At 42.5% G+C, this 72,089-nt stretch overlaps 1 protein-coding gene across 2 annotated transcripts; it reads right to left on the minus strand.

The window, feature by feature from the left end:
- Positions 1-40,497: 40,497 nt before the first annotated feature.
- On the minus strand, positions 40,498-56,126 carry LOC144689420 (ewing's tumor-associated antigen 1 homolog). 2 transcript variants are annotated; one of them, XM_078556494.1, is made up of 6 exons: positions 55,874-56,126; positions 51,766-51,903; positions 50,896-50,972; positions 48,881-48,978; positions 43,516-45,812; positions 40,498-42,318 (listed from the first exon to the last, which is right to left on the minus strand). In XM_078556494.1, exons 1-6 carry the CDS (start codon positions 56,064-56,066, stop codon positions 42,200-42,202), a joined length of 2,922 nt encoding a protein of 973 aa, XP_078412620.1. In that variant the 5' UTR covers positions 56,067-56,126; the 3' UTR covers positions 40,498-42,199. The 2 variants fall into 2 exon arrangements, with proteins under 2 accessions (XP_078412620.1, XP_078412621.1); XM_078556495.1 differs by lacking the exons at positions 48,881-48,978; positions 51,766-51,903; positions 55,874-56,126 and having other exon boundaries at positions 50,896-50,974.
- Positions 56,127-72,089: the final 15,963 nt, after the last annotated feature.

Consider the following 72,089-nt stretch of genomic DNA (forward strand, 5'->3'; position numbering starts at 1 on the left):
CTGCCTGTATTTTATTCTTCCGACAAAAGACATTCTGCTAGTAGAAGAGAGTGCCATTATCACCAGCAATTGACATTTCTGCATTTTTATTCCATAGAAACCATAATTGAGCCTAATGCGAAATGTGCAGACACACATATTTTGACATTATTTGAGTTTAAACATAAATGTTTCAAAATAAAACATATCCCTTTCCTTCCCCATCTTGTTTTGCTCTTGTCCACGTGACTGTTGATCATATGTACTTCTTAATTAGCTCGCAGACCAGGTTTTAAGACTTAAAAATTGAACTCTCTGGTGTGATAAAGCAGGACAATGAGAGCAATGACTGTACCCGGCATCATCCACAGAAATTCAGGGATAATTGTTCATTATAATATTGCAATATTGCTGCTGGAAGTCCCCACTCTCACCTCATTTAAAAGGTGCATGAATTATTTTCCACAAAACCCATTATTGCTCAGTTACAATGATCATTAAGGTTGTCAATGGCCTGACATTTTACTTTCCCTGACAAGTACCTCAAAGTGAAATTCATTTTTCCATGCAATCTGCTTGAGATATTGTCTTGAAAAATGACATTCGAATTGATGCAAGGATACAGATACTGCGGCGGTGAGGGTGCATCACATATGGTAGTAATGATACTTGGTCTGAAAATTTGCTCTATTACATAAATATGACTAATCACACATTTAATGTAATCCGTCTGCTTCTGAAATGCCCTCAATCTTCGGAGAATTCTGACATGCAGTACATCAGGTACTCAAGTACATTTTGGGCCTCATGTGATTCATTACATAGAAGTCATAATGGATCAGAAGACACAGTTTATAGATAAAGCGAATAATAGTTTTCATCTCATATTTGTTGCTGTGAAAGGAAACTGGCAAAGGACATGCTATATAATAATATGTAAAATATTTACTACTTTAACAATCGAGAATCGTCTGAAAATGCCCATCTTACCTCCCATTGATTGGAAAGCAAATCTTCAATGGGGACAGCAAAGTTCTGTAGATGAATTTGCTTAGTCAGTTTTCAGGTACAGTTGCCAGGTAGTGGCAATTAGCTCTCCTCTAATGGGTTTTGTGGAAAATAATTCATGCTCCTTTTAAATGAGGTGAGAGTGGACACAATGAGCAGCAATATTGCGATATTATAATGAACAATTATCCCTGAATTTCTGTGGATGATGCCGGGTACAGTCATTGCTCTCATTGTCCTGCTTTATCACACCAGAGAGTTCAATTTTTAAGTCTTAAAACCTGGTCTGCGAGCTAATTAAGAAGTACATATGATCAACAGTCACGAGGACAAGAACAAAACAAGGTGGGGAAGAAAAGAGACATGTTTTATTTTGAAACATTTACGCTTAAACTCAAGTAATGTCCAGAATATGTGTGTCTGCATAGTTCAAGCCTCCAGGATCTGCACGCCCTTCCAGTTCTGGTCACTTGCTCCCTCCTTAGTTTACTCACCCCATCATTGGTGGCTGTGCTTTCAGCTGCCTTGGCCCCAAGCTCTACAATCCCCTCCCTAAACCTCTCTGCTTCTCCACCTCTCTCTCCTTCTCTGAGACACTGACTAAAACCTGCCTTTCTGACCCAGCTTTTGGTCACCTGTCCTAATATCTCCTTCTGCGGCTTGGTTTTTAAAAATGTCAAAAATGTTTTTATTGATATTGCCTTTGTTGAGCACCTTGGAATGTTTTGCTACATTAAAGGTGCCAAATAAATATAAGTTGTTGTTGTTGTTGTGGTATGGTCATTTGCACAGAATCTAGGAAGAAATTTCTGCCAGGAACAAACTCAGTTTTCTTATCCCAGAGAAAAATGAGTAATCAAATGTAATTAATGCTCAGATTGGCTAGCCACTAGATATACCCCATTATCACAAACATTTTTAAAAATGTGTTCATTTTTGAGCGAAATTTCAATTGTCAAGTGACCTGGAATTGAATAAAAAGACAGTTTAATGTAAAATTATGTTCAATCTCGGAACTGTGTAACTTTTTTCCCTCTGCATGGAAATTCAAGTGCAAATAAGGAATTTTTTAACTTGCAGTCAAGATATGCAGGCGATCTGCCTTAGTGAGTCACCATCCTCACTGATCACTTAACATACCTGGTTGCTATGGTCAAAAACTGGTAACGCCATGGCAAATGCAGTAGAAGGGTCTGGCACATACAGGGTTAATGTGGTACTCAGTACAGTACAGCCCACACAGTGATGTAAGAAGGCACATGACACCGGCCTAGGGTCAGCGTGGTGTTGGCCAGAGACGTGTTAAGACCTAGAAATGGAGACAGCTCCTTACCTGTACTCTTTACTGTCTATATGTATATCGCTACAGGTAGTTAATAAAGACTTGCTGTTAACATGCAGATGACTATGGAGACTTCCTTAACAGACACGTTCTGTAAGCTGCACCATTACTACAGCAAATGTGCTGGGTGAGTGGTAGGTAACTCTTTCAAGTACATTCACAGTTCTTGACTTTTTTTTTTGTTCAAAGTCCTGGAGTGGGACATGAACCCACAACCTTCTGACTCAAAGGTGAGGGTGCTATGAACTGAGCCACAGCTGACACCTCGTGAGTGGTAGGTATCAAAGCATTGCGTGATGGACAATCAACAACCTTATTCTGCCAAGTTTTTCCATCTCAACGAGCATCTTTATTTAACGCCTAAGAATGCTACCAGACCACAGAAACAAGTCCAGAGCTGTTGCAATACTGCCATTCACAGCTGTCAATTAGAATCCCTCTTATTTCATTAATAGCCATGGGGCATGATACATTTTAACAATCTTACCTTTTTTTCAAGCATGAATCAGGAAATTATGAATAAGTCAGCATTAAGAAAATACTGATAGTTATACACCATTGAGGAAAGATGAGCTTTCTTCCTTCTTGACATATTATTTCAACTCTTTAGAGTATTAGCCAAACCTTTGGAAGACACAGCATTTATATTTAGGATACAAAATTAGGAAGTATTCCCTCAGTATTGAATCCTGCCGAAGTTAGTCTTTAACTTTAAGCAGTAAGAACAGTGTCGCCTTTATCATATGGACTGAGTATGCTACACCTCATTTTTTTTTACAAAAAACAACAATAACTTGCATTTATGTAGCACCTTTAACATAATGAGACATCCGAAGGTGCTTCACCGGACTGTTTTAAAGCAAAGTTTGACATCAAGCCACATAGGGAGATATTAGGGCAGATGATCAAAAGCTTGGTCAAAAAGGTAGGTTTTAAGGAGTGTTTTAAAAAAAGAGAGAGAGGAAGAGAGGCAGGAAGAGGGAGGGAATTCCAAAGCTCAGGGCCCAGGCAACTGGAGGCACGGCCACCAATAGCGATTAAAATCAGGGATGCTGAAGAGGCCAGAATTAGAAGAGTGTAAGTATCTCGGAGGGTTGTGGTTGGAGGAGCTTACAGTGATAGGGAGGGGGTGTCGGCCGTGAAGGGGTTTGAAACCACGGATGAGAAATTTATTGATTTGAGTTTCAGACTTAAGTAGATCCACCAGCCAACCCTCTGTCACAGCAGTTTCCTGATGGCTGTAAATCTTCCAGTTGTCAAGAAATTTGCACAGCTAGCCTGGGAGCACCAATAGCCTGGAGTTTTCTGGAAAGTTACAGTTTAACTATGGCGTAAGAATGGAGTTGTGCCATTTTAGTTCCTGAGGAAATTTGGACATAGCTGTTATATATTGGTTTTACTCTGAAAGATCACTATGCACAAATTTCCTTGATCATTCATGCCACCTCCTGAATCCACTTGGCTTAATAACATGGCTCTGCCCCGCACAGAAGACTAGAGAAGGTACCTTTCCTTCATTTAGGCCCATTCTTAACGACCATGAATTTACATGCAATATTTTAAGTGCTCCAGGATCCGAAGTCACGAGTTCTGTTTGCTAGTAATTCGTTTCAGCAATCCTGAAAAGCTACTTTCCTTTCTACATTTTCAGTGTCTTTTAATGACATCAGAATGACATTAATAAGAGAAAACCTCCCAAAACTGCGTTTTATTTTTAAACATGGTTGTGCATAAATAATGAGTTTGATGGTTTCAAACTTTAAATTTTATAACATCAGTAAGTTGAAGGGGGTCTTTAAGAAGATTGGTGCATACATTATGTGCTTTCCTCAAAATTCGCTTAACTGCACTAATTACCATTTGATTTATATTTCCACATTTGCTGATGGGACTCTCAGGAAATTTTGGCATAAAGTGTCGTCAGTAATCCCAGCGCAGAAACTGGCACAAATTTCACGAAAATTTTGGAGTAGGGGTTAGATTGGGAACATTAGGCCCTAAAATGATTCGTCCAACCACAGATTTCACTGTGCAAATCCTTTACTCCGGCTATTCTGTCCAAAGTGGAGGTCTAGATTTTAAAAATTATATCTCGTATTGAGATCCAATAAGTGGTGATGGCTGCTGAACTGACATGATTTCAGGATTTCGCGGGCTTTTGTAAGATTTGATGGAATATATTGTTCATTATTGGTGAACATTAACGATGTTTAAAAGGCTCTTTTACTGCAATGAAATAATTCCTTCACTCCTACACCGAATGTTTTCAAGGATTACAAAACCCAAATTAATTATCTTCTAACAAGTTAAGCCTGTTACCTGAGACGGTGTGATCTTGCCAAAATGTGCATTTTGCTGCGTCTTACCTGCAGGCCAGTACTTAAAAGACAAGCTACTACAACAACAAAAGACAAGGCCACATGTTCACTGGCCAGCTCTGATCTTAACAGCCACTTTTCTCATTCCAAAAAATGTTTAATTGCTAGTTCTTAGGAGGGTTCAAGCAAATCAAAGAGTTTTTTTTTAAACACAAAAAGAATTGTGGTGCTGCTCCCCTTGTTGATACTGAATGTTGCCAATTTTGAACAAGGGAATCCATTTTTCCATTTTATTTTGGCATGGGCTTCATTTGGCTGCACAGATTCAGGTCAAAAACAACATTAGGCTTTCTCCCATTATCCTGACAGCTCAATCGAGTCACTGATCTCGAGAGCACTGCAGTGATGCCATGCCGTTTCTTCAAAACCCTGGCAGCCAAAAGCAGAAGCGGCTTCAGTGCTCAGTGTATTTGGGCCCAATTTTAATCCTGTACAAATGGATGGGTTTTGAGTGGGTTAAAATCCCGGCTTTTGGCCAGAATTTTTAATTTGATGGGCGGGTGGGCCCCACCGGCTTGGCGGCGGGCGGGCAGCCGAACTCCGCTGCCGAAATGGAGCCCGTCGCCATTTTGAGTGGGTGGGGCAATTAAGGCCCCGCCCAGCGGCCTGCCCAACGGGAAGCGCTATGCTCTTCCTGTGTGGGGGCGGAGGGATTCCCCATCTGTCAAAGTGCGCACTGCTCCCTGAGGCTAAGTGCTGTCTCAGGGAGAGTACTGACAGTGTCAAAAACATTAAAAATAGAAAAATATAAAAATTATTAACATGTCCCCCTCATGTGGCAATGTCACACGAGATGGGAAATGTTAATAAACAGGACATAAACTTTATTAAAGTTTTTAAAAACGGACATGAAACCTCATCCCGCCAGTGGATGAGGTTTCATGCTTTATCAGAAGCCCACTGGGGCTCCTGGCCTGCCCGCCAGCCTTAAGGTTGGACGGGCAGATCCTTTAACTATCTTAATGATCCTGTCAATAGCCTTAATTGGCCATTGACAGGTCGGCGGGCGGACAGCTGATTTCGCTGTCCACCCGCTTTCCTCAATATTTAAATGGACCAGGATGATGTCGGGGTTCCTCCTGACATCATCCCGCTTCATTTTCCCATCGGCGAGCGGGCCCCGCCCACAAATCGCCGACTGGAAAATTCTGCCCTTTGTGTTGAGCGGTGACTATTTGGAAACTATCCAAAATCATCTCTTACTTGAGCTCTAAGGTAGAATTTTATGATCATTGTTTGCGTTACTCTTAAGTGTTTTATTTTGGAGTGCTGTACCAGTGTAGGCTTGTAAAAATGAATCTATACTGTGGCCCTGGTCAATGCTCAACCATGTGCAAAACCTCCCCAAGATCCAGTAAATTATAGAAAGTTTATTCATGTGAATGACAAAGTCATACAGGATACAAATGGACAGAACACATGGCACTGACACTGAAAGACAATGTAGTCAGTGGGGAACTAAATCGGGCTGGGTCATGCCTCTTTAATTTATGTTTTTTAAAAATTCATTCTTGGTAATGTGAGCGTCACCAGCAAGGCCAGTGCCCATCCCTTTCTGAGTAGCTTGCCAGGGCAATTTCAGAGGGCAGTTAAGATCCAACCACATTGCTGTGGGTCTGGAATCACATGTAGACCAGATCAGGTAAAGGCGGCAGGTTGACTCTCTGGAAAGACATCACTGAACCAGATGGGTTTTTACGACAATCCGGGAGATGCATGATCATTATTAATGAAGACTGGCATTTTGTTCCAGGTTTATCAATTATTTATTTATTAATGAAATGAATTTAAGTTCCTCTAGCTGCCATGGTGGGACATGTCTCTGGAGCATTAGTCCAGGCTCCTGCTACTCTCCCTGTGGTCGCAATACATTAATAGAAACCCGATTACATTTGAACTCTGGCCTGAAGCAGTGATGTTAGCTCAGTCTTCCTTCTGTGATGAAGCAGGTCTTCAGATAGAAGAAGCCTTGCAAAACTAATGGGAGGCTTTCCTTTGTGAAGCCAGGAGGAGCAGGGGTGCTCAATCAGGCCCCACAAAGGAACGTTGCAGCCTCATGGGGTCTCACCAGCATTGTCTCAACTCTCCTTTCACTTCACTGTCCTGGAAAGTGACGGGTGACCAAGGACTGCCCAATCTTTCAGTTCTGAAATGAGAATGGGAGTTAAAATGGGAGTTAATTTGGACCTGGGTTAAATGTAGGAAGAAGCTCAATGAACTCACAAGAGCATCAAAGTTGTCTGCAGCTCTTCACTTCGCTTAACAAGACGTGCCAAGACTCCATTCACTCCCTCTCCCAAAGGCTGCCTCCTATTCAGCATATCTGTCATCATCCAAGGGAGGAGTGTAATGTTTCTCTTTCACTTTGCAGACACACTCAGCTCTCTTCTCTTAGCCTGCCACTTGCACAATCAGCAACTCCTCCCAACATCTCTTCTTTATTTCACATTCCACACTCTGCTCTTTTCATTCTTCAGATTTCTACACTAATTCCGTCTTGTTTTGCCTCCATCTCTGAAAAGTTGCCTCATACCTACACATCCTCTTCTTCTTAGATAGTCCCTTGGGATTGAAGAGGACTTGCTTCCATTCCACTTCCATGGATTCTGAGATGATTGGTACCTACACATCCTCACTAACAGATTGAAGGGTCAGTGAAGAAGAATTTAAGGGCTGCCTGACTTTGACAGTCACTGGCAAAGCATGTTATCTGTTCATTACCACATTTCTGTTTGTGGGAGCTTGCTGTGCACAAATTGGCTGCTGTGTTTCCCGACATTACAAGTGACAACACTTCAAAAGGTACTTCATTGGCTGTGAAGAGCTTTGGGAAGTCCTGAGGTCATGAAAGGCGCTTTAGAAATGTAGTTCCTATCCTTTCCAGAGCATGGTTTGGAGTTAAGGTTTGGATCAGCCATGATCTCATTGAAAGGTGGCAAAAGCTCGAAGGGCTGAACGGGCTTCTCTTGTTCCTATGTTTAAACGCATGGCTCTCTGATGCAGCGGTCAGCAGGACCCATTGTAAGAGGCTGCGGAGATTGATAGCAATCTGCAACATAGTCTCTGGAAATACTGCTCCTCAGATAGATCTAAGGATGTGACACTTGGCCTGTACACCCTCCATGCCTTCTGCACACTGCCCACCTCACCTGATGTCTCCAATGGACCCAACCACGACTCAAACCAGTTGCTGAGAGTGTTGCTGCTGAAGCTCTTCCTGTAGCAGCTTTTCCTTCACCTCTCACTCCATCCAAATACAACTGAAAATAGGGCACCCATGATAAGCAGATAGAGCTTAAAGAAAGGCAAAACTAATCTCAGGAAGCAGTGGGAAACTCTCCCAGCAATAAGAACATATGAAATAGGAGCAGGAGTAGACTATTCAGCCACTCGAGTCTGCTCCGCCATTCAATGTGGCCATGGATAATTTTCTACCTCAACTCCTGTCCATTCCCAAATGCCCTTTGATTCCCTAAGAGATCAAAAATCTGACTTTCTCAGCCTTGAATATACACAACAATGGAGAATCTGCCACTCTCTGAAGTACAGAATTCCAAAGATACATAACCCATTTAGTGGAAAAGTTTCTCCTCATCTCAGTCCTAAATGATTGGCCTCTTATCCTGACACTATACCCCCATGTTCTAGATACCCCCAGCCAGGTGAAACAACCTGTCAGTGTCTACCTGTCGAGCCCCTTCAGAATCTTTTATGTTTCAATGAGGTCACCTTTCATTCTTCTAAACTCCAGTGAATATCGGCCCAATTTACTCAATCCTCCCTCCCTAGGAAACAATCTTGTGAACCTTTGCTGTCTCACCTCCAGAGGCAAATATATTCTTCAATCCAAACTGCATGGTTGCACACAGGTCCAATGTTACAATTACCTACAGCAAAGAGTGCCCCATTACTGCTTCAGGGCCACTGAGAGACCAAAACTACAAAGTGTTACTGGCCGTTTAAGTGCAGTGTGTGATCTCTGCCGTCTCATGCTAAAATGACCTTGATGTCCTGTTTATATCAAAGGACCCTGATCTTCATGTGTAAGATTCCCTCCTATCTCTGGTGGGAGCCTCAGCTGACTCAATGACCATGTGTTGTTAAAATCAACGTGAACACGCCAGGAATGGAACAGTCAACACTGCTAATCGTATATTCATTGTAGTTAATTCTATGCAGGTGGTGGGCATTAATTGGGGATTCATTTGTGCCCCTATAAATGGACACAGGCTGAAACTGTAGTTGTTGGGTTAGGAGATGCGTGCTTGAAATATGTAACTCTGTGAATAAATATAAAATGTGTTAAGATTGGCTCCAGTTCTATCCGTCATCAATTGATTTTCCTGAATATGAACCATTACTCTACAGTGATATTAACCACTGGTGGGTGGGCACGGTTAAAATCACTTCCTTGGCCTCTGCTCCCTGTAGACAAAATGAATGCTATTTATGGGCAGCCATCCCAAACAGCGAACAATCTTTTACAGCCACGTTGGTCACTTGTGGAGATATTTCAACACTTTATGAAATATAATTGGACCATCAACAGATCTTATGGATTAGAAGAAAGGTTATGAAAACTATTGCATCACAGATTGGCTCTTCCAATTAAGATATGGATAAACTCATGCCCATTCCAAAACAATGATTCTGTTCCTTTTATTTCTCAAAACAGAGACTGAATAAATCACTTGTAAATCATTTACTAGAGAACCTGAAATTGGATCCACCATCACCTTTGACCCACCTTAAAATCCAATGAGTATACCTTTTCAATGCGAAGTTTCTGAAAGGTTATCCTTGCTAAGAGAGGCCAGACCCACATGAGCAGGTAATTGTGAATCATAAGAAGGATTTTCTCTGGTATGTGTGCAGCCAGCTAAACTGGTAGCTGCTTGAGTTGTTAGATGTCATGAGAGGGCTTTCCAATGTCATAACCTAGAATCCCATCCTTCAGGGATTCTGTTCATTCGTCCACAGGGAGTGGTGAGGTGAATAGCATTTACGGGAAAGCTAGATAAACACATGAGGGAGACAGAGTTAGACAAATATGTTGGTGGGTGAAATGAAGAGGGGGTGGGAGGAGGCTTCTGTGGAGCATAAACACCGCCATGGATCTGTTAGACTGAATGGTCTGTCTCCGTGCTGTAAATGCTACATAATATTATGTAAACTTTTGTGAGGCTAGTGCATGCCAATCAGGATGAGGTGGCAGTGTGTTTTATGAATAAACAGCTTTTGTAGAATGGAAACTCTTTACTCAGGGTGCATAGAGGTGGACAAACCACTCTATTCTCACTCCAGAGACTTGAGCATAATCTAGGCTACTGAGGAAGTGCTGCACTGTCAGAGGCGCTGTGTGGATGAGGAATTAAACCGAGAACCCGTCTGCCCTCTCAGGTGGATGGTACTACTTTGAAGAAGAGCAGGGGAGTTACTCTTGGTGTCCTGGCAAATATTGACCCCTCAATCAACATCACAAAAACAGATTGCCTGGTCATTTTTACATCGCTGTTTGTGGGAGCTTGCTGTGTACAAATTGGTGGCCACTTTTTCTACTTTACAACAGTGGCTACACTTCTAAAGTGCTCCATTGACCATAAAGCATGTTGGGAGGTCAGGTATTGAATGGTGCTATATAAATGCAAATCTTTCTTTGAGAAAGTTTCTATGAAAATCCAAACAAGTCATACGTTTAAGAACTGACAACTTTCTCACTATTAGGTTCTGATTTTCCCCCATGTGTAGCCGAAGTAATAAAACCTTCAGGAATTTGAGTGTATGCTACAAATGACTTCATTGACCTAGTGATACTGATCTAATGCTCAAGTTTGATAAGGTGCTACCTGAGTTATCTGGTGGTTTCTCCAGGGTCTAAGGAATTAACAGATGGCCACAAAAAAAACTCTATACACAATGTGGCTGTGGAAGAAATGACTTACCAAACAACTGCTTGCCAGAAAGATCTCACTTTTCAAACTTTACATCTATGTCGAGGGCCAGGGAACATAAAAACAGAGCTTGAATAATTGGCACATGTGTCCAAGACAAGATCATTGACATTGCTTACCAATTGGCCATTTGTGAATGAAATTCTCTCTTGTGTCTGAAAATGATTTTCTTTTGTGATAGCTCCTGGGATGCTGCAATGTCAAAGAGCTCTTGTTTTGTTCTTATTTACTGCTATGGGTCAAAGAGAAGCAGATGTGGTTGTCAAATATACCAGGCACGACAGCTATTACCTGAGAGATGGATCTTGACAGTGATGCCTGACTAATGTCCACAATAGCTAACTGTCTAAGGTCTGGGAGATAGATAGCTGGAGTGAGTACTGTATTCATTCCTCCCTGATCTGCAGATTCAACAGCTGCAGGTCTCTACAAATCTCTTGATGGCTGCTTGCAGAGAAACACAACATCGCCACGCAATGGTACAGCACAGAAGGAAGCCATTCGGCCCAGAATGCCTGTGCCAGCTCTTTGAAAGAGTTATCCATTTAGCCCCACACCCTTCCCATTTCCCCTGAGCCCTGCAAACTGGTTCTATTTGAGCTTTTATTCAATTCCCTTTGGAAAGTTATTATTGAATCTGCTTCCATTCAAATCACAAGTTCCTGTGTAAAAAAAAATTCCCCTTATCTTTGCTCCTTTTCCTTTGGAGCTGCTTGTAAAAGAGATTCTCTACTTTGTAGCATCAAACAAGGGCAGCACAGATTTTACATAATCTTACTCTGCAGATCAGCCATGATCTTACTGAATAGTGGAACAGGCTTGAAGGGCTGGTCTAGCCTTCCCCTGCTCTTGAGTTCTGGAAGTTGATGGGCAAAGGTGCTGTCAAAGAAGATCCCATGACACTATTTCAAAGGAGAGCAGGGGAGTTCTCCCCTGTGTCCTGGCCAATAATTATCCCTCAATCAACATCACAAAAACAGATTATCTGGTCACTATTACATTGCAGTTTGTGAGAGTTTACTGTGCACATATTGGTTACTGAGGTTCCTCCACTACAACAGAGACTGTTCTTCATATATAGGGCTTCATTGGCTGTAAAGCACTGAGGTTGTGAAAAGTGATAGATAAATGCAAGATTTTCTTTTTTTGCTAATCTGTTAATGACTATTAGTACAATGCTTCTGCAGAATGACATATTCTCAGCAAAACAAAAGCTAAAATGTAATTTAGAAAAGACTCCTTGAATAAACTGTTGGATATACCAGTCCATAACATTCCGTGACAGGTGAAGGGTAGAAATGGGAGGATGTTTCCCATTCAGGGTTGGCAGTAGTTCTGTTTCGGAGTAGCTGCTGGACTCACCCTCAAATAAAACCAGCCAAGCCCCACAATGTTCAATTACGGATGATATGGAGCTGATAGGATAAAATGTCTGGGATTAAAATCAGAAACCCAAGGCACTCATAAAACTAGAAATCCCTCAATGTGTCACACATTTACCCTGCCTGCAAATTCATAGCAGCTGTGTCACCGCGACCTTAAGATAAACTGGATGCAAGGGGACATTTTCAGCCGATTAGGTGATGGTGTTCAAATTTTAGCAGTTGTCAGGGAGAAAGGGTCTTAATCTTCACCTTTTCAGCAACGCAAAACAGGAGGAAATCTACGACTGAGTTCAACATATGGCGATCTGAAGAGGTTCTCACGATATCAGAATTAGTTTATGGGTTTTACCTGACCCCCTAACATGGATTAAAGCTTCCAAATTGGGTTGCCAACTTTGGCTGGACGTTTTCCAGGAGGTTTCACCACATGATCTCTCGCGGTGCCCCCACACATTCCGCCCGCCATTGGTCATCTAACCTGCCTGTCAGTGCAATGCCCCACACTCCCAGGCCAAGTGGAAAGGAAAAGGGCCCTATGTTACTCGATCGGCTGATTCTGCACTAAATAAACAAAAATGCTCAAAGGTAACCAAACCAAATCATACTTGGGATTTTTCTCAGGGTTTACTCGCAGCCATGGCTGCTAGATTAATCCTTAATTCCTGGAGGCTCCAGACCAATATTGAAAGGTTGGCAACCCCTCCTTGCCACCCCAATTCCTGTGATGTTTTAGTTTATGCCGTGTTTGCAGAATGAACACATTCACAGTATTTATGATTCAGTGTTTCGAGAGTGAAACTTTGTGTGACTGAAGGGCATACGAGAATTTGGGCACAAAATTCAGTGAGGGCAACTTATCACCTCCACAATTTTCAGAATTCCCAGTTAATCTTCTACATGCTTTACTCTCCATTGAAACAAATGGATGGAAAATCGCTCGAAAACTGCAAATTGGTGGCACTGATTTCCAAGTCCAAATTCCAATAGCATTCTGCTCACATGAAGCTCTGGTTCCAGGAATGCTAAATGGGAAAATTGAGCCAAACAGGAACTTATCACTTTCAGAAGATCCCAACGCGCTTCAGTGCTGTGACTGTTGTTATGCAGGCAAATGATATTGTGTGCAGGGAATTTTAACCGACATTGGCACAAGTGATTTAAGATCATCAACCTGAAGCGTTAATTCAGTCCCTCTCTTCATTTTCTGTTTTTATTTCAGGATTCCAGAATTCACAGTCTTAATTTACTGTGTTGTCCAATAGGAAATTGTTGGTTAGCCACAGGTGGCTCTGGCAGTAATTGTTATAGCATTAATCTTAGTGAAATGTGCCTCACATTATACACAATACAGGTAAACGCACTTCAGGTGTATATTTACTTAGCAAACACCTACAGCCGTTCAGTAACCGAGGAAGTAATGGACACACAAGAAAAAAACACTTGCAAAATTCCATTTTTCCCTCAACAGTTTACCAATAAACACATATAAAGTTCACCTCTGTACACCCTGTGAATATGAGTATTCAGATCACAGCGGCCGTGCCTATTATTCATTTTTAATTAAAAATGCAATTAGTCACACCGGGACCCTCTATTAGCTCCACATGTCGCTGATCACTAACATCTTGGAAAACATTGCACTGGTATGAAAGTTTCAAGGCCTTTCTTAGTAGCTTTTTTAAAAAGAATTATAATAGAATGTTTACAGCACAGAAGGAGGCTATTTGGCCTGTCAACTCTATGTCAGCACTCTGAAAGGGCAAGTTGGCCATTCTCCGACCCTGGCCTTTTCCTAATGCCCTGTAAATGGTTCCCTTCAGGTGCTTACACAGCTCCCTTACAATTCCCAATAGTACATTGTGTGAATGACACTCACAGGAGAACATTATTCTCTTCGCTCCTGCACAGGCAGCTATAATTAATTTGCTGTTTATTGGAGAGAAACCCATAAACAGGGAACTTCGCAATCTTTTGCCTCTCATCTTGAGTTGACTTTGAGAAAGCTTTTAGTGTAGAACAACAGCAGGGTATTAGACCATGCATTCGCTGCTCCAAGCACACAGCCCCATTTTCACAGACTTGACATCAGTTTCATCAGTGCTGGTATCCTTTGTGAAGCAGACTGAAAGGAGAGCTCAGGTTAGTGATAGCAAGGGTATATGCTGTAGATGTGTTGGTGTGCCAACGACATGAGGTAACCTTATGTGTGTATCGCCAGGAATTTTCTCAGGCTGCCTCTGATTGGCTGCCTTCATTTATAAGAACATAAGGAATAGGAATTGGAGTAGGCCATTCGGCCCTTCAAGCCTAATCAGTTATTCACCAAGATCATGACTGATCCTCTACCTGAACTCTACCTTTCTGCCCTTTCCCCATATTCCTTAAATTCCCTTAGTACCCAAAAAATCCATTGGCCCAAGTCTTGGATACACTCAATGACTGAGCATCCACAGCTCTCTGGGGTAGAGAATTCCATAGATTCACAACCCTCTGAGTGAAGAAATTTCTCCTTGTCTCAGACCTAAACATCCATCCTCTTATCCTGAGAATGTGACCTCATGCTCTAGGTTCCCCAGCCAGGGCAAACATTTTCTCAGCATCTACCCTGTCAAGCCCCTTAAAAGTTTTGTATCTTTCAGTTAGGTCACCTCTCATACCTCTAAACCCCAGGGAACATAGGTGGAGTCCAGTCAAATCTCTCTTCATAGGACAATCCTCTCAAGCCAGGAACCAGTCTACTGAGCCTTGGTTACAACCTCTCTATGCATGTATATCCTTCCTTAGGTAAGAAGACCAAAACTGCACATATTACTCCAGATGTAGACATACCAGTGCTCTGTATCATTGCCGTAGGACTTCTTTACTGTGATAGTCCCTTTGTAACAAAAGCTTTGGTGGTGCAAGATTGGTAGAAATTCTGCTTAGAGTATAACTAACATCTCCACCAATCTGGCACCCCTGATATTTTACAGGTTTTAAACAAAACACTTTATATTCCCCCTGCTATAGCCAGCAATGTTGGAGTGTGTGAGTAACTTGCTCCCTTGCCACTGCTGATCTCTGCCAATTGCTGGGCAGTGCTGAAAGATGAGTAGAGCGGTCTAAAGTGACACATCCAACATTTCTTCTTGCCTTTCTCTGGGTACATTACACTTAACCTTGAAAGGTACAGAAATGTACATCACCAGAAACAAAGTGTTATGTCTAGTTTCCGCTTGGTATTCCTTCAATTTACAGCACATACAGCATTAAAAAAATAGCAGCTGTGCTCCCACAAAACAATACAACATGAAGCTACTGAAACACCACCAACTGGAAGTTCCCCTCCAAGCCACTCACCATCCTGACTTCGCTGTCACTGGGTCAAAATCCTGGACCTCCCTCCCAAACTGTGGGGGTACCTACACCACATGGTCTGCAGCAGTTCAAGAAGGCGGCTCACCATCACCTCCTCAAGGGCAAATAGGGGTGGATAATAAATGCTAGCCTAGCTAGTGGCACCCACATCCCATGAATGAATTAAAAAAATTCATTTTTCATTCCAGTGCAAACTGACCAACGCATAAACTATTCTTCACAGGCAGCGCATTAATATGACAAGGGGGAGGCCTGGCAGAGCAGTTGATATTAAAGGGACTGCAGGAAGACTTTACAAAGGGATGAGCTGGAAATATAAACTGCTAAGAAAAACAGGTGATATGGCAATGGACTAAATGGTCACTTCTGAAGCATCACTTTATAGGAAGAATTGGACTACGTTCCCCAAATGCATTCTAGACAGCAGCACATGCTGAAAATAATGCTAAAGGAGTATAGTTCCAATTCTCTCTTTTAATTCTTTCCTGGGATGTGGGAGTCACTGGGAAGGTCAGCATTTGTTGCTCATCCTTAATTTCACTTGACAACATGGGAGCATAAGAAATAGGAGCATGAGATGGACATCCGACCCCTTGAGCCTGCTCTGCCATTCAACTAAATTATGCTTGATCTTCTACTTCAATGCCATTTTCCCGCACTATCATATTTCTTGATATCTTTAATATCTAGAAATCTATCGACCTCTGTCTTGAACATGCCCAATGACTGAGCCTCCATAGCTCTCTGGGATAGAGGGCTCCAAAGATTCACCACCCTCCAAGTGAAGAAATTCATCCTCATTTCAGTCCTAAATGGCCTCTTATTCTGAGACTGTGCCCCCTGGTTTTAGACCCCACTCCAGCTAGAGGAAACATCCTTCCTGCATCTACCCTGTTGAGCCCTGTAAGAATTTTGTTCACTTCAATGAGAACGTCTCTCATTCTTCTAAACTCTAGAGAATACAGGCCTAGTCTCCTCAATCTCTCCTCATAGGACAATCCACCATCTGAGGCATATCTCTGGTGAGCCTTTTCTGCCATCCCTCTAAGGCAAGTATATCCTTTATTAGGTAAGGAGACCAAAACTGTACACAATACTCCAGGTGTGGTCTCACCAAGGCTCTATACAATTGTAGCAAGACTTCTTTACTCCTTAAATCCTCTTGCAATAAAGGCCTATATATACTGCCTTCCTAATTGCTTGCTGCACCTTCATGTTAGTTTTCAGTGACTTGTGAACAAGGACCCAGGTCCCTTTGGATATCAACACTTCCCAATCACTCACCATTTAAGAAATACTCTGCATTTCTGTTTTTCCTACCAAAGTGGATAACTTTGCATTTTACCACATTTATTCCACATTATCTGCCATGTTCTTGCCCACTCCCCTAGCCTGTCTAAACCCCCTTGAAGCCTCTTTACATCCTCCTCACAAATCACATTCCCACCTAATTTTGTGTCATCAGCAAGCTTGGAAATATTACATTTGGTCCCCACGTCCAAATAATTTATATAGATTGTGAACAGCTATGGCCCAAGCACTGATCATTGCAGTACCCCACTAGTAACAGCCTGCCATCCTGAGAATGACCCATTTACTCCTACTCTCTGTTTTCTGTTTGTTAACCAATTCCAATCCATGCCAATATATTTCCCCCAATCCCATGTGCTCCAATTTTCTTTACTAACCTCTTTTGTGGGACTTTATCAAAAGCCTTCTGAAAATCCAAATACACCATATCCACTGACTTCCCCTTATCTATTCTGCTAGTTACAACCTCAAAAAACTCCAACAGGTTTGTCAAACATGATTTCCCATTCATAAATCCATGTTGACTCTGCCCAACCCTACCATTATTTTCCAGTTATCAAATCCTTTATAATAGATTCTAGTATTTCCCTTACTACTGATGTCGAGCTAACAGGTCTGTAGTTTCCTGTTTTCTCTCTCCCTCCTTCCTTAAATAGTGGGATTACATTTGCAACCTGCCAATCTGCAGGGACTGTTCCAGAATCTATAGAATTTTGGGAGATGACCACCAATGCATCCACTATCTCTACAGCCACCTCTTTCAATACTCTGGGATGTGGATCATCAGGTCCAGGGGATTTATCAACTTTCAGTCCCATTAATTTCTCCAGCACTAATGCTAATTTCTTTCAGTTCCTCATTCTCCCCAGTTCTTTGGTTCTCCAGTATTCCTGGGAGGTTTTTTGTATCTTCCTCCATGAAGACTAACACCAAGCATTTGTTTAGTTTCTCTGCCATTTCCTTATTCCCCATTATAAATTCTCTGGTCCCTGCCTCTAACCCACATTTGTCTTTGCTAATCTTTCCTTTTTTCACATCTTCAGAAGCTTTTACAGTCTGTTTTTATGTTTCTCATTAGTTTATTTTCATATTTTCTCTTTATTTATCAGTTTCTTGGCCCTCCTTTGCTGAATTCTAAAATGTTCCCAATCCTCAAGCTTATTACATTTCTTTTAGCAACTTTATAAGCCTCTTCCTTTGATCTAATACAATTTTTAGCTTCTCTTGTTAACCATGGTTGAATCACCTCTCCTGCTGGGTTTTTGTGCCTCAAAGGAAAGTAAATTTGTTGTAAACCACGTATTCATTCTTTAAATGCTCACCATTGCCTATCTATCGTCATCCCTTTTAATGTAGTTTCCCAATCTACCACAGCCATTTGTCCCTCAGACCTTTGAAATTTCCTTTGTTTAGATTTAAGACCCTAGTTTCAGATTGAACTGCACTACTTTCAAATGTAATGTAAAATCTAACATATTATGGTCACTCTTCACTAAAGGCTCCTTTACAATGAGCTAAAATATTATCCCTTTCTCATTGTACAATACTATATCTAAAATAGCCCATTCTCTAGTTAGTTCCTCAACTTACTGTTCTAGAAAACCATCTCATATACATTCCAGAAATTCACCCTGCACAGAATTAGTGCTAATTATGTTTACCCAGTCTATATGTAGATTGAAGTCCCCCATGATTACTGTATTAACTTGTTACATGCAACTCTAATTTCTTGATTTATATCATGCCCTATCTTGCCACTACTTTTTGGTGACCTATAAACAACTTCCGCCAATGTTTGCTACCCCTTGCTACCCTAGCCAAAGTGATTCTACAACTTGAGCTTCTGATCTAAGATTCTCTGTCATTAATGTACCAATCTCATCCTTTATTAACAGTACTACCCCACCTCCTTTTCCTTTTGCCTACCCTTCCTAAACGTTAAATACCCTTGAACATTCAGTCCCCAGTCTTGATCACTATCGGGCCACCTCTCCATAATGGCAATTAGATCATACCTGTTTACTTCTATTTGTGCCGTCAATTCATCTACCTTGTTGTGAATGCTGTGTGCATTCAGATACACTGCCTTTAATTCTGTTTTTTGTTATTTTTGCAACTGGTGCACCCTAAACTCACACTTGCACTCAAAACTGAGTGGCTTGCTAGGCCAAGTCAAGGGGAATTAAGAATCAAGCACATTGCTCTGGGTCTGGAGTCACATGTAGGCCAGACCAGGCAAGAAAGGCATATTTCCTTCCCTAAGGACATTAATGAACCAGATGGTTTTTTTATGATAATCAATGATGGTGTCGTGGTCACCAATACCGAGACTATTTTTCAATTCCAGATTTTTTTCAGTTAATTAATTGAATGTATGAATTTTAATTAATGAATTGAATTTTCCAACTCATGCTCCTATCTAACGATGCCGTGCTCCAGGACAACAACCTCACTGTATCTTGCCCTTGTGTCTTCTTTCTATTTAAAAGAGCTGAAGTGCGCTTAACAATAGCCAATAGTTCCCGAGGATGGTGGAGGTCTGGGTCAAGGCCAATCATGATAAAATTTTGCAACTTTGTGTGAGGGCAATATAAATAATAACTGAATTCTGAACTCTTACTTAGATAAGGGGCTTGTATGAAATGAGCTGAACCTGGTGGAAGGGTATCAGAGCACACAGGGGATATTGCAGCCATATTTCCTTTTTTAACCTTGTCCTTAATGACCACTCCCATTTCATCAAACCGTTGCTGGTAACACCAACTGGAACTAACCTTCTTTGGCAACCCTCACCCAACTTTGCATCTGGCCTTTTTCTAATGAAGCTTTGGCCATTGGCAGCAGGCAAAATAATAAGTGTTGGCTTTTAAAAAGAAATCAGGAGAATAAATAAATCATTTACACCCGTTGTTTCCTCCATTGCAACTGTGCCTATGCTTCAACCGTGCTTTACAGGCTATAAGGTGTTTTAGGATGTCATGAGGTCATGGAGATACTATATAAATTCAAGCCTTTCTTTCCTTTAAAACACTTACACTAAAATAATGAATTTGCTGCTTACAAATCAGCCACTGAGGGTGTGTATGAGTATTGTAATTTTATACATCGCTTTTAAATAAAAATTATAGCTTCATTTATCAGTTGGATCGATTCATTCCATGTTAGGAGTGACAGAAACACCTTTTGTAAATTGAATTATCTTAACGTGTCAGCAACCAACAAGAATGGAGGCAGCTTAGGGCTGCTAATGCAAGTTGGGTCATGTCAGGGCTGTCAGCCTGAGATTGTTTAGATAAGGGCTGCAAGTCTGAGTAAGGCTGGTACAGCACACATCTTGGTCAAGTTAGCTAAGAAAATCTCTGTATACTTGATTGTGAAAATCTTCATTTGATCACTTTGACTCAAAGTTGATGAATAAAATATTTACAATTGATGCTGGAACGTGCTTGCCTGAGAAGTGTAAAATGAGCATGATTGCAGGTTAAAAAAAAAGCATGGGCTGAATTTTGCCGTCGGTGAGCAGGAGGCGGGGCCCGCTCGCCGACGCGCAAAATGACGCGGGATGACATTGGGCGGAACCCCCGACGTCATCGCGCCCCATTTAAATTTTCAGGAAGGCGGGCGCGCAGCAAAATCAGCTGCGGGCCCGCCGACCTGTCAATAGCCAATTGAGGCCATTGACAGGGTCATTGAAACAATTAAAGGACCTGCCCATCCAACCTTAAGGCTAGCAGGTCGGCCAGGAGCCCTGGCGGGGAATAGAAAAAACATGAAACCTCATCCACCGGCGGGATGAGGTTTCATGTAGAGTTTTAAAAAGCTTAATAAAGTTTTAGTGAAATTTATTAACATGTCCCATCTCGTGTGGTGTTGTCACATGAGGGGGACATGTTAAGGATTTTTTTTTCCTCTGTCAGCGATCTCCCTGAGGCAGCACTTAGCCTCAGGGAGATGTGCGCTCTTTCGTGCGCATGCGTGAAAGAGCGCACTCTTGCTTTTGGTCGCACAGGGAGCGCATAGCGCTTCCCGCCGGACGTCACGCTGGGCGGGCCTTAATGGGCCCGTCCATGTAAAATGGCGGTGGGGCCCGCTTCTCCGGCAGGGATCAGCTCACCGCTCGCCGGAGATTGGATCGGGCCCACCTGGCCGGTGGGCAGAAAATTCTGCCCTAAAATACTGCAAATGCTGGAAATCTGAAATAAAAACAGAAAATGCTCTAAATATTCAGCAGGTCAGGCAGCATCTGCAGAGAGAGAAAGAACTAACATGTCAAGTTGATGACCCTTCCTCGGAACATGATTACAGATAGGTCATGAGTCATATTTTGGAGTTTGACTTAAGATCAAACTTTGTTGCAAAGGAATTGGAGAATGAGAATAATCCTGCTACAATTATACAGAGCATTGGTGAGACCACATCTGGAGCACTGTGTACAGTTTTGGCCTCCTTACCCTAGAGGGCATGCAAACAAGGTTCAGTTGACTGCTTCCTGGAATGAGGGGATTGTCCTATGAAGAGAGATTGAGTAGATTAGGCCTAGACCTTGGGGTTTAGAAGGATGAGAGCTGATCTTATTGAGATATATAAATTCTTAAGCGGTTTGGCAGGGTGGATGCTGAGAAAATGTTTCCCCCTAGTTGAGGAGTCCAGAACATCGGGTCACAGTCTCAGAATAATGGGCAGGCCATTTAGGATTGAGACAAGGAGAAATTTCTTCACTCAGAGGGTTGTGAATCTTTGGAATTATCTACCCCAGAGAGCAGTGGATGCTCAGACATTGAGAATATTCAAGACAGAGATTGATAGGTTTTTGGGGACTTAGGAATATGGGGATAGGGCGGGATGGTGAAGTTAGGGTGGAAGATCAGCCATGATCTTATTGAACAGTGGACTAGGCTCAAGGGGCTGAACAGCCTACTCCTGCTCTTAGTTCTTATGTTCAAGATGACCCACCATTTCAATTGGCAACCCCAAACCACTAGTAATTGTCATAGTTGAGGACTGCATGGTGGTGTCAGCTGTGGCTCAGTTCATAGCACCCTCACCTTTGAATCAGAGGGTTGTGGGTTCATGTCCCACTCTTGGAAACCAAGAACTGTGATTGTACTCGAAAAGAGTTGCAATCTGTGATTGTTGGTAACTCGAAAGAGTTTCCTTCCAATAGGACCCAAACCGTTTGCTTTGCGCAGAAGCTGAGTTAAAAGTGCTGGAGCAAATCACATGCTGATCACAATCCAGCTACAGGTGTTTCAAATAAGGGATGGGCTGTTTTTATAAGAAATTCCAAACATGTCCAGCAATGTCTAATCATTCACCAGTTATCTTTTGGTATTGAGAAATTCCTTTAATCTCTGCTAATGTCTGAGTCAGGAATGAACATAGGCACCAGGATCTCTCAGTAAATGAGTAGGAGAGCTGTAATGGAGAAATAACCAGTTTTCTTTATGGGTTTCATGTCCTGAATCTAACATGACACAGCTGGAAATTGTAGAGATTGCACCAAGCCAATTTCTACTCGCTGTTCTATAGTTTTGTCTATAGTGGAATGAAGCTGCCTATAAGCCAAACCAAATGATGCCTTACTTGGTGTTTAGTTTTATTCATTCATGGGGTGTAGGTGTCGTTAGTAAAGCCAGCGTTTATTGCCTATTCCTAATTGCCCCTTGAGAATGTGATGGTGAGCCACCTTCTTGAGTACAAAGGAGTAGCTTGCTGGGCTACTTCAGAGGGCAAATTAAGAGTCAACCATGGGTCTGGAGTCACATGTGGGTCAGACCGGGTAAGGATGGCAGACTCCCTCCCCTAAAGGACATTGGTGAAATAGATTTTTTTTAATATGACAGCCTGATAGTTTCATGGTCAACATTACTGGTACTAGCTTTTTATTCCAGAGTTAATTAATGAGCAGTATTGAAATTGCCCCAGCTGCTGGTGGGATTTGAACTTGCATCTCTGGATCGTTTGTCCAGGCTTCTGGGTTACTGGTCCAGTGACATCTGGGTAACTGGGGGATTCAGTAGCATAAGAGACCCACCTTCAGGGAGAGAGGAAAGAACAACACTTGCACTGAGTTCTGGTCCAAATCATAAGGGGGTTTCATTGTTAGACCCCCAGCCCTTGCTACTGTACCAGCAGATACAGGAAAGCAACAGCAACTCTGTCAAAAAAAAAATGACCACAGTGTTTAAGGCAGATGCTGACACCATTGAACCCAAGTGGCAGGCCTGAAATCAATACAGTAGTTAACTCTTCTTCAGTAAGAGAGGAAAGTGGACCCAAGAGAGACTAATAGATATGTAGTAGTGAGCTACAGAGAACAACAGATATGGGATCCGTTATAAGATTACAGTGTACACCTTGAAAAAAACCAGTAAAGTACAGCCAAAAAGGCAGGGTGATGTGCCATCGTTACTTTTATTAACCATTCAAATATACCATTCCGGCTTCACACCACATCATAATGGTCATTAAAAAAAATGGACACAATTTTAACATGTAATAACTAACAGGCACGTTTGCAGCAGATTAATCTCAGGGTTCTGTTGATATTCATAAAATATTCACTTAGGATTTATGATAATAAGGGAAAGGATGTTGATTGGCCCGCTGCCTTGTGTTTTACTGCTTGCCATCTTTACTGCCTAATGTATAACCTACAAGACCAAAAGCTTATCTGGAGAAAACGCTATCTGCTCAGTCTTACTTGCAACCATCTTTTTATCATTTAACATGGATAGCTTTCTGATTTTTTCATCTCCCTTCATCATTGGGGCTATTTGTTCTACGATTGTGCACAGGTTTTCTGTACTTGCACTAACTACTGGCAAAGGTCCCAAGAAATTTGTTATGAGATTTCACGGTGCAGAATTTGTTCTCAATGTGATGGTGGGGCTAAAAACGCTTGGGAAAATGTTTGGTTAAACATGGAAATCCAGAGGATTTGTTGTTGCTGTTAGTTTTGTGCAAATAATTTCATGCTGTCTGCCTCACCGTCAAAATTCATTGAATGGCGTGAAATTGCTGTATTTGTGCAGTAGACATGAACTAAACTCACCACAGAAAGTCTTGTCATTTTAACAACAGAATAACTGTTAATTACTGTCAATAAGTATACTGGCACTGAAAATGAACTATTGTTAGTGTGGAGTATCTTTCCTTCAGATAGTAATTGTTGTTGGAGATTTTAAAGGGTAAATTTGTTTTTCACTTTTCCTGTCATTCTTCTCTTTTGATCCAATTTTCCTATCCCTCCCTTTATTCCTCTTTCTGTACCTGATTAAACATTGAATTCACTCACACTAATGTACATGTCCTTCTCAGTCCTTGTGCTGTTAATTTCACAATCCTTCACAATCTGATGAAGGAAGTACCTTTGATTGGTCTCATTCACCTGTATCCCAAACGTTTGCTTTCTTTCTCTGCGACGCTATTGGTTCGCGCTTTCAGCAACCCGCCACACAAGGAACTGAAAAACTGAAAGATGTAAGGCTAAGGTTAACCTTAGATGCCATTAGGTTTCCTGCCCCAGCCAAAACCTGTCCCAATGCCAAGAGACAGAAACAGAAACAATCATGCGCAAAAATTAAGGTGTAAAACAATTATTAAAACGAGTTGCTTTGGAAGTTGAGAAGGCCTACCATCCAATGCAGTAGTGGGAATGAAGGCTTTACTCGCTTAACTTAAAGTAGTAACAGGAAAGTAGGTTATCAGCCGAGCTATATAATCATGACATCAACAGAATGACAATATAGAAGCTATTTCCACAATTGCCAGATCATAGGTCTGGTACTAATAAATGTGATTTAGTAGGAAATCACGTGAAGAAAAGAAAGCAATCACAATTAATTTAATAGAACATATGATCAATTCCCTGCAATATGCTACAATGTTGTTAAAAATTATACGTTTCAGCCCAGACCTCTCTGCATTATGAAACAAGATGTGGTTTCCATGGGTGCTACAGGGTATATAGTGGGATTCTGTTCTGATCAATTGCAGCATGTCCAAATTTAATCAGTACAACTGAGTGATTACTATATTCATACATGTTTACTATGTTCTGCTATACTCTCAGACTCAGCAGAATTAGTGTTAAATAATAATTATAAAGTTGCCACGGGAATGTCATATGGGGAGATGTAGTGGTAAGGTCACTGGACTAGTAATCCATAGGCCCAGGCTCTGGGCACACGAGTTCAAATCCCACCAAAGCAGCTCGTGGAATTTAAATTCAATTAATAAATCTGGAATATAAAACTAGTCTCAGTAGTGGTGACCATGAAATTATCATCGATTGTTGTAAAAACTGGCCCTCTATCCAGCTCTACCTACCCCACCTCCCTCAACCAGCGCTAATGTCAACACCCCTCTGTCCTTTAGTCTATGACATCTTTGGCAATCTCTTCTTTGCCTCCACCTATCACTGGCCCTTTATCCAGCTCTACCTGTCCCACCCCCCTCAACCAGCTTATATTTCACCTCATTTCTATTTTTCCTTAGTTCTGATGAAGAGTCATATGGACTCGAAACGTTAACTGTGTTCCTCTCCGCTGTCAGATGCTGTCAGATCTGCTGAGTTTTTCCAGCTATTTTTGTTTTTGTTGTAAAAATCCATCTGCTTCACTAATTAGGGAAGGAAATCTGCCGTCCTTATCTGGTCTGGCCTACATGTGACGTCAGACCCACAGCAATGTGGTTGATTCTTAACTGCCCTCTGAAATGGCCTAGCAAGCCACTCAGTTCAAGGGCAATTATGAACGGGCAACAAATGCTGGCTTTGCCAGTGGTGCCCACATCCCATGAAAGGAAAATAATATATATGCCTTTTTTAAAGGAGCATAAACTATGGACAATTTACCTGAAAAAAATGAACTCCAGAGGGTCAGGTGATTTATTTTGTTGTTTCTGTACAGACAGGGACTAACTCCATTTCTAGACATGTCTCTGGAAAGACATTAAAATGTAAATGACCTTAGAGGGCCTTTTATTGAAGAGACTTAAAGTAACAATGGCCATTAGACTTCCTGAAACTTTGAAGATGGAATTTCAAATAGAGACATTTTGGAAGCTAATCATAGCTGGAATATTGATGAGATAGCAAACATCCTCCATTGTGTGGCAAATTACATTTGTCATTAATCCATTGTGTGGGCAATGGAAAACATTGATACTGTTGCTACATGATCGAAACTTGCTTGTGATGGGAAATGCCTGGAAATACTTTATAAGTCCACAAGGACAAGCCAGGGCAGACAGTCTGGAAGCAGTGCCCCAGGGGTGAGATCTCGGCAAGCAAAAGGAAAAAGCCCTGCCTCAAAAAGAAAGTAATCTCAGGCAGTGTAGAGGGGCTCATTTGTCTTACCTGAAGGATTTTGACCTTCACTACAGGAGATGGACCACAATTTTGACTGAAAAAGCCAGACACTTCCAACCTCCTCCATCTTCAATGAACCAAGAAAGAATGTTTCAGGCCTGCACAGAATCACAGAATTATTACGACACAAAAGGAGGCCATTCGGCCCATCGTATCTGCACTGGCCCTCCGAATGAGCATTATGACTCAGTGCCATTCTCCTGCCTTTACCCCACACCCTTGCACATTGTTCCTATTTAAATAATCATCTAATGCTCTCTTGAATGCCTCGATTGAACCTACCTCCACCGCACTTCCAGGCAGTGCATCCCAGACCCGAACCACTCGCTGTGTTAAAAAGTCTTTTTCCTCACATCGCATTTGCTTCTTTTGCAAATCACTTTAACTCTGTGTCCTCTCATTCTTGATCCTTCTACAAGTGGGTACAGTTTCTCCCTATCTGCTCTGTCCAGCCCCCTCATGATTTTGAACACCTTCATCAAATCTCCTCTTAGCCTTCTCCTCTCCAAAGAGGATAGTCCCAACCTCTCCAATCTATCTTCGTAACTGAAGTTTCTCATCCCTGGAATCATTTTTGTAAACCACTTCAGCACTCTGTCCGATGTGTTCACATCCTTCCTATAGCGTGGCGCTCAGAACTGTACACAATACTCCAGCTGAGGTCTAACTAGTGTCCTTTACAAGTTCAGCATAACTTCCTTGCTCTTGTACTCTCTGCCCCTATTAACAAAGCCTAGGATAATGTATCCTTTATTAACTGCTCTCTCCACCTGTCCTACCATCTTTAATGACTTAAGCACACATACATCCAGGTCCCACTGCTCCTGCACACCTTTTAGATCTGTGCCCCATATTTTATAATGTCTCTCCATATTCTTCCTACCAAAATGAATCACCTCACACTTCTCTGCATTGAACTTCATCTGCTACCTATCTGCCCACTCCACCAACTTGTCTGCGGGCTGGATTTTACCGTCGGCGAGTGGGGGCGGGGCCCGCTCGCTGACGTGCAAAATGATGTGCGGTGACGTTGGGCGGAACTCCTGATGTCATCCCGCCCCATTTGAATTTTCCGGAAGGCAGTGACACAACGAAATCAGCTGCGCGTCCGCTGACCTGTCAATGGCCAATTGAGGCCATTGACAGAGCAATTAAAGTAATTAGTGGACCTGCCTGTCTAACCTTAAGGTTGGCGGGCAGGCCAGGAGCCCCGGCGGGAACTAGAAAAAACATGAAACCTCATCCACAGGCGGAATGAGGTTTCATGTCGCGTTTTAAAAATTTTAATAAAGTTTTTTTGGAAATTATGAACATGTCCCAACTCATGTGACATTGTCACATGAGGGGACACGTTAGGGAAATTTTATTTTTCTATTTTTAATATTTTTGAAAGTAGAGGCGATCTCCCTGAGGCTGCACTTAACATTTTAGGCATTCCTACCCCCCCAACCCACCCGCACAGGACGCGCATTGCGCTTCCCTGCGGACGTCACGCTGGGCGGGCCTTAATTGGCCCACCCACGTAAAATGGCGCCACGCCTCCGATCGGGGGCGCCGATTGGAAGTGCGTCTGCACGCGCCCATCAACTTCCCCAAATTCAGCCCTATGTCCTTTTGAAGTTCTACACTGTCCTCCTCACAGTTTACAATGCTTCCAAGTTTGTATCATCCGCAAACCTTGAAATTGTCCCCTGCAAACCAAGGTCTAGATCTTAAATGTATATCAGGAAAAGCAAGGGTCCCAATACTGACCCCTGGTTTCCTCCAGCCAGAAAAGTATCCATGAAATCATTACTCTCTGTTTCCTATTACTCAGCTAATTTGGTATCCATGTTGCTGCTGTCCCTTTTATTCCATGAGCTATAATTTTTCTCACAAGTCTATTGTGCAGCATTGCATTGAATGCCTTTTGGAAGTCCATGTACACCACACCGACAGCATTGCCCTCATCCACCTACTCTGTTACCTCTTCAAAAAACTCCAGCAAGTTAATTAAACACAATTTCCCTTAAGAAATCCATGCTGGCTCTTCCTAATCAACCCACATTTTTCCATGTGACTATTAATTCTATCCCAAATAGTTGTTTCTAGAGGCATCCCCACCACCGGACTTAAACTGACAAATGTTTGCAGCATTTCAACCAGCATCTTACAGACTCTTTAAAGGAGAGTCCTGTTTCCTTCTACCCTTTCAGTAACCTAAGGACATGTTACAACTTTAGAAATCATTTTTTCTTATGTGTGTTTGTGTATATGTCTATATATTTTGTGTGACAGGGGAGTTAACAAACTGGTTAATGTTTATTATGTTTACATTTTGGGTGGTGTGAAAAATAAATGCTTATCTTTTGTTTTGATTTAAGCTTACAAGAAAGTCTTGGTTTTGGTGTCTGTTCTTTAAAGTTACAGCATTTAAGGGGTTAAAGCACTCCTTCTCAAAAGTACATCTTGTTGCAGTCAATTGAGAGGTGGGAACCGGTGGGGGGAGAAATTATCCCACATCTCTCCCTGTCCATGACACAGTAAATTATAAAACACTACAAAGCAAATAACAGAAATATTTAACTTTATTTCTGACTTTATTAGTTCCCAGAATCCCACATATTTCCAATTGGTGTTTGAAGAAAAATCTGCAAATTGCTTCTGTTGTTTGGTGAATTTTAGTGAATAACATTACAAGCAACAAAACGCCTACTAACTGGTGTTGTCAACTGGCTCCTCCCCACCACACTTAGGTCTAATTTAAGTCTACATGCATCCTGCATTGATAATCCCTTGTAGAATCTGCAATCTTCCTATTTAGTTGTAGCACATATCAAATTCCAAGTAGAGCTTTGCTATTTTTAACATATTTAACAAATCATTAAAATATCTGTAATTACAACAAATAAATCAGCAATCTCCAGCTGCACTGTTGGAGGTGCTGTCTTTCAGATGAGACATTAAATCGATACACAGTCTGCCCTCCCGGGAAGAGGTAGAGGATCTCATGGCACTCCATGAAGAGCAGAGGAGTTCTCCCCAGTGTCCTGGCCAATATTTATCTCTGAGCTACCAGTGGACAAAATTCTGGCCGTTATCTATTTGTGGGAGCTTGCTGTGCACAAATTGGCTGTGTGCTTCCTAAACTGCAACAGCAATTGCACTTCAAAAGGATTCAATTGTCTGTAAAGCACTTTAGGATGTTGCGAGGCTGTGAAAGCTACTGTATGGATGTTTAAAAAGAGTGAGGTCTCATGAGGTGTGTTGAACTTAGTGGGGACCAGGTAAAAAGTCATTTAAAAGAAACTGGACTAAAAGCAGGGTTTTTTTTTAAGGAAGTCGAAGTCAGTTGGTAACCAATTACTATTTGATGGACCATCCATAGAAATGAAATATTGAAACATCTGAAACATTGACACTAGTAACAAACCAATACAACACAAATCCCTTAATCATTATAAACTAACGCAACCACACAGGTACATTTATTACAGGCCTGGCAAGGACAGATTGATTATTCGAAGCAAATTAAGTCATCACTACAAGCTATCATCGCTGAAAGCAAACTCCAATGCAAATCTTTCCATGTTTCGGAAGCAAGGAGTGAAATATATATTTTAATCCAGCTGAATAGGGTGTCATAAGAAAAGGACCATGAGCATCCGCCCAATTTCAAAGTCGATGGCCCAACTTGAATTTAAATGAGCATAGCTGTAGCTTTCATTAATGTTCGGGTCATTAAAAACTGCAGCCAGGATTTTCCGCCAGATTGCACTGAGTTGTTTGTTTTTTAAAGATGATTCCCCAATCAGCAAGTGCAAAAGACTGCAGAATTTGACGTGCCATTCAGATTGGGGTCCTAGTCCTAGTCGTGCTAGTTTAAAAACATCCCTTTAAATTGTGAAATTTGCTCTACCCACAAAAGCGGCCATACCTCTGGGATGATTTCATCACCATGGCAAGTTTCCGCTCACCATGATAACTCTGTGCATATTTTCCAAGCCTTTGAGGAGGCTCCAAACTTCAGCTGGATCTTTAGGGCACAAGGAAACTCATAGAAGCTTTTTAGAAGATTTTGAAATAAAAAAAACAATACTAAGGAATCTATCCAGTATAGCTAGAAAATAGTTTAATTTCTTTAATCGAAAAAAATAAGTCACAACTGGAATGATTAATAGGGATTTAAAAATTGTAATCTTTTGAGTTGAACACATTTCCAACTGCATTAATCAAACTTTGACAAGGTACTTCTCTTACATATACCAAAGAAAGGTTTTGCTTTGAAAAAAATATTCCTCAAGAAAGCAATGTTTTGAAACACTCCCAATTGCTCTAGTTCATGGTAGACTTTGTATTCGATGATTTGTAAGTGAGTTTGAGAAGAAACATTGGGGGGGAGGGGAAAAACCTTCCAAAACGGATGCAATTTTGGGCTCAATTTGTGTCGGAGTCTTTGAGCACTGAATGAAAACTCTACCCTCTCTAATTCTAAACAGACACTGCCTTACCACTAGCACAGCATGTTGAACAGAAGCTGGCCTGCCCTTCACTTCTTCAACAGAAGGAAGTTAGTAGAATTCCCTTTCAATGGGTTAATCATATTTCTGCGCTGGATCACTTTTATTCTACTCCCGGTTGTCACTCAAAGCACACATGCAAATCTTAGTGCACCTTTCAAACTCCAGCTGAATAGAGCCCCCAAGTCGTTGGACCAGCAGGCAAACGCTTCTAAAACAAATTTTACAGTTTGATTCTTCCAAGAATTTTGACCATCTGGAAACAAAATCATCTGCAGGTGCTTCGTTTACAGAAATATCTGGCCTGGAGCATCTCCAGCAGCATAGTTTCCTGTTCAAAGCTTGTCTGAATAGTTTTAAGCTACAGCCACCTGAAAGCGATTGCCCCCACGGCAAATCTTTATACAAAGTTTTATTCTTTTTTTTAAAGTACAGAATGTTTCTCTTTTGCACATAGCTGACCACCATTTGTCAATTCTTTCTTCCCATTGTGAATGGTTGAGTTGTTACATGTTGTAGGATATTAACTGGCTGCATTATACGTACAGCTTCAATCTCTGCTTTCAAAACTTTAGGGATTTCCCACATGAATTCGCACAACTTGGCTTGGGGCAGAGGTGCAAAGGGACCTCAGCAACAAGGGCTAACTTTGGAGAGGTTTTGCTCCATAGTTTTGATCAGTTACCTCCAACAGAAAGCAGTTGCTATGCACAATCAGGACATTCTTCCGGGACAGGGTGAACAGCCAGAGGTCGTGGTCCACGTTGGTACCAATGACTTTTGTAGGAAGGGGGATGTGGTCCTGCAGACAGAATTTAGGGGGCAGGATTTTATGTGTCGGCGAGCGGGGGTGGGGCCCGCTCACCGACGCGTAAAATGATGCGTGGTGACGTCGGGCAATTCCCGATGTCACCGCACCCCATTTAAATTTTCAGGAAGGCGGGGGTGCAGCGAAATCAGCTGTGCGCCCACCGACCTGTCAATGGGCAATTGAAGCCATTGACAGAGGCAATTAAGTAATTAAAGGACCTGCCCGGCCAACCTTAAGGTTGGCAGACAGGCCGGGAGCCCCGGCACGAACTAGAAAAAACATGAAACCTCATCCATGGCGGGTTGAGGTTTCATGTAGGTTTTGAAAACTTTCAATAAAGTTTTTGTGAAAATTATGGACATGTCCCAACTCATGTGACAGTGTCACATGAGGGAACATGTTAGGGAAATTTTATTTTTCTATTTTTAGGTTTTTTACATTTACAGCCGATCTCCCTGAGGCTGCACTTAGCCTCAGGGAGATGAGTGCGCTCTTTTGTGCACATGCGCGAAAGAGCGCACTCTCGATTTTGGGATTCTCTCCCGCCCGCACAGGGAGCGCATAGTGCTTCTGTCCGAACGTCATGCTGGGTGGGCCTTAATTGGCCCACCCACGTAAAATGGCGCCGCGCCCCCAATTGGGGGCGCCGATTGGAAGCACGCCTGTGCGCACCCGCCATTCAACTTCGCCCCCGACAGGGGGAAATTCAGCTTAGGGAGTTAGGTAGAAAATTAGCAAGCAGGACCTCAAAAGTAGTAATCTTTGGATTACTCCCAGTGCCACATACAAGTGAGGACAGAAATAGGAGGATAAGGCAGATGAATGCGTGGCTGGAAAGATGGTGCAGGAGGGAGGGCTTTAGATTCCTGGGACACTGGGACTGGGTCTGGGGGAGATGGCACCTGTACAAGCCAGGCAGGTTGGACCTGAACAGAGCTGGGACTGAGTCCCTTGCAGAGCGTTTTGCTAGTGATTTTTTTGGGGGGGAGGGGGGGGTCTTTAAACTAACTCAGCAGGGATGTGGGACTAGGAGGGAATATTAGAGAGTAGTACCAAGGTGCACAAAATACTGAGAGAGACAGATAGCACTAGAATAGAGAATAGTAAGTCGGAGTAAGGGAGGAAGTAACAACATCTAAATCAGGGTTATACTACATGTATGTGAATGCATGGTGTGTATAAATAAGACTGGTGAGTTACAGGCACAGATCACCATGCATAATGTTGTGGTGATAACAGAGACTTGGCTCAAGGAAGGGCAGGACTAGGCGGAGATGGGCCAGATAGACTGAAATCCAAGGTTGGCGGGAAAAACTGTAGCTAAACAATGGGCCACCTTCAAAGGAGAAATAGTTCAAGGTATATACCCTTAAAAGCGAAAGGTAGAGCAAACAAATCCAGAGCTCCCTGGCTGAAAAATGAGGTAAAAATTAAGATGAAGAAAAAGTGTGCAAATGACAGGCATCAGGCAGAAAATACAATTGAGAACCAGGTTGAATATAAAAGGTGCAGAGGAGATGTGAAGAAGCAAATAAGAGAAGCAAAGAGAGATTATGAGAAATGCCTGGCAGCCAACAGAAATGGGATTCCCAAAGTCTTCTATAGGCACATAAATTGTAAGAGGGTGATAAAAGGAGGAGTAGGGTTGATTAGGAATCAAAAAGGGGATTTACACATGGAGGCAGGGGGCATGCTGAGGCGCTAAATGAATACTTTACATCTGTCTTTACCAAGGAAGCAGATGCTCCCCAGGCCATGGAGACAGAGAAGGAAACTCTGTCACTAGAAGGGTTCAAAATTGATAAGGAGGTGGTATTGGATAAACTGTCGATACTTAAAGCTGACAAGGCACCAGGACCAAATGAGATGCATCCAAGGATTCTAAAGGAAGTGAGTGTGGAAATTGCAGGGGCACTGGCCATAATCTTTCAGTCTTCCCTAGACTCAGGGGAGGTGCCAGAGGACTAGAGAATAGCAAACAATGCACCCTTGTTCAAAAAATGTTGTGAGAATAAGCCCAGCAATGACAGACTAGTCAGTTTAACTTTGGTGGTGGGGAAGCTTCTAGAAACAATTATTCAGGATAGAATTAATAGTCACGTGGAAAAATGTGGGTTGATTAGGAAGAGCCAGCATGGATTTCTTAAGGGAAAATCCTTTTTAACTAACTTGCTGGAGTTTTTAGAGGAGGTTACAAAGAAGATTGATGAGGGTAATGCTGCTGATGTGGTGTACATGGACTTCCAAAAGGCATTCGATACAGTGCCACACAACAGACTTGTAAGAAAAGTTATAGCTCATGGGAGAAAAGGGACAGTAGCAACGTGGATACAAAATTGGCTAAGTAATAGGAAACAGGGATCAATGGATATTTTTTGGGCTGGAGGAAGGTTTGTAGTAGAGTTCCCCGGGGAACAGTATTGGGTCCCTTGCTTTTCACGATGGTTTAGATTTTGGTATGTAGGGGGCAATTTCAAAGTTTGCAGATGATATGAAACTGGGAAGCATCATCAACTGTGAGGAGGACAGTGTAGAACTTCTAAAGAATAGAAGGGAGGAGTGGGCAGATAGGTGGCAGATGAAGTTCAATGCAGAGGTGTGTGTGGGGTGATTCATTTTGTAGGAATAACATGGAGAGATAATATAAAATAAGGGGCACAGATCTAAAGGGCATGCAGGAGCAGAGGGACCTGGGTGTACATGTGCATAAATCATTAAAGATGGCAGGACAGGTGGAGAGAGCAGAAACAAAGGATTCAGTATCCTAGACTTTATTAATATGGGCATAGAGTACAACAGCAGTGTGGTTATGCTGAAATTGTATAGGACGCTAGTTAGACATCAGCTGGAATATTGCGTACAGTTCTAGGCGCCATACTTTAGGAAGGATGAGAATGCATTGGACAGAGTGCAGAAGAGGTTTGCAAGAATGGCTCCAGGGATGAGAAACTTCAATTATGAAGATAGATTGGAGAGGTTGGGACTGTCCTTCTTGGGAAGGAGAAGACTGAAAGGAAATTTGATGGATGTGTTCAGAATCATGAGAGCTCTGGCCGGAGTAGGTAGGGTGAAACTGTTCCTGCTCGTAAAAGGATTGAGAATGAGAGGACACAGAGTTAAAGTGTTTTGCAAAAGAAGCAAATGCGATGTGAGAAAAAAACTTTTTCACACAGCGAGTGGTTTGGGTCTGGAATGCACTGCCTGGAAGTGTGGTGGGGGCAGGTTCAATCGAGGCATTCAAGAGGGAATTAGATGATCATTTAAATAGAAACAATGTGCAAGGTATGGGGAAAAGGCAGGAGAATGGCACTGAGTCATAATGCTCATTCGGAGAGCTGGTGCAGACACAATGGGCCTTCTGCATCTAACAACTCTGTGCTTCTGTGAAAATAGAAGCAAACTAGAAAGAAACGTAGCATCAAGATACACATAAAAAACATGCTTTCTTTTGTTCATTCAGGGATGAAGGCCAGCATTTATTGCTTATCCCTAATTGCCCTTGAGAAGATGGTGGTGAGCTGCCTTTTTAAACCATATGGTGTAGGGACACCCACAGCACTGTTAGGAATGGAGTTCCAGGATTTTGACCCAGCGACAGTGAAGGAACTGCGATATAGTTCCTAGTCGGGATGGTGTGTGGTTTGGAGGGAAACTTGAAGGTGATGTGTTCTCTACTATAATTGGAAGGCTAAAAACATTATAATCATACAGGACCAGGAAATCTTTCCAAAAATGCAATTCAAGATTTTCCAGTTGAAAATACTGTCCCTTCGTTGTGTTTTTTTTGTGTTTCTTTAATCATACAGGGGCAAAGAAATATTATCGACTGATGAGTTGAAGTTAAATTATTTTTTAAAGTGAACAGAACAGAAATCGAGCAAGAACAGTTTCACAGAATTTAAGAGGAAATCTTGAGTTTGCAAACGCACAAATCTGAGGAAAGAAGATGGTGCTTTGCAAAAAGCGTCAATGTGCAATGAAGTGATTGTGAGAAGCTCTGCAGGACTGTACAAGAGAACAGGGCCCTTAGGTTCCAGGAAACCCACACCTCAGCTACATGAGGTCATTAACTCACATAGATAGGTTTGTACATTGAAACCAATCAAAAAGGATTGAAATATTTTCCACCTGGTAACCAGCCAAAAGGAAAACCCAGTTTCAAGAGAGGAAAATAAGGCCAAAGAAATGTCTCCACTTAATGAAACACAGTAATTAATCATAATGTCTCAAACCTGAGCCCAACATTTACTTTTTATTTTGGAGGTTGTTTAAAACTTGAATTCTCTTAATGCTGTTTTGGCTTCTGAGAGGGAAGTTATATATTTATATTCGTCTGAAGCACAGTAATAGGAATTAAATGTAGAACCACAGACAAAACATTGGCTAATTTTCAAGCAAATAGATATTAATTTTGTTTCAAGAATGAGGAGTTTTGAAAAGAAAGAAGTGCTCCAGACATCTATTTGGACCAAATCGTAGGTTAAGTCACCTTGCTTGATGGAGTAGTTGCTTATCTGCACATCCCCTCCCTTCCTGATTAGAGGGACACTGCAAATAACCTCGACTCAGAAACTAAAACAAGTGTGAATCTGAAATAAAAGCAGAAAATGCTGGAAATACTCAGTGGGTCAGACAGCACTGGGGACAGGGAAAGAGAGTTAGCATTTCGGGTCAATGATCTTTCATCAGAAATGGAAAATATTCGGAGATGCAATAGGTTTTGGGCAAGTACAGAGGCAGGGAAAGGGGAGAGAAGAGGAAAGGACAGAATGGAAGGTCTGTGTTAGAGTGGAAGGCAGGAGAGGGTAACCAACAAAAGTGAATCTGTTCTGATCTCAGAATCTGAACTGTAATATGGCATATGCAACTTTTACCTTCATGTAAAATGGTGTGAATACAGGTAGTGACAATGGGAGAAGATGGGCATGTTGGATTTGAGATAGAACTTGAGAGAACTGGGTCTAGAAGGGAAAGGGCAGCTGGAAATTACGTTTGAAATTACAGAATGTAGACCATTCACAGTGCGGAAAACTCATTTATTCAGCAAAGGATGTAAGTGCGTTGGAAGCAGTGCAGGAAAGGTTTACCAGACTAATGCCTGGAATGGGCAGGTTGTCTTATGAGGAAAAGTTGGGACAGGCTAGGCTTGTATCCACTGGAATTTAAGAGTAAGAGGAGATTTGATTGAAACATAAAATCCTGAGGAGTCTTGACAGGGTGGATGTGGAGAGGATGTTTCTTCTTATGAGAAAATCTAGAACTAAGGGTCACTGTTTAAAAATAAGGGGTCACCCATTTAAAACAGAGATGAGGAGAAATTTTTTCTCTGAGGGTCGCGAGTCTTTGGAACTTTCTTCCTGAAAAAACAGTGGAAGCAGAGCCTTTGAATAATTTTAAGACAGAGTGGGGTAGATTCTTGGTAAGGAGCTGATAGGTTATCGGGTGTAGGTGGGATGCAGACTTGAGGTCACTATCAGATCAGCCACGATCTTATCGAATGGCGGAGCAGGCTTGAGGGGCCGAGTGGCCTACTCCTGCTCCTTCTTCATCCGTTCGCATGCAACCAAAAATGGTAATGTTTTTGGATCTTAATGCACGTTTTCCTTGTCCCTGTTGACGAAGGTCACTCTTATAGAAACAGGAGATCATTCAGCACCTCGAGCCTGCTCCACCATTCAATTAGATCAAGGCTGATCTGCATCGTAATTCCACCTCCCTGCCTTGGTTCCATAACCCTTACCCAATGAAAGTCTTACCAATGTCAGTTTTGAACCTTTCCATCGACCCTCAGCCTAAACAGCTTTTTGGAGTAGGGGTTTTAGGTTTCCACTGCCGTGTGTATGAAGAAATGCTTCCTAACAGCACCCCTGAACAGTCCAGCTCCAATTTTCAGCTTATGCCCTCGTGTTCTGGGCTCCCCCACAAGGGGCAATAGTTTCTATCTACCCCCATCACCTTCTTTAATCATCTTAAATACCTCAATTGGATCACCCCTTAATCTTCTACACTCATGGGAGGGAATACAAGCCTAGCCCATACAACCTGTCCTCATAATTTAACCCTTTCACTCTCAGTTTTATGCTGGTGAATGTATCTTAAAACAAGCAATTACTCCAAGTGGAAATAGTGGGCAGCTTTCGTTACACACTGTCTAGTAAAGGACCGTGTTAGGGATCAAACAGAAACCTTGGTTACTGTCTTCAACTTATTGCATGCATCACAAATCTCCCAGATGTTGGAGAGCAGAAGAATCAATATTCTCGCAGATCTTGGCTTAGCGATAAATTACAGAATGAACTGTTAAACAATAAATAAGAAAGCTGCAACACCAACTGATTGACCATAATTGTATAAAACATACTCATTTCTCACAATATAAATGTTGTTTCTCTTGCATTAAAGCTTGCAGTAGAATTGGAACTGATAATGTCCTTTAAGAGAGGTCTTGTGGCACAGTGGGTAGTGTCCCTACTTCTGGACCAGAAGCTTTGGGTTTAAGTTCCACTTCAGGGCTTGATGGCTATGGAAGGTGCATTTGAAATGTGGCCAAACAGGTTGATTATCAGCATGCAAGTCCTTCCAATACATCTGATGGCAGGTGGTAAGAGGAGAGTTTCGTGGTCAGCCATACTGCAGAAGGTAATGGCAAATCACTGCAGTAATTTGCCAAGCATAATCATGGACCAATTCAATGGAAGGCCCTGGTGACCAACACCCTCCTAGGACATTCTACCTGCTGGAGAAGGAGAATGTCTTTCAATAACGACTTTGTGGATTTTACTGCACTTGCCCCAGCTACGCACCTTTCTTCTAGCCAACTGGAAAAGCTCCAATACCACAAAACATGACAAGCCATTGCCCACCTGAATGCTGCAAATGCTCTCTAATCTCACACAACTTGCATTTAATATAGTACCTTTAACATAGTACAATGTCCCAAGGAATGTCATTAGAGCAATGATCAAACAAAAATTAACACCAAGCTAAAGACATTAGGAATGGTAACCAAAAACTTGGGTCAAAGTATATTTTTAAAAGGACTGTTTTAATGGAGAAATGGAGAGTTTAGGAAGGAAATTCCAGAGTTTTGGGCCTAGATGGCTGAAGACACAGCTGCCAATGTTGAGACACAGGGCGTGGTGGATGCATAAGAGCCAGGGTTGCAGAAATGCATTATTCTCAGAGGGTTGTAGAGCTGCAAGAAGTTAGTGATAAGGAGGGAGTGAGGTCATGGATGGATTTAAACACAAGAGTATTCATTTTTAAAGTGAGGCGTTGTTGGGTCTGGAGTGAAAGCAGATGATGGATAAGTGGGACATAGTGCAGGTCGAAATATGAGCAGCAAAATTTTGGATGAGCTCAAGCTTATGGAGAATGGAAGATGGGAGAGCAGCCAAAAGTGCACTTAAAATTGTCAAATCTAGAGGAACAAAAGCATGGATGAGGCTTTCCTCAGCAATTAAGCTGAGAGGGGTGGAGACAGGTGATGTTATGCAGGTGTAAGTAGCTGGTCTTTGCAATTGAAAGGGTTTGATGTTGGAAGCTCAGCTCAGGGTCAAATTGGACAGAAGTTGTGAAGTTGGGTTCAGCCTGACAATGGCCAGGGAGGGGGTTGGGATTGGTGACGTAAGTTGGAAACTGGCATTTGTGGTGGGGCTGATTATTGCTTTGGGCTTCACAATGTTTATACAGTCAGAGTCATAATGGCACAGAAACAGGCCATTTGGCCTATGCCAGTTCTCTGTAGTGTAACCCAGTCAGTCCCATTCCCCCACTGTATTCCCATAGCCCGTTTATTTCCATCAAGTACCCATCCAATTTCTTTTTGAAATCATTGATCGCCTCTGCATCCATCACCTCGTAAACAGAAAGTTCCAGATCATTACCACAGGCTGTGTAAAAAAAAATGTTGTTGCTCACGAAACAATGGCTCATCCAGGATTGGATGTCTGCCCAGCAATCTGATATGAAAAAGACAACAGTGGGTTCAAGAAACATGGTAATACTGTGGTAGAATCTGATGGCAACATATAGATAGGAAATAAGACGGGGCCGAAGATAGATCCTTCAGGGGCTCTAGAGGTAACAGTGAAGGAGGATACAAAAAGCCATTGCAGATGATGTTCTGGCTATAACTGGGTAATTATCTACACAACCAGATGTGGGTAGTTCCACTCAATTGGACAAAAGAGCGGGGCATTGGAGAAGGATGCTGTGGACAACTATGTCAAAGGTTGCAGAGGTCGAGAGTGGTGAAGCGGGTAAGATCACTGCGACAGAGCTGTAATTTCTAACTTTGATTGGGCCATTTCAGTGCTGGGCCAGGAGTGCAAAGGTGATCGGAAAAGTTCAACACGGAGTTGCAAGATGGCCGGAAATTTGGGGGGTGACAATTCGCTCAAGGGCTTGAGGGGAATGGAAGGTCGGAGGTGGGGAATACTTTGCCATGAAAGGGAAGTCCAAGGGTTGGATTTTTTTTAAGCAGTGGATGTGAACTGCAGTTTGAGAGGGTGAGGACAGTACCTGAAGAACATGAACCGTTTATAGTATCAGCTAGGGCGAGGGCCAGAAAGGGAAATTAGGGTGGTGGCACTTAGGGGGAGGGGAGGGAAATAGGCTCAAGGGAGGAGGAGGTGGGACCAACGTCCCTGCTAAATCGAGCACGCTGGCTTTTCTCTGATAAATAACGCATGTTCATGGCGTGCAAAAAGCTTTAAAGTAACCACCCACTAACAAAATAGACGGTGAATAATTTTAAAGGGAAGATTGGGTGGGACATGTGGATGAAATTAGACACACTCACTCACCCCAGCTTATAATGTACAGGTTCTTGATATCTGAATTGTCACATTACACAGTATTTGAGATTTCAGAATGGAGCCAATTTAAAATCAGTTTGACTGAACTTTCATTTTCTTAAAATCAAAGTCTGCCTCTGGCCAGCAACAGTGGATGAAGTGTACTGCACCCTGAGCATAACCTCACCACTACTTTGCAATATTACTACAATTTTATCATGCACTCAACCAAATATAGAAACTTAACTAGATTATTCCCTTGGGAATAGTAAATGGGACTGCATATGAGAAAAATTCAAGGTACATTAGTTTGTCATTTTATAATACCAAATGACTCCTTCAATTTTTTTTAATTAGATGTCTAGACACTGGTTAAAAAGCACCAGGTATACATAAACACTTACATATGTACAGTTGCCAAAGTATTATGTACATGGGCCAGTAGAAACATACTAAAAATAATAAGGATAGATTCAGACCAGCACCAACCACCACGATTATTCTCTGGCAGCACTTTAAGATCTTGTCTTCTAACGTTAATAGTGTAGTGCAAACAACGAAAACAAAATAAAATTTGATTTTTACTAAATTTTACTATAAAGGTGTGATATTCAATAACGAATAAAGTATTACTAGCATGTCATCAGAAAACAGTAAATAACAACTACACTGGAAAGCAATGGACCAGGATCAGAATATTTTTGATAAATATTCATGTTCTGAGGTAGGTTATAAAAATAATAGAAAATGTTTATACAGTAAAATTTTGATCAGGCCAAGTTACAGTAATCTAAAGCACAGTTGTGTAACAACAAAGACATAATTAAAGCGTCACAAGAGCTTCATTCACATGACAACCTGAACCCGAATTAAACATTTGTCCAAGTCTGCACTTCACTAAGCTCAGCTGTAAATTAAGAAAAACAGAAAGGGAGCTCAAATTTCCAAACATAAAAATTCATGATATAAAGTCATGGTATTATTCCATGAACCCTCCATGTACTTTTTTGGGGCAGTAGCTAATGGGTTAATGGCGACATTCAAACTGAGTACAAGGAAATTTTTGGGTGAATACCTCACGCAGAGCACTGCCAGAGGAACTTGAACCCAAGGCAATTTAAAACAGTAACAAAAAATTTGTAAGGCATGCTTAACAGGAATAAGAGATTAAAACCAGTTCACAAGCATGTGCAAACTTTTCCAATAAGAATCCCTTGCACAGTAACAAAAAGCCATGAAGGTCCCTTATTCACAAAAACAGAAATTCATCTTAGAAAACTATTTTAATAATGTTTGTGGCAGCTCATAATTGTGAAGTTAAATCAGAAATGATTGGCAGAGGATGGCAGTGACTGGTTGTAACTCTGCAGGAGCTCAGCTTGGGTATTCATTAGCACTTGAAGCAAAATGACTAAAATGTTTCTAGAAAGCTTAGGTACAACGCTGGTGACTCAGCCACGATGTCAGGGCAGTCCCTGTATCGATTCCCAGTCTTTGCGAAACCAGTTTACCTCAAGTAGGTGGCAGTAGGGAAGCCTCAATAAACCTCTAAACCCTCTACTTAAAAGGCGGGGGGTGGGGGGAATCCAGGGTTCCTTCCCCTGCTCACTTGTGACCCCACAGCCTCTGCTGCTGAAATTGCACATGTTGGTCTCAGATGCGATGCTTTCCACAGTCCAATAGTCAGAAGGAACACAGCAAGTAGTCAGTGCCTTCCAAGTGGAGGCAAGGAGGGTGGGGAAAAAAGCAAAGGCTTTCAAGTCACGATATTGGAAACACACCAGTGTGATAAATACTGCAATAACTTTCAATAACTTAATTATAACGTAAACACACACTTATTCTCTTAGTCAACTCAATTCTCCATTTATTTGTCCAGCTACATTGCAGACTGAAAATAAGATGCAGAGCCGGATTATCTGGAAAGAAAATGTGCACTCTTTCAGCCAAGTGCTACTTTCTTCATTACATTCCTATAATAACCAGTCATCCTTTGGATCTGTGAAGTCATGTAGATGATGGATGAGCATAGCCGGCTTGCATTTTCATCTTCCTCCGAGCTAACGCTGCCAACTTCTTCTGTTCAATCTCTTGCAATGAACATTTTGCTACTGGCTTCTCCACAACTGCACAAATGGAAAGCATAGAAAGCAATATTCTTTGAGACAAATAATAGCTTAGATGTGTAATTTGAATTTCATAGAACATTTTATAAAGTTCCAATTTTAGCTAAATAGAACTTTGAGAAATGGTCAGCTGACACAGATCCCGACCCATGATTATTTTACCATGCAACTCATCAGAAAACAATCAGCTGTCAAAGTGGATATTCACTGTGTTGAATTTGCTAAGAGTTATTTCCTTGCTTCAGCTGTTGATTAATCCTATAGCCTCAACCAGTCTACCATCTCCACAAGCTCCAACAGCAACCTGCATCCCATGGCACATTGAATCCAACTATTTTTGTGGGTGTGGGCATCGCTGGCTGGGGCAGCATTTATTGCCCATCTCTAACTGCCCCCTTGAGGAGGTGGTGGTGAGCTGCCTTCTTGAACCGCTGCAGTCCATGTGGTGTAGGTACACCCACAGTGCTGTTAGGGAGGGAGTTCCAAGATTTTGGCCCAGCGACCTGTCTAGCATCGTCATTCCTGTGATTTGTGTTAACATCCTATCCCTCCAGGGTATCAGACTTAATTTAAAATCTTGCCTTCAAATCAAAACCACACCCTCTCCCCAACCGATCTTCAGAAATCTCCTCTAACCTTGCAATCCCTTCACATCCTCTAGATCTCTGAGGCACTTGTCTTTTACCCTAACTACTTTCAAAACAAACCAAGCTAGTTATGTTCCCTTTTTAAAAGCAAGCATGCTTTATTCATCACCTGTCCCACTGACATTAAAAACACCAGGTACATGAAAAGCATCCCCTTTGTTATGGGTGGAGGAGAGTCCTATTGCCATAACATCAAGACCCCATCTGTGCACCTCAAGGGATTAACTCTAGCACTGGGAACTAATTAAGGAATGAATTCTTAAATGCTAACCAAAGGAATTAAGTAACAGGGGGATTAACTTCCCTCATTTTGTGCTGCAGACAGGAAACCTCATTGACTGGGAGCAGACGTCAGATGTGCACCCGAACCTCTGAATGTAACCCCTTGGTAAGGTTCCCTATTGGTAGTGCAAAGTGAGAAAATTGTTCCTGCTCTAACAGTGTCTATTTGCGTTGCCTAAAAACAAGTTGTTAGTTATCACAAAAATGTCCAATAGGGTATTTAATCACATTTTACCGGGATTCACATGAAATGATGAAAACACCTCACCTTTTGCCTGTAAAGTAGAATCAGAAAAATGTCTCTTCAGAGGTGCTGCTGGGTACTGTGTAGCTGTGGAAAATTTATTTGACTGAGCATTTCTTTCCATAGGGCTTTTTACATGATCTCTGTTGCTAAAAGTCTTTGCACTTTGCACTGCATGACTACTGGTGTTCCCTCGAACACTCATCAGAGAAGAATCCGTAATTTTAGTGAAGGTGAACCGTGGAGTCCTGGGAACGCCGGTAGTATGCTGTGATTTGGGGGCTGCATGTGTCAGGGTTACTGTGGATGTACAAAGTTGCCGGCTATGGCCAAAGTTTGTAGTAATTGAAGCCTGAAGCAAATCTGAAATACCATTTCTAGAGCCAGGCATAGAATTGGATCTGTTCAAACTCACTGCACGTGTGTGGGTAGCGTTTGACAAAGGTTTACCCTGGAAATTGCTTAGAGAATTCAAATGATGGCTTTGTGTAGGGAGTGTAGCTGCAGAACACACCGTGCATGTCAAACCTGTGGGTCTTAGCAGATGCCTCGTGGAAGGTGCAGCGTTTTGCTTTGCTGCTAACTGCCCTTTAGAGATTTTGCTTTCTGACACAAGAGAAGATTGCTGGTAATTTAAATGCTTTTGCTGCCCATCCAACCTTTCAGCAAAATGATTTTTTTGCATGTTTGAAGTCAAAATTGCATTGTTTTTTAAACTCTGGTTAATATTTGCTATTTTTAGTCCTGTAGTCTCTCTGGTGATAGTCACCTCAGAGTTCTGGCTCTGAATCAGCTTTTCTACATCATCGCACATCCTGTTCAAATCATCGTCGTCATCACCAGTTTCCCACAGATTGTCCGATTCAGTAAACAAATTTTGAATTTCGTCGGAGAACTTTTCATCATTCCAGTCATCAGCCGCCAGTGCAGGTACATCAACCCTACTCTGTGAACCAGCACGAGAGGATTTTCCAGATTCCGGCTGATCGGGTGAGTTCAATTTCGCAGGAACTGAAACAAGAGGATCCTTTGTATTCTTCTGTGCATTACCACTATGCAATGGCTGTTGATTAAAAGGTTTTGTATGAGACAAGCAAGGTGATTCCATTAGAGGTCCATTAAACAGATGGGAACTGCAGTGAGGTTTTGAAACTTCGGAATTCCTCTGTTCTTTTCTTATTAATGTGTCAACCACAGGCTTAAACACTTTGCTTTGTTGAGTTTTGTTGAGAGATTGCTGTTCAGCCACCTTACTACTAGGTTTGCTTTGTAGTGCAAAAGTAGCCCTTGGCTTTGGTGCCTCAGATCGTTTTTCAAATTGTACGATTTTGGCTCTCATTTCAGCGTTGTTAGGTTTGCAGAAACGTCTTTGCATCTGCTGCATAAATGATACACATGGTACCATGCCAGAAGCCGCCTTTGGGTTGGTTGAATCATTAAATTTCTTTGTACCATTCAGGTTAGCAGCATCCAAGGTATGAACTGATTGTTTTGGGAAATTAGTGCATTCCTTGGGAATGGCAATAAGTTCTGGGTTTTGTGTAATTTCCATTACAAAACAGTCCTCTGCCATCCAATCATCATTCTCCCAGTCATCAAACCCATCATTCTCTGGAACTGTTTCAGATGTACAAAGCGCTGCCATCCTACCTGTGGATTGAACATTAGTATTGTTTTGCTGGTCCAGTTCACAACCTGCAGTGATGGCTTTATGAGCAAAGCCTTTGCCATGTTTGGTGTTTGCTGTGTTGTTGAAGAGAGGACCTTTACTTGCATCTAATTCGAATGGCTTCGAGGCTTGAAGTTCACTGGCTTGCTTACAAGTCGAAGAGGAAACCATTACTTCGTCTACCCTTGTTATATTAGTGCCTTTACCATGGTCAATGTCATCTTGTGCAGATGTTGGAACCACTCTGGAAGTATGAAATCCGTCTAGTTTTGGACTTGACGAGTCATCGCCCGAGAGGCCCTGACTCAGAGGTCGGCCAGTATGTTGGGTGGGTCCATCAAACAAGGCATTAACAGCGGCTTCAGCTTCTAGATCCAATGACTTCTGACTACTATTCTGACTGTGCAGCTCCATTACAGGAAGAGTGCTGCCTGCATCATGTTTAACTAGCCCAGTGGTTCCAGTCACAGCCTGTCCCAATGCTGAGAGGTCATTATCTGGTTGCTCTGGCTGTGCCTGTTCCAAATCTGTATAATCGAAAATCCGGTTAACTTCACTGGTTTCCGGGCCATAACCGATATCTTGTTCCACCATATTTCGGTCAAATTCTTTTGCTAACTTCATTAGTTCTTCCTCTGTGCTCTTTTGAAATCTAAAATGAATAAAAATTTGACAAATTCTCAGATGCTTTTAAAACAACGTTTCTTTTAATGAAAAAAAATGAATCTCTTTGTGGAGACATTTTGTTTCCTATTTTAAGGATATTTTACCTCAACTGCAGAACTGCATCGATAATTAGCAAAAATCAATATAACATTAGAAAGAATTCAACGAAGCCTAGATTGATAATAGATTTGTTAAACGTTGAACAGATTGCTTTTAAGTATTGTGATAATACTGACATTTTTTATGTACACTGCCTGTTAAGTTATTAGATAAATTATCCTGAAGATACAAGATTACAATAAACCTGGACAATCATGCACGTGCAGATTTATGATTACAGCCGTTTGAAACATTTTCATGACTTCATAGGCCAGTACACATACCAGAGTATTACTGAGCCATGAATGGGAAGCTAAGGTTGTGGACAGCAATCCTGACTGTGACTAATTTTAGAGCGATCAAATTGCTTGCATGAAACCTTGACTCGTCAAAAAAAGGCTTCCATAGATGTAAACAAGCTCCTCTCCCTCCATTTAATAGCGTCTTTAGTACAAATTAAAATATCTGTAGCTTTCTGCCAAATGTTAATGGTACAAAGTGGTACTTTCAAGGAATCAATAGATGAGGGCAGAAAAAGTAATGGGCCATGACTTCAGCCTCAGCAAAAGATGCTGACTTCTGAATTGACGGAAGAGGCAAATATTTAATTTTTCTTAAATTGATAGTCTTCATTCTGGAGAGGATTTGCAACATACAAATTGATTCTACAGACAGCCGATTTGAAGGCAAACGTTAAAAAATTAATACAACCAGGAAATGGGAAACTTACATAAAAGACATGTACACAGAGCAGACAGATGCACACATGGGACAGAACTAGCAGCGGACCCATTTCAGTGGGGCAAGTGACCTCTCCTCAGATCAATGCCAATAGATCTATGCAAGACATTGAAACCTGCATGCAGGTCTAAAGCTTTAGAATAAAACATACTGAAGAAAAAGCATCAAAATTGGTCTATTTCCAAATTATATCAGATTTTGCTTTTTCCGATGCCATCCAGAAAAATGACCCTAACACATTGCTAAAACATAGCTTGCTTACTAGCTAAAATGGCCATGAATTTTAAACAACTTCTATTTATATAGTGTTTTAAATGTAATGAAATGCCCCAAGGTGCTTCACAAGGACATTATAAAACAAGGTATGACACTGAGCAACAAAAGGAAATATTAGGCGGATAACCAAAAGCTCGGTCACGTCAAGGAGTGCCTTAAAGGAGGAAAGCAAGGTGGAGAGGTTTAGGGAAGGAATTCCAGAGCTTAGGGCCAAGGCAAATACAGGCACAGCCACCAATGGTGGCACACTTAAAACTGGAAATGCTCAAGAGGTCAGAATTAGAGGAGCACAAATACCTTGTAGAGTTGTAGGGCTGGAGGAGATCACAGAGATAAGGAGGGGTGACGCCATGGAGGGATTCAAAAAAGAATATTAAAACCAGGTTCCGGTGTAAGCCAGCAACCTCAGAGGTCATGGATGAGAGTCTGGACATGGGCAGCAGAATTTTGAATGTCCTAAGATACTGAGGGGGATTTACAGGGTAGATGCTGTGAGGATGTTTCCTCTCATGGGGGAATCAGAACCAGGGGCCATAGTTTCAAAATAAGGGGTCTCCCATTTTAGGTGGAGACGAGGAAGAATTTCCTTTCTCAGAGGGTTGTTAATCTTTGGAAATCTCCTCCACTGACAGCAGTGGAGGCTGGGTCATTGAATATATTCAAGGCTGAGTTAGATGGGTTTTTGATCGACAAGGGAGCTAAGGGTTATGGGGGAGGGGCAGTCAGGAAAGAGGAGTTAAAACCACAATCAGATCAGCTATGATCTTATTGAATGGTTCAGCAGACTCAAGGGGCCAAATGGCCTACTCCTGCTCCTAATTGTTATGTTATGTTCAAGTTTACAGAGGGTTGAACATGGGAGCTCATTTTGAAATAGTCATGTCTGGAGGTAACAAAGACAGGATGAGGTTTTCAGATGAGCTGAGGTAGGGGCGAAGTTGGACGATGTAACAGAGGTGGGAATAGGGGGTCTTAGCAATGGCACGGATATATGGTTGAATCTCAGGGTGAAATATGACACTGGAGTTGCAAACAGTCTGGCTCAGCTTCAGGCAGTTGCCAGGGAGAGGGACGGAGTTGGTGACAATGTTAAATTGAGAGCATTGATCTGTTTAAAACCAAGTTAAATTTGTTAACACTCTGAACAAGTGCATCTCAAAGTGATAAATAAGTTTAGAGCTTTGTTTTCAAACTTGAAGTATTTCTCAGGTCTCTTTAAATTCGATCAGTGGCTCAATGAAGGCTTTATATTACTAGCTCAGTGCCCCCAGGAAACTCTAAATAAAGGTCAGCATGCCCCAGCAAGAAAGAAAACCTAAAGTTCACACAGTGATTTATCTGACACGAAGAATTTTTAGTCCAGCTTTGTGAATGGGCTATTTCAGAATATTATCCAACAACTCCGCAACGGTTGGCGTTTATTTATAATAGCTATCAATTTCGAGTGTTATACACACTCAGGTGTGGAAACACCAAGCCCACAACTTTCTTCCAATTAGTCTCAACAGATTTTTGGTGCAGATTCTCAATCAGCTATTTTAACAGTGCATTTCACTTCGTAACAAATTTTATTCATAAGGATATTAAACAAAAGTAAAATATGAACGCTTTTTCTTTTAAATACATTGAACTGCTTTGTAATCATGAGCTGTTGCGGCATCAGAAAGTGGTATTTTCATTTTATACACGATGTAGCCTGTTCAAAAAAAAAAGGCTGAAAAGTTCAACTTCAGCCAAGCGACGTCACAAAATTTAGTTTCTCTAATAAAGCGACTCATTATACAAACCTATTGATGCAGAGTTTTATATATTTCTTTCATTGATGCTTATGCCAATTTTCCACTAGAGCACAGCAAAATTTGCTTTACAAGTAAATACCACTACAGCCTGGCTTTAACCACTCTGAATGCTATAAAATGGTCTTCTTGTGGCACGTACCTTGAATTACTTGCTTTGATCCTTTCTCGAAAAGAAACAGGGCTACTCTGGATTGCCTCTTCACCTAGCCATATGTTCAGGGGCACTTCGGAGGATCGCTACTTTTCCCAAAAGCAAAAATTGCTATTAATTATCGAGTGACACTGTAGATATTTCTGACTCTATACTTAAGGAAAGAAAATACTGAAAGTAGATAACAGAAGGATTTCACTTAATTGGGATCTTTGTTGCCAAAGGAAAATTGGCAAGCGTTCCCTAAACCATAACTGAAATAGGTAATCAAACTTTGTTTCTCATTTCTTCATCTTCCCCACACACACACACACACCACAGGATCATGGCCCAAGATTGACGTAAACAGGCTGACTGATACGATTTTAAGGCTTTCCCCAACATTTCAGTGAAAACATTGGATGATAGTTGTTCACTTTGGCAGGGAGAATAAAAAAGCCGATTATTACTTAAACAGAGAACAACTGCAGAATTCCAAGGTGCAGAGGTGAATGTGCCACAAAAAGTAAAATGCAGGTACAGCAAGTTATCAAGGCGGCTAATGGAATGCTATCCTTTATTACGTGAATATAAAAGTAGGGACGCTATGCTTCAGTTATAAAAGGCATTGGTGAGACCGCATCTCGAATACTGTGCGCATTTTTGGTCTCCTTATTTAAGGAAGGATGTAAATGCATTGGAGGCGGTTCAGCGGAGGTTTACTAGATTGATACCTGGGATGAGCAGGTTGTCTTACGAGGAAAGGTTGGACAGACTGGGCTTGTTTTCACCGGAGTTTAGAAGAGTAAGGAGTGACTTGGTTGAAATATATTAGATCCTGTATGGTCTTGATAAGGTGGACGTGGAAAGGACGTTTCTTCTTGCGGGTGAGTCCAGAACTAGGGAACACTGTTTTAAAATTTGGGATCACCCTTATAGGGTAGAGATGAGGAGAATTTTTTTCTCTCAGAGGGTTGTGCGACTTTGGAATTCTCTGCCTCAGAAGGTAATGGAGGCGGGGTCACTGAATTTTTTTTTGGCAGAGGTAGATAGATTCTTGTCAGGCAAGGGATTCAAAGATTATTTGGGGTAAATGGGAATGTGGAATTTGAAACACAAACAGATCAGCCATGATCTTATTGAATGGCAGAACAGACTCGAGGGGCCAAATGGCCTACCTCTACTCCTGTTTTGAATGTCTGTATGATGCCAAACAACTCAAATCAAAGGCAACTGATAATGTCCCACAGGGACAGACAGAATGAACTCTGACCTTACCCAACCTCAGCCCGCACATTGGCAACACAGCAAATTGCATTCCTTGACTCATTTAATACACTAATCTGCATAGCCATTACAGCCTTGGCTTGGCTAAATGGATAACTGAACCACATGGGTGAGACATTGAACCCAACAGGCTAGCAAGCTACTAACTTGGGTATCTCTGCAATAAAATCAGAAAATGGTGGAAATACTCCGATCAAGCAGCGTCTGTGAAGAGAAAAACAGGAGTGAATGTTTCAGGTTGTTGACCTTTCATCTGTTGTATGAGTAACTTTTTGCTGAATGGCTGGATGTCAGCTGTGAGGCATGTTTCGATCCCTTCCCTCCACCTCACCCCCACTAGGGCCATCTGTCACTTGCTCATCCTGCTTTCTACCCTTAATGTCACAATTAGCATATCCTTTAGCTAATATCACCATCGTCAACACCCCTTTGTCAATGACATCTTTGGCAATCTCTCCTTTGCCTCCACCTATCACTGGCCCTCTATCCAGCTCCACCTGTCCCACCACCCTTAAACAGCTTATATTTCACCTCATTTCTATTTCTCTTCAGTTCTGATGAAGAGTCACACGGACTCGAAACGTTAACTCTGCCTTCCTCTCCACAGATGCTGTCAAGCCTGCTGAGTTTTTCCAGCTATTTTTGTTTCAGATTTCTAGCATCCGCAGTATTTTGCTTTTATCATAATTGACCAGTTCCCCTAGTTCAACACTCTCGTGCCTAAAATAGTTTGTTACCTGAGGAGCGATGCGCTTTACAATGTCAGATATTTCCACTGCATGTTGACAAACCACAGATGACTTCTTTCCATTGTCTGCATAAGCAAAGGCGAGAGGCTAAATTCGATTAGGCTTCCATTTCCTTCAAATTCTATTATTGATTTTCAATAAAGCCAACACTGGCTCAATTTCTTTTAAAGAAAAATTTATCAGTTCAAATAAGTTGATGGTGGGTTTTACTGTTTTGAAACATACCAGAAATAACAATGCAATTCTACACCCGATTTTAAACTTGGTGGCCTTCAGATTATGCTGTGGGGCACCGACAGAAAATGCTCAACACCTTTGCTTGAAACTGTTCTCAAGTATTTTAGCAGAAGTGTTTGTCAGTTTAAAATAAAACAAGGCCCTGGTTCTACAGTGAACATTATAAAAACTTCACTTAGCCTTCCAACTGGAAAAAGGGTCACATATAAACTCTTTTTTTTGCCAGGAAAGCCTGTTCTTCTGTATAACATGCAACAGCTTCAAACAACATATACTCTGCCTTTAAAATGTACGTGATGAGTTACAGAAATAATCAATTCAATACCAATGGTTAAAAGAGCAATACTTAAAATTTAGGTAAAACAGTTGTTTGGCAACTATTAAGCTATTAAGACATGATAGGCAACACGTATATACTTCTGTACAATAACTGATTCGAGGCCTGTACATGCTGATATTGGAATCAGGTAAAAGGAAGGAAGGAAGGAGGGGCAAGGCAGTGAGAAAAATATCAAAACAGAGAAAAGAATGCAAGACCAATTAAAAAACAAAATGCAGGAAAATGTACATAGGATTTCTCAACAATCTAGTTCACATACTTGATAACTTATGTTACATTACCTAATTTAAATGTGGTTGGAGAGTGCTGGTCCCAATAAATATCCTGCTGCAACTCGGAATCATTGACAGGGGAATTGCGATTTGCAATGAGCTGCTGCTTTCTCAATACCCTCTTAGGAGTTTTACATGACAATAATTCTGGAAGATAAAAATACAGGTTTAAATATGGTGCAGAGATTGGGGTACAACTAAAAATAAGCATGTTTAAAACAGGCTGTCTGTCCAATTCAGACGGAGCAGCATCTATACAGGATGGAAATATGAATAACTACAAGGAAACAAGGAAATGACTTCAACCACAGTATAATAAAGTAATGTCTGAAATAAATAAGCCACCATTTACTAACACATTGCTCTCCGCAACTCTTACATGATTTGGTGAGCATTGTTAATTCCTGAGAGGAATACTTCAGGAGAGAGAAATCCCACTCAGGCAGAGTAATCCAGTGTTCCAATTTACTTACCACAATCATCATACTGCTGAAAAAAAGGGACACGCTGTTGAAGCTTTTCATATTGCACTCATCAGGAAAGATTTACAAGAATATCAATTGTAATAGGAGCAACAATTTGAGCAACAGGTGAAGCTTGCCATGTTACGCTGCTGCTGCGCAGTGGCAACACAAGTGGCATTCGCCACTAACAGGATGCTGCTGTCAAGCCAAAAAGGTGTTCTGCCTATCACACAAATGAGTAATGTGGTATATGAATTTCAGTACCGGTGCGATGCCAGGTATGTAGGCTGCATGTCCCAATGACTGGTGGATTATATCAAACAGCACCTCCCTTCGGTTGTTCGCAACAGAAAAAGTACTGACCATACCCAACTAGCCCCTGCTTGCAAAACTCAAAACGTACTGTCCAACAAGAGATGTGATTCCGTGATTGGACGGCACTTGCTAAATAATCCTGATTGTACTAAGAATTACATGGACAACCAATTTAAGAACAGTTGGGCTCACAGTGTGGCTCACCTACATGGGCTAGAAGCTACAAATATTCACTTACAGGGCCTTGTCCTTTGCAGACAGAAAGGGCTTGTACATGCATTGTGCCTATTTCAACTAAACAAAACTTGGGGGACAGCCATTCCCCATGGCAATGCCTTGACCAATCACAGTCAACCTACCCGGTTTGAGTTTAAACATGAGCTTAGAAGTTCATTGGTGCATTCCCCATGGCAACGGTTCAATCATGGCAATCAGAGTCCACTCACCAACCAATCAGCACTCTCTTCCCTTTACAACTGATATTGCGAATCTGTCCTGAGTGCAAGACGAAAAGCTTCACCGTGTCTCTTTATTCAGCCGTACTCAAGAATACTCTCTAAGCCGCTGCTATTATTTTCACTCTTATAGAACACTATCATTCCACTTCTTTTCCAACTGGGTAGAGGCATGCAATTCAAATGCCTCTCCTCTCATTATTGTTTCCAGCAGTTTGGGAAAAGAGCGAGCCTGAATTTTATAAGAGTGCTCTCTGCTTTCGGAAAACTTAAAAGCTTAGCATATCCAATAAATTACACTTTGGGTAAGTGCTACCTAAGACAGCAGCAAACTTGCACACTGCAAACCCCACAAATCCACCCCCCCCCCGCCGCCCAAACATGAGCAATGAGTTAATCTGATTTTGCTGGTAATGGTTTAGCGAGGACACAGAATTCGTGTCCGCCTCAAATGGACGATGGGTCCTTTATTTAAAGTTGCAACCAAAATAATGCACCATCAACTTCACAGTACTCCCTTTGTAACTGTCTGTTCTAGATTATTGGCTTACATTTTGGAGTGGCACTTGAACCCACAGATTTCTGACTCAGGCAGAAGTGTGACCAACTGACTCAAACAGAACTGGCAGTTGCAGTAAGGGCAGATTCAGACATCTGTGACATGCAGGTAAGGTTTAAAGAGTGCAAAGGAAGCTTTTATGTCAATTACTGCTACAAAGCCACAACCCCCACTTGGCTGACCCAGTATTCCCTTCCTCAGCTAGTGAGGGTAATTCGTTTGCAAGATAAGCTGCATATAGGGCTGAGACTTCATACAGGATGCATTTGCACAATGGAAGTGTAGATATGACCTTGCTTTATCTGCTTTAATTATCTTAGTTATATTCATCATTTGGAGCTTCTCCCTCTTATCAGATGTTTACATAGTTGAGCTACTGGCATTAGGAAGGAGCTTGCAAGGTGTAAAGCTTCCTTCACCAAGTGATGTGATTATTTTACAACTGAATGTAAAGGCCAGTACATAACCTTTAACATATCACCTGAGCAGGGGCATGGAAAATCTGTCACATCTGCAACTTGCACCTTTGCAACACCACTTGCCTCGACTCCGTCTCTGCGACATTGAAACCAACCATTGAAATCAACGTCCACGTACTTTACCAGCTCAAGGCTCAACTTCTGCTACTATGCTAACCAGCCTCCCTACCTTAATCCTCCATAAACTTCAACTCATTCCACTGCACTTATCCTCATCTGTACAACAGGCCACAATCCCCAGGGCCACCACTAACACATTGCCTTCAAATCTTCCGGAGCTCATCCCCATTAACAGGTGACCCCCCTACAGTCTGAAGCGCTCACACACACCTTTTGCCCAATACAGAATTTCCACTTACTTCTCCCATTATTGCTCAACAGCTGTGATGCTCCTGCCCACCACACACCCAGTTGTCTCTCCATCTTCCTCATTGTTTTCATTTTAACAAAAACCCTTCCTTTTGACAGTGCATTGGGTATCTCATAGGAATATGATGAGGCCATTCAGCCCCTTGAACCTGTTCTGCCATTTAATGAGTACATAGCTGATCTGTATGCAAACTCTACCCACCCTCCATGTCTCCACACCCCTTAAAACTCTTGGCTGGCAAAAATCTAGCGATCTCAAGGGTTGAGAGTGAATAGTTGAGCTAGCATCTAGTGCTTTTTGTGGGAGAGCGTTCCACATTTCTACCACATTTAGCATGAAGTGTTTCCTAATTTCTCTCCTGGAGGGCTTGGATCTCTCCTAATTTTCTTTTTCCCCCTTCCTATTGTGTCATGGAATGGTACAACATAGGAGGCCATTCTGCCCATTGTGCCTCTGTTGACTCTTTGAAAGAGGTATCCATTAATCTCCCCTCGCTTCGTCACCTATTTTGGCTTAAGTGCTGTGTAAACAACACCTTTACGTGGTAAAGCATTACAACAAGGTGCTTCACGGGAACATTATCATATAAATTTATTAAAATTATCATATAAATTTTGACACCAAGCTTCATAATGAGCTGCAGCCAAAAACTTGGCCAAAGAGATAGGTTTTAAAGCACGCATGAGAAGAGGGGGGTGCGAAGTAGAGGGGCTTCGGGAGGGAATTCCAGAGCTTAGGGATCAGGCAGCTAGTGATGAGAGTGATTAAAATCGAGAAAATTCAAGAGGCCAACACTGGAGAGGTACACAGGAGAGCGCAGCAGTCTCAGGAGGGGCTGGAAGAGAGAAGGTGAGATAGAGAGGGGGGGGCGAGGTTGTGGAAGGATTTGAAAACAAGGGTGAGAATTTGGAAATCGAGACGTTGTTTAGCCTCGCAGGTCAGGGAGCACAGGGGCGATGGGTGAACGGGGGGGGCTTGGTACAAAAAGCTGCCTGGGCAGCAGGGTTTTAGCTGAGCTCAATCTGCAGGGGGGGGTAGAGAGCATCACCTTGTAGAGGATGGGTGCAGATAGAAATATTTGTCCAGTTTTTTGCTGCCCAGATTTTGTTCTGAGACATTTTTGCTCCCAGTTTGTTTTTTTAAAAACTGCCCAGTTTTGGTGCCCAGTATTTTGCTCCCAGACAATTTTTTGCTCTCAGTTCTTTTCCCCAGACAGTTTTTGTTCCCCAGACAGGTTTTGGTCCCCAGACAGGTTTTGGTCCCCAGACAGGTTTTGGTCCCCAGACAGGTTTTGGTCCCCAGACAGTTTTTGGCCTTCCAGACAGTTTTTGGCCTTCCAGACAGTTTTTGGCCTTCCAGACAGTTTTTGGCCTTCCAGACAGTTATTGCTGCCCTAAGCGCCCTGTGTTTAGCTGTAATGAGGGACTGGGGGCTTGGGAAGCTGCTGGAGGAAGTTTTGCCGGCGTCTTTGTCACCTGCAGCCGCCTGGGGCCTAGCTGCAGACCTGGAGCCTCGGCTCAGCCTGTGAGTCCGGGCCGGGGGAGTCAGCCCTCGCTCCCCGGGCGGCCCCGGGCTGGGGTTGAGCCGCGCCCGCCGCCTGCTGCTGCTGCTGCCTCCGCCCGCCGCCGCCGCCACATCCTCCTCCTCCTCCTCCGGCTGCTCCTTCATCCTTCAGTCGGCCGCCGCCGCCGCTCTCCGAAGCCGCTCCGCCATCGTCCCGCCGCCGCCAAGGGGATTAAAAAAAACCCGCCGACTCCACCCCCCGCCCCTTTAAGGGCTCTCCCCTTCCCCGATTGGCTGAGAACGCCTAGCTGCCGACTCTGATTGGCTGCGCTCTTGCAGCCTCTGGGCCCCGCCCCCTCGTGACGGTGTCAATCAAAGCTGGGAAGGAGTTGACGAATAACTTGGTGGAGGGGAAAGTTTACTAAAGTAACCCAGAAGGAGAAAAGTTTAAAGAAGTCGCATTTATATAGCATCTTTCATCACAACTGGACGATCCAAAGTGCTTTACAGCCAATAAAGTTACTTTTGAAGTGTATTCACTGCCCATTTCCATCTCCATAATATTGCCCAACTTGCCCAGACTCAGCTCATCAGCTGCTGACACCCTCATCCATGCTCTTGTTACCTCTAGACGTGACAATTCCAAGGCTGTCCTGTTTGGTCGCCTACATTCTACCCTCCGTAAACTTGAGATCATATAAAACCCTGCTGCTGGTGCCTTAATTCGCAGAAAGTCCCGTTCCCCCATCACCCCTGTGCTTGCTGATCTACATTGGAACCCAGTCAAGCAATGTCTTGACTTTAAAATTCTCATTCTTATTTTCAATTCCCTCCGTGGCCTAGTCGCTTCCTATATCAGTAACCTCTCCAGCCTCACGATCCTCTGGGATATCGGTGTTTCTCTAATTCTGCCCTCGTGCACTCCAAATTATAATTGCTCCAACATTGGTGGCCGTGCCTTCAGTTATCTCAGCCCCCAGCTCTGGAATCCCCTCCCTACACCTCTCTGCCTGGCTTTTTTTTTAAGGCACCTCTAAAATCATGTGTCATTGACCAAGCTTTTGGTCATCTGACCTATAATCTTTATGTGGCTGAGTTTCATGCTGTGTTTTAGGTGCTGCTGTGAAGCTCCTATGGGAAATTTCATAATTTTAAAGGTGCTGTTTAGTAAAAGTTGTTCTTATCGTAATATAGGGAATGTGGCAGCCGCTTTGTGCACAGGAAGCTCCCACAAATAGCATTGTGATAATGATCAGATAATCTCTTTTGTGATGTTGGTTGAGGGATAAATATTGACCAGGGATAACTCCCCTGCTCTTCGAAATAGTACCATGGGATCTTTTACGTCCACCTGAGAGGGCAGATAGGGCCTCAGTTTAACATCTCATCCAAATGATGGCACTTCTGACATTGCAGCACTCCCTTAATACAGCACAAGAGTGTCATCCTGGATTATGGATCATGTCTTTAAACCCCTGGGCTTGAGTCACAACAGACACCTGAGTTATATATAATTACATAGAGACATGGGTGATAATATTCTTTTTTTAATTTAATGTTTCTTTTTTTCCTCTTTGTGTGATTTATTTTCTCTTTGGAAGTTATGCCCTCCTGAAAAGGAAATCACTTTTGTTAGATCTTATGTTTGATGACCCTGGAAGAACCCAGTATCTCTTCATTGTCCCAATTAAGAGAGTAGAGTTACATAGAGTCTACAGCACAGAAACAGGCCATTCAGCCCATCTGGCTCATGCTTATGTTTATGCTCCAAAGGGGCCTCTTCCCACCCCCCCATCCCCGCTTCATCTCACCCTATCAATAGATCTGTCATTCAGATGAGACGGTAAACTGAGGCTGCATCTGCTTTCCTATGACACTATTACCAAGAAGAGCAGGGAAGTTCTCCTAGTGTCCTGGCCAATATTTATCTCTCAGTCAACGTCAACCACACAATCATCAGACCTCATTGCTGTTTGTGAGAACTTACTGGATGCAAATTGGCTGCTGACTGTCCAACATTATAACAGTGACTATGCTTCAAAAGTTCTTAATAGGCTGCAAAGTGCAGAAGTCATGAAAGGTGCTATCTAAATGCAAATCTTTCCTTTCTCCAACTTTCTATCCCCTTTCTCCTTCATGCATTTACCTAGCTTCCCTGTAAATGCATTTATGCCATCCCTTCAATCTCATGGTAGCAAGTTCCATATTTTTACCACTCTCTGGGTAAAAAAGTTTTCCTGAATTTCCTTTCTATTTATTGGTGACTATTGTTTACTTATTGTCCCTAATTTTTTTCTTGTCCAAATGTGAGAATATCTGCTCAGTGTCTATCCTATCAAAACCTATCTTAAAGACCTCTATCAGGTCACCTCTCAGCCTTCTCTTTTCTAGAGAAAGGGTTCCCAGCCTGTCTTTCCTGCTGCAGCACCTCACCCCATGGCCATGGGAAGCCCACCATTATCACGTACCTGGAAATGTGGCAAACCACTGCCTTTCTGGTGGTAAAGTGCTTACCTTCAGCGACTGGTGTACAAGGACACCCAGGTCTCGTTGCACATTCCCCCACTCAATTTATAGCCATTCTGCCTTCCTGTTTTTACTACCAAAATGGATAACCTCACATTTATCTACATTATACTGCATCTGCCATGCATTTGCCCACTCACTCAGCTTGTCCAAATCACACTGAAGCATCTCTGCATCCTCCTCACAGCTCACCCTCCCACCCAGCTTTGTGTCATCTGCAAATTTGGAGATTTAATTCCCTCATCTAAATCATGAATATATATTGTGAATAACTGGGGTCCCAGCACCAATCCCTCTGGTACCTCACTAGTCACTGTCTGCCATTTGGAAAAAGACCCGTTTATTCCTACTCCTTGTTTCCTGTCTGCCAACCAGTTTTCTATCCATCTCAATACACTACCCCCAATCCCATGCGCTTTAATTTTACACGCCAATCACTTATGTGGGACTTTGTCGAAAGCCTTCTGAAAGTCCAAATAAACCACATCCACTGGCTCCCCCTCATCAACTCTACTGATTACATCCTCGAAAAATTCCAGTAGATTTGTCAAGCATGATTCCCCTTTCGTAAATCCATGCTGACTCTGTCCGATTCTACTACTGCTTTCCACGTGCTCAGCTATTAAATAGTATTAGCCATCTGTCAGATTCTTTTGATCATAAATTCAAGTGTTAATCCTTTTTATATTGTTGACAACTCAAGTTCCAACAAATTAAGTTGTTTTATACAAATAACTGCCCCCTCCAAAGCTTTGTAATATCTCTGGTTTGACACTATGCTTGACTATTTTCAGTAGGGAGTCAATGTTGTTATCACACTCTGGTACAGAATGTGTTATTTTAAAACAACTACTCCAAACACCATGGATTTTAAATGTATTTAATTGCCTTCTTTTGTGCTGTTTTTTGAAATCTTTACATTTAACAGCTGCTAGCCCTGTCTAAATAGCACTCCACCTAGCTATCCCGAGGGGGTGCTGTACTTTCAGAGGTGCCACCATTTGGATGAAACATTAAACCGAGGCCCCATCTGCCCTCCCAAGTGGATGTAAAAGATCCCATGGCACTATTTAAAGAAGAGCGGGTGAGTTCCCCCCACTGTCCTGGTCAATATTTTAATGCAAACTGTAATTAAACAATTTGTAGGGCAAACCTGGGTTGAATATACTTAATTTATCAAATTAGGTTCTTGCATAAATCAAACACAATATTCTCTTGGCATGGACTCCGCTTGGGTATAGTTTGAAATTTCCCTCAGACCCTGAGGGAATGGAATTCCAGGATATAGTTCAACTCTAAAATCAGTACTATTTATTGCACGGATGATATATTTATCACCACAACAGCAAGAAAGGATTGCATCCAAAGGGTATATGGTCATGTTTCTTTTCAGTCGTATTACCTTTAAACCAATTTTGAACAGTTATAACCCCACCTATTTTCTTAAGGAAGGAATCCACATACTATTAATCGCTTTTGTTAGAAGTTATAGCTGCATGTATCCAAGAGGGAAAAAAAGAATTGCATTTTTATAGCACAAACTCAGGATATCACCAAGTGCTTTATAGCCAAGGACTTTCTGAAGTGTAGCCACTGTTGTAATGTAGGAAACATAGCAATTAATTTGCGCATAAACTCTGCCCCAAACAGCAATATGATAATGATTAGATAATCTGTTTTTTTGATTGAGGGATAAATATTAGCCAGGACACCAGGAAGAACTCCCTTTTTGAGAAATAGTGCCATGGAATCTTTTATATCCACCCGAGAGAGCAGACAGAACTTTGGCTTAACCAAGAGATAGCACTCCACAGTCCTGTATTGGAATGTCAGTGTAAGTTTTTATGCTCAAATCTCTGGATGGGGGCTTGAACCCACAACCTTCTGAGTCGGGGGAAAGGTGCTGCCCATTGAGTCATAGCCAACGCTCTTGTGGATAGCAATCTTCAAATTGCTGCTCTCACATGAGGCCTGTTAATTTGTATGAAGTCACAGTATGTTAAACGATACGTTCTATCAATTTGAACACATGGATATCTCCCCTTTGCTCTCCGTTGAAAAATATTTATCCTGGGAGTCATCCTTTGTAACTCTGAGCCCTAAGTCTCAAAATCACCTTTGTCATTCTCTGAAACCTCAGCCCATCACAAAACCCAAGACTTGGGCTGAACTAATTGCCCATGTGTGCTTACTGGAACTAACCTTTACATCTACAAAAATACCTGGAAAAACTCAGCAGGTCTGACAGCATCTGCGGAGGGGGGTATAGTTGATGTTTCGAGTCCGTATGACTCTTCATCAGAATTAAGGAAATGGAGAAATGAGGTGAAATATAAGTTGGTAGAGGGGGGTGGGACAGGTAGAGCTGGATAGGGGGCCAGTGATAGGTGGAGACAAAGAAGAGATTGCAAAACATCTGTAGTGTTTTGCCTTTAACCTTTACATCTATTTTGAATTGATCCTTACATGGAGTAGTGTGTTCCATTAACTTATATGTCATATTATAACTTTTCACAAGCAGAATTTCCTTTGACAGCATGTTTCAGTTTGCAGTCTTTGTGTAAACCTCTGGAGCCATGTTGGTAGCAGAATTCTGCTGCGACAGTCTGTAGATTTAAGAAGGTAAGTTAAACATTAGTTTATCAGGACTATCGCTAGCATTGAAAAAGACTTATTGGGCTGGATTTCCCCAGCCTCCCGGAGACGGGTTCAGAGACGGGGCTTGAGGTCAGGAAAAATTAGGAGGAGCTGTGTTGGGAAGAATCCTCAATGCGTTCCTGCCTCTAAGGGGCTTTTCCGAGGGCAGACTGGGAAATGAGTCGGCTGCCTGCTCCACAGAGGCAGGAAGGCAATTAGGGCATATTAAGACCCCACTCAGGGGCCATTTTTCATCGGCACTGATATTTTACCACCGTCTCAGTCTCACAGTGTGGCCTCCCGGCGGCAGGTTGGGTGGCGATCGGAGCTGGAGGCTGCGTGCCTCAATGACAGGGCTGTGGAGATGAAAGGCTGCAGCCCCCTCCATCAATAGTCCAGCAGAGGGGTTTCCCCTCCACCCCAATGGTCCGATTGGCTGCAGGCGTCTTTATTTCAATAACTCTATGAAGGCATCAGAGGGTGTCTACAAGCTGAGGCATCCTCTTGCTCACTGGCCAGCCTCGGTAGCGCCAACCTAACCTGGTGGGGCTGCCAGCTTGACATCGGAGTAGACCCTCAGATTAGGCTGCAGCCTCCAGAGTCTGCCCAATGTCTTTAATAGGACTGCAAGCGCAGTGGCGGCCAATTAGGGGGCTGCTTCCTGAAAGGTTGCTCCGGTGGGCATGCAGTAGATGGGTGGTTTCGGTAAACCCCATCATTGCCCAACATTAGAGCCCCAACAGCCCATTGAAAAATCCAATCCCTAATATCTGCAGCTAATTATTCTTAAATAAGTCTTCATTTCTGTTAACACCAACAACTTGCATTTATATGGCGCCTTTACTGTAGCTAAATATCCCAAAATGTTCCACAGGAGCGATTATCAAACAAAATTTGGCACCGAGGCACTCAAGGAGATATTAGGATAGGTAACAAAGCCTGGTCAAAGAGGTAGGTTTTAAGGAGCATCTTAGAAGGTGAGAGAGAGGTAGAGTGACTGAGACGTTTGGGGAGGGAAGTCCAGAGCTTAAGGCTCAGGCAGCAGAAGGCACGGGTGCAAAATGGTGCAACAATTAAAATCGACGTTGCAAAAGGGGTCAGAACAAGAGGAGCACAGATATCTCGGGGAGTTGTTGAGCTGGAGGAGGCTACAGAGTTAGGGAGAGATGAGGTCGTAGAGGGATTTGAAAACAGGAATGAGAATTTTAAAATCGAGCGTTGTTAGTTGGGGATCCAGTGTAGGTCAGTGAGCATAGGAGTGTTTGGTTAATGGGACTTAGAGTTCCATCAAAGAACAATATTGAATGCAATATTCCCTTGCTTTGAGTCCATCCTCTCAGATTCTGGCCAAAACAACCCACATGCTCTGAAGAAGCAAAATCACTTGTCCAGTTAACAAGGGCAAAAGAGCTTCGGATAGTGAGACCAGATATTTCAAACATTCAGTGGGACAAATTAAAGTTTAAAAAATACATCAAGCAGAACATGAGAAAGACAAGAATGGTCACATAGTAACTGGAAATGGGGGTTGAATGAGTAACTCTTAGTGACTTGACATTTTCTTAAATCTCAAGTGGACAAGACCAAGCGATTGACTTGATTGTGGCTCAGGGTTTTCTTGTCTGTGGCTCTGTGAAGACATACATGAAGCTGAGATGATCAGAAGCACCAGACAGAGCGAGGTTACCTCATGTGTGAATGATGTAATGCTCACAGACTATGGAGATGCTGAATGATTTTGAATCTATCTTGGGTGAGTGATTACATCATTGAAATACCGCATGAGAAAGCATCATTCATCATTACACTGTGCAAACTTGAAGGGAAAAAATGTTAAATTTGAGTATGTCCTGATCGGATCTAAAAGCAGCATTTTGAGCATTTTGATTCTGATGGCAGTGAAGTTAAGGGATTTATTCACTCTAACTATATTTGGCTTACATACAATGATCGGAACAAGGTCCAAACTCGTGCAGGTACGTAAAATCAAGCATGAGAAAAATCATATCTTGCTCTTAAATTCTTCTTGGTGCGATTGGAGCTTGAAATTTGTTTCAATGTAGTCTTGAAAATACCGGTCTTATTATTTGGTGCTGCTCCCCCTCTCCCCACCCACACCCCATTTATTATTGATGCTTTGGATAGAATTTTGGGAGGTTTGAATGTAGCAGGGACGCTTGATGGACTCTCGCGGAATAGAATAGCCACTGTGTGATCTCATCCAGCAGTTATGGGGGACTAGTCACTTATTAACAAAACCAGATAGTCAATTTATTGCCACCTATGTATCAATCATGCCACAGAAAGCAATGCGAGTGACATCTCTGACCCCAGTCCCCTGCATGTTTCACTTCTTTTATCAAGGCTCTACCCAGCTGAAACCCAGGATATTACCCAAAGCATTTCAAGGTGCAGAAATCCAGAGCATACTATCAACCGCATCTAAGTTGTGACGCTGATTAATTGATATTTTTCCCTTGTTTAACTACTGTACTTCAACGCATCTTGAATGACAGCAGCAGTGAATACACAACTGTAAGAAAATAGGGCCCTTAATAAACTGTTATTTTCTGCAGAGTATAGAACTCTTATCAGATTAGCTAATACAGCATTGATTTTTCCTCGCCAGAAGGGAAATTTTTAAACAGGCAACAATTTTAAACAGCCCTTGGAAACGTTAGGGTCACTTGGTTCAGACTTCCATGTTGACATTTCTAAGTTAGTAGGATGTTGTCTTGTGTACCCCCTTATCTATGTAAATGTTTACAAAGGGTCAGGAAATGATCCTCAGCAGGACATTAACTAAAAATCTAGCCTTGACTTGGGAGATGGAGAGGGAGGGAGGTGACCGCCCTGACATCTTGGGTAGCTGTCCGATATTCATTGGTTAGAAGCGTCCAAACAGATGATTGACACAGGGTAAACTTCCAGAACCCAGGAATAGGGTATGTCAATGGGTGCATAAGGAGGAGGGGAAGACAAGCCATCGCCTGGCTGAAGACCAAGAGCTTCCTGATGTCTCGGCCGACCTGAGAAAGAAAAGAATAAAGAAAGGAAAGAAGACTACTGTCAGCAAAAGGCAAAGGTCTGTCACCCATACCACATCAATCTGCAGAGGTCGGCCAAATCATTTGTCCGTTCTCTGGGATTGGTACGCCACTCTGAACTGTCATGGCTCATAAACTCTTTCTGTCTCATTAATTAATGCATCATTTTTAAACTGTTGCTTCTTAAAAAACTATCTTCAAATTACTTACAAATTCGACTGCCAATCTTAGGCATCTGTGGCCCCCGAATCCAGGATGTTATACAACTCTCCTAATTCATGAAGGGCAGTGCTTTCACTATACAGAAACCTTAAAACTGTAAAACATTTGAAGCAAAGAAAAATCTTGTTACTACCTCCTCATGGCCATTGTGTACTATAAGGCCAAAGTTTGCTTAAGTAGATTCTGAAACCGATAGGTAACAGAAATAATTACACATCAGCGCTAAAACATTTCACAGTGTGTTCTTTTGTATGAGAAGTACTCACTTACTTTATAAAGAGCACCCTGAATTACGGCAGACCATAATATTTAGAACTCTGCTCAGTGGTGCATTATCTAAGTCCTACGCAATAAAATGTGGAGGACAACTAACTCTTGATTATAATTCACAGGACGTTATTCAGCTTTCTGAAGGTTTCTTTCTCCATCCTGTCAAACAAGCTCAATATAATGTGGTCATATTAACTTAATGAACACATTTATCATCATTTAGGAATGCTAACATTAAATTTTACAAACAAAGTTGGGCACCACAATGAAATGCTGAAACCTGACTGCAACCTTTTAGAGTTTCCACACCATCTACTTGATTAGTCTCTGTAGAATCCAATATTTACAACTCCAGTGTACCCTCTGTGCTGTTATTTTTTTGAACGTATGTATTATTAGAGGTACAGTAGAACTATTCCTTCATCAAATACCCCATTACATTATGGGTTTGATCACAAATAAGATGGTGAAATTGAAAAATTATACAGCATAATTGAAGTGACATTTTCACGTTCTGTCTTTTCTTCAGGTGTAATGGGATACCAGTGCTGAAAAAGTGATAGTTTCACTGGAATTCGAACACCCAATCATTAATGTCCAACTGTCTATGGATTTTATAGCAAACAACTGTTTTTGATCTCTGTCTTCAAACGATGTACATAGAAAGAGGATCACAGTGAAACCGAGATTGCATCATAAACTCAAATATAAGGTCAGGAAGTGCAAGTTCCATTGGAGCAAACCAGCCTTCCTAATGAAGATCAAACAGAAGAAATTATGGCATCCCCTTCAAAAACTTAACCAAGAAACTACTGGCTTCACCAGCCCTGAGATTTTAAAAAAATGTACTCATTCACAGGATGTAGGCATCACTGGCAAAGTCAGCATTTATTGTCCATTCCTCGTTGCCTTTGAAAAGGTGGTGGTGAGCTGCCATCTTGAACTGCTGCAGTCCATGCTGAACCCACGGTGCTGTTAGGGAGGGAGTTCCAGGTTTTTGACTCAGACACAATGAAGGAACAGTGATATAGCTCCACGTCAGGATGGTGTGTGACTTGGAGGGGAACTTGCAAGGGGTGGTATCCTCATGCACCTGTTGCCCTTATTCTTCTAGGCATGAGAGGTCATGAGTTTGGGAAGTGCCGATGAAGAAAAGTGTTCAGGTTCTTGACTTGCCTGAACGACAAACTGGTTTATCAATTTTGCCTGTCTCTGTGAACTGTTGTCCCAGGTGAGGGAGAAACTGAAAACATTGCCAATCCACATGAAGATTTCAAGGTCAACCCAATAATTATTGCTGATCATATCAGAATGAAGAGAAGTTTAGTACGAATCCATGGAGATCAGCTAACTTGATTGGAATGTCCTACTTGATGCTAAAGATTGCACGCTCCAATCTGTAGTGAGTTGTTGGGTTGTCAGTCTGTTGCGACCGTGTAGTTGGAGCAGCATCACATCTTCTACGGAAGTTACCTAAGGCTAATCTTTATGCTTATGTCCGGCATTTAGGCAAAGCTATAGATGAACCTTACTATCCCCTATAGGTTTCTATCAGCTTGCAGAGAATAACAGCAGCAAAGCTTCAAGGATTGTTTTTGATGTCTATAGAACTCTTAAAGCAGCATTGCTGCCTGGGACACTATTCCATGTTTTCAGAAATTCAGCTGAAGAGTTTGACCTTATAAGCAAGATTGCTGGTTTGTTCACAGGCTCTGAAGAAGAGTCATACGGACTCGAAACGTTAACTGTGTCTTTCTCTCCACAGATGCTGTCTGACCTGCTGAGTTTTTCCAGCAATTTTCTGTTTTTGTTGCTGGTTTGTTCACAGGCTCTGGTAAAATTGGGCTTTCACTTTGTTATAATTTCTTTGATTTTCCCACAACACACAACTGCAAGTGGAGTGACAGTGGCGACATTAGTTGCTTGTTGCTGCACCCTGAAACTAAACTAAGAAAAATAAAGTGCGGGAGAGAGGGTCCCACCAATGTTCATCCTCTAGTATCCCAACTTTCCCAGACAATTACTTAACAGTAGATATTACTGTCCAGCCTGGCTGAATATTGCAGACAATTATAATCTGTTATGTGAAGAAATTACTTTCAGTGTCTGCTCTAAATTCACATTCACTAGTTTATATTTATGGTCCTGGGTGCCAAACTAAAGCTTTATTCAAGGTTTACCTTTTCTAAGCTATTTAATATTTTATATGTGGATATGATTTCCCATGTACCATCCTTATGCTCCAGAGGTTGAGTTTTAATTAACCTTTTGTAAATACACCACTGCCCCTTACACTGGAATCATTTCTGTTGCTCTCCAACTCCTGCAGATCACTTTTGTATATAGAATCATCCTATCACAACAGCTGGAGAATTTAAATTCAGTTTATTAAGTAAACCTGAAATATAAAGCTAGTCTCAGGAATGATGACCATGAAACTGCCAAACTCTAGTATGATCACTAGAACCGTACACAGTACTCCAAGTCTGATTGAACTAGTACATTGCACAGGCTTAGCATAACCCTAGTAGACTTTTAGCCCTCTGTTGTAACTATATGTCCTTGCATTTTATTGTCTTTTTAAATTGCTTCACAACATTGTCTGGATGTTGTCAGAGGCAAGTCCATTTTTACTTTGAAGGTTCTTTCTGAGACCCCTTATGTTATATCTTTTCTTCCTCCAATGTCAATATGTATACCTTTGGAAATGGTAACATAATGCTGATGAGGACGTGAGGAAGAGGAGCAGTAGGCCATTCGGCACTCCGAGCCTGCTCCGCCATTCTGTAAGATCATGGCTGTTCTTCAACCTCAACTCCACCTGCCTGCCCTATCCACATATCCCTGAAGTCCATTAGTAACCAAAAATCTATCTACCTCTGCCTTGAATATACTCAATGACTGAGCACCTGGGGTAGAGAGTTACAAAGATTCACAATCCTCTGAGTGAAGAAATTTCTCCTCATCTCAGTCTTAATGGCTGAGCCCTTATTCTGAGGCCGTGACCTCTAGTTCTAGATTCCCCAGCCAGAAGAAACATTTTCTCTGTGTCTGCACTGTCCAGCCCCTGAAGAAATGTTAATATGTTTCAATACGATCGATTCTTATTTTTCCCTACTCCTGGGAATATCGGCCTAGACTACTCAAATCTTTCCTTGCAGAGCCATCCCCTCATCCCAGGAATCAGTCTCATGAACTTTTGTTACGCTATGTTGCTGGACTAGTAATCCAGAGGCCTGGACTACCGATCCTACAATGATGTTAGTGTTAACCCTAACCCTAACATAGGCTGGGATTTTCCATCTTCGCCACTGGAGATTCGGCAGCCCACCCGAAAATCCATTGACTTTCAGCGGGACTGGACGATCCCGGTGGTGGGCAGGACCAAAAAATCCCACCCATCGTGTTGGACATGAATTATCAATGCTGATGAGCTGCCCTCACTCAATGGTGTTTTTTGAGGAAGAAGGGTTATGTAAGCTTACATCATACACACATACAACACACACACCACACCTAACATCACACACACACATACAACACACACACCACACCTAACATCACACACACACATACAACACACACACCACACCTAACATCACACACACACACATACAACACACACACCACACCTAACATCACACACACACATACAACACACACACCACACCTAACATCATACACACACATACAACACACACACCACACCTAACATCACACACACACATACAACACACACACCACACCTAACATCACACACACACATACAACACACACCACACCTAACATCACACACACACACATACAACACACACACCACACCTAACATCACACACACACATACAACACACACACCACACCTAACATCATACACACACATACAACACACACACCACACCTAACATCACGCACACACATACAACACACACACCACACCTAACATCACACACACACATACAACACACACACCACACCTAACATCACACACACACACATACAACACACACACCACACCTAACATCACACACACACATACAACACACACACCACACCTAACATCACACACACACATACAACACACACACACCTAACATCACACACACACATACAACACACACACCACACCTAACATCACACACACACATACAACACACACACCACACCTAACATCACACACACACATACAACACACACACCACACCTAACATCATACAAGGGCATGGAGACAACTGAGGCTGACATCACAGGAATGTGAATCTCACAGTCAGACTCTATCACTGAGTGGGGGGAAGGCTAAACCTCGAAATAAGAGGATTCCAAAGTACAAAATCACAACGTCTTCAGCTTTCAGGAACATTCACATAACTATCATATCTAGCACACCCATGACCTAAAAGTGATACCAATTTTTCTTAACTTCCCTAACTCTAGCGCTACACCTGGGTACAGCCCCGACACCCGCAGCAGAGGTGGAGGCAGCTGCTGACTGCTACATCCTGATGCCTGTGATGACCTCGAAGGACGTCCTCTGGGGGCCCCAGGCCTGGAGGGCCCCAGCCTAATAAGGGTAACCTGCTCAAGGGCAGAAGTGCCCTTGATGGCCTGAGAAGATGGAGTGGGTGGGGCCATAGGCAGAGGGGGCTGTGAGTGGCTGCACACCCTTGGAGTGTCCTGAGAGGAGGCCCCCGGGGTGTCCGGCTGACTCTCATCCTCCCTGTGGGTGCCCGAGGGCCCCACCCTGACTCCTGCAGGAGATGGTGCACCTGGAGGGAGGTCAAGGCGCCTCATCCCCATGGTGCCTACATCCTGTTGGTGCCCACCAGGGTGTGTGGCCGTGGAGTGCAGGACCCAGCGCAAATCCAGCAAGACCTGCCAAGATCTCTATGGTGGTCTCCAGCCTTCCCATGGTGAGCTCGAGGCATTTGCATGTTGGAGCCACGAGATCAGACAGAACACGGACGGATTCCTCCATCGTTCTCTCTAGTCTGCAGAATGACTGCTGAATCTCTGCCTGATGTCCCACCGCCTGTCGTTGCACCTCCAGCATAGATTTGGCGCCGCTTCCAAAGGCTCATCATCTGACTCGGACTGAGCGGGTGGCTGGTTTCCAGCAGCCCTCTGAGTCCCGGAGACCTGGGCTGTCCCTGCCTCCGACTGCTGCGGGGACGTGTCAGTGAGGTGTTCCCCAGAAAGTGAGCCCCCGAGCCTAATCTACATCTGTCCCCCACTGACATGTGTGTCTCTGAGCTGGTGGAGGGTGTGTGTGAGCACTGTGAGGGTTCTCCTGGAGCTTCCCCTCCAGACATGGTCCGGGGGCTCGCACTGATGCCCGACTGGCTTGGGGGCCTCAAAGTGCTTGTGCCTAGAAAATAGAAAAGAGAGTTTCAGTTAATGAGCATGAGCTGGGTAAGACTGCGCGTGACTCACTGTGAATGTCAGGATTTGATGGGGTGATGGAGCTGTGATCCATATTGGGTTGGTGGGAGAGGCCAATCTCCCCTTCCCCACAGGAGCGATCCCTGTCCCCCCCCAGTCAGCTCAGCTGCAGCCTCCTCGAATTCACTGAGGGCGATGATGCCAGACGTCCCTCCCCGGTCTGCGCTCTCTCACACCTCTTGTGCGTCAGCTTGGCCTGTATGAAGAAGAAAGAAAGGCAGATGATGGGAAGGGATGGAGTGGAGGTTGGGTGAGATGCATGTCCCCTGTGTGTGGTGAGCCCTCCCCAGGAGGGCCAGAGGATGGATTGTGAGCAACATGATGGATGGGATGGCGGTAATGTGTCAGAAATGTTATAATGTTATTGGAATTTATTGTTAAGTAGAGTAATAGTGGGGCCTGTGTCTATGTCTATGTCTGTGTGTGTGTGATTTAATTGAATTAAAGGCAGCTGGCCTGAAGGCTTTGATGTATTAGAAGATAAGCTAGATTTGAAATGTTACGTAGGTAAACATGGGTGGAAAGGGAATATTTGCATTTTTAAATAAACCAGACTAGCTTGTTTTCAAAGGAGGGGTGAAATGTGTCACCTAGCCAGGTGAAGCTCAGAAACAGTGAGCGGGATTTGCTGCACCCGCCCGCCGCCGGGATCTTCTGGTCCTGCCGCAAGTCAATGGACATCAGGCTGGGGTGCCGCCTCGCCCGCGGTGAGTCCCGCCCACAAAGCGCCTAGAGAATCCTGGCAAGTGTGTTTACTTTTCCCAAAGATTATTGGTAAAGTTAGTGCCAATGGAGATTTTTATTATCATGGAGGTAAAGTCCAAAGACATAGTGAAACAATGGGAATTTACATTCAAAGGGGAAAATATGCATAAAGGAGCGAAGGTTGTGTGTAAGGTCAGGCATTCTAAGATCTAAACAACTGTGAAAAGCTTGCAGCATCTAAGCCTCAAGCTGCTGTCTACAAAGAGCTGAAGTTAAGCAAACTCACTTTGAATTCGATTGTTCAGGGTATCGTGTTCTTTACCTGGGTCTTATAAAATCTATCTGTCTTACTGTTGCCTTAACAAAAGTGTAACTGGGAGTTAGATTAAGTAGGGGATTTAGAAGTTATCATAGTAGTAATTTGCAGATTTACGTATGCATTTAAAATCATTTCTTCTATTAATAAAGGTTTAATTTAGTTTTGTAAGAAACCTATAAAACTCGGTGGTCTTATTAGTACTGAATTCAAGACACGCATCTTGAAATTTATACAAATTGCAAAACAAGTTGTTTCAACTTTCTCTTTGGGGTTTGAGCAGCTCAGCATTTACCATTGGCTGTGCCAAAACAGATGTGGACATCTCGGTGAGAGAATAAGTGTTGATATGTGTCCCCCACTAATGGTTGTGTGAAACCACTGAAGAGAGTAGCTGCTTGAGTGCATGGTGCCATATTGAGAGTTTGATATTGGATGGCGTTGAAGGATGACTTACCTTGGCGGAGTGGATGAGATCATTCATCCTCTTCCTGCACTGGGTGGTACTTTGTACGTGGGTGCCAGCCACACTGACTTGCTCTGCGACGGTGCCCCAGGCCTGAGAGGTGAGGCTGCTCCGCTTCCTGCAGCCACCCGTGGGGTAGAGCATGTGCTGTTGCTCCTGCACCCCTTTGACCAAGGCCTGGAGGGCCTGGTGGGTGAAGCGGGGGGTGCAGATTTTGCCCTGAGGCTCTCGGGCTTTCTCTTATGGGTTGCAGACATCTCTGCTGGGCCGGAGAGATTGAGATTGTGCGTTGGACTGGCGTTCAAATGTGGCACCTGGGCCTTCGAACCAACCAGCTGACAGCGGGTGGATGAATCAGCTCCTGACCCACCAGGTGATTCGGAGTGAAACGTGCCTCTGCATAATTAATGAGGTGCAGAATCGGGCAGGAGTTGCCGCCATTTCGGATGGCGGGCTGGGCGCTGCTGAAACTGCCCATCACCGCACTTAATTTCATTTTGGGAGAATTCTGCCCAATCTCACAGTCAGTTTCAGGATTCATATCATTGATACAAATAAGAAGA

This window comes from Cetorhinus maximus, chromosome 14 (assembly GCF_964194155.1).
Source record: "Cetorhinus maximus chromosome 14, sCetMax3.hap1.1, whole genome shotgun sequence".
NCBI classification, from domain to species: domain Eukaryota; kingdom Metazoa; phylum Chordata; class Chondrichthyes; order Lamniformes; family Cetorhinidae; genus Cetorhinus; species Cetorhinus maximus.

What these genes read in the sequence shown, in the direction of transcription:
- LOC144689420 (XM_078556494.1), bottom strand. Translation starts at nt 56,066, where the DNA reads ATGAAGGAGCAGCCGGAGGAGGAGGAGGAGGATGTGGCGGCGGCGGCG. An exon ending in TAGGCCCCAGGCGGCTGCAG is followed by an intron (nt 51,904 to 55,873) that starts GTGACAAAGACG and finishes TTTATCTTCCAG; the next exon opens with AATTATTGTCATGTAAAACT. An exon ending in ATCAAAGCAAGTAATTCAAG is followed by an intron (nt 45,813 to 48,880) that starts GTACGTGCCACA and finishes TATTCATTTTAG; the next exon opens with ATTTCAAAAGAGCACAGAGG.